This window comes from Desmodus rotundus, chromosome 2 (genome assembly GCF_022682495.2).
Source record: "Desmodus rotundus isolate HL8 chromosome 2, HLdesRot8A.1, whole genome shotgun sequence".
Classification (NCBI taxonomy): Eukaryota; Metazoa; Chordata; class Mammalia; order Chiroptera; family Phyllostomidae; genus Desmodus; species Desmodus rotundus.
This window is the reverse complement of record NC_071388.1, coordinates 143,373,499-143,445,587: the sequence shown is the minus strand read 5'-3', so window position 1 is coordinate 143,445,587 and position 72,089 is coordinate 143,373,499. Positions and strand designations below refer to the sequence as shown.

Below are 72,089 nucleotides of genomic sequence, written 5' to 3'. Positions count from 1 at the left end.
TGTGCTGGACCTCGCTACCCACTGGCCTTTCTGAGTGGGAGCTGGGCCCACACCATGCAGACGGTCTCCTATAGGAAGGCATTCAACCTTTCACAATACGGTGGCGTAAGAAGGACCGGGCTGCAGGGAAGTCTTGAGCGTTTCTGTACAGCGAGCACTTGGGCGGAGACAGAAGCAACCTGCAGTGGAGACTGAGAAAACGGTGGACATGCTCTGGGGCAGTGCAATAATCTCTTTAAAAAGTCTTCGTACCTTCATGGAAAAGTTTATAAAATTATATTATGAAAGTGATATCATTTGCTTACAAACACACTTTACAGCATGTGAGCCATGACCATTTATGTACTGTAAGTATTCATTTTAAATTTCATATAATTTCTTGAGGTGTAAAGAATATCAAGTTTATAGTCCAATGGGGAAGCAAACACTGAAATGCTGTACAAATTTGTTTTAATTTAAACTGTATTTTACTGTCATTTTTTCCATAATTAGAACACTCTAGCCTTTGGATATAAAAGAAATTGTTGATTAGGTTATCACATGTAATTCTTCATTCCTACATGTTCTAATTTTGAAAACTGGGAGGTCATTATATAATTTCAAGCATCACCATCTATGAAAAGAGAATAAGGAATGAAAAATATTGAAAATGTGTGGAAGCACTTGACTGAAAAATATTTTCATTACAAATGCAGAAAGAGATACTAGATGACAAAGAATCATCACCCACTTGTAACCTTTAAAATTTATAGTGACTTTTGGTATATAGTGTCATTTATAGAGGCTTACACAACAAATTTATTTTCCTCAGCTTTCAGCAAAGGCATTATGTGGCATTTAAGGCACTGAATTAATAAGTATTTGAGTAAGTTATATACTAATACTCTCCTTACAGGCTTATGTAATAGTCATGTTTCTCCATTATTTTTAATACTGTAATCAGTTGAATTATAAATTAAAAGAAAGTTAAATCTATTTTAAGAACAATCATTCAGAAGCAGTGAAGAGCATGCCCAGCTAAAGTCCAGGCTGCTTTTGTTCAGACGCTCGACACTGCCCTTGTCAACTGTCGACTCAATATTTCACACCTTGGTTTCCCCATGTGTAAAGTGAGATAATGATCATAACCACTTTGTGGAGCTGTCATGAGAATCCAAATTCAGCAATGCAAGTAAAGTGCTTAGAATAATGCCTAGCACGTAATAAACACTTCATCAGTGTTCGTTGTTATTACCGTTTGTTATAATTGAAAATCAAAGCTTCCGTTTCCCATTTCTAAAATTATAATCAAGATAATATCAAAATATATTTCAGAGATCCTATAGATTGGATGTGTATATCCCCTCAAAATTCATCTTTTGAAAACCTAATCCTCAATGTGGTCGTGCTGTGAGGCAGGGCCTTTGGGAGGGGGTTAGGTCATGGGAGAGGAGCCCTCAGGAACTGCATCACTGCTTTCATCAAAGGGCCAGAGAGGCTCCCTCTCCCCTTCTGCCAGCTGAGGACACAGCAACAATGTACCAGAAAGCAGGACCTCACCAGACAGTGAATCTGCCTGAGCCTCCATCTTGCCCTCTCAGCCTCCAGGACTGTGGGAAATAAATTTTCTGTTGTCCGTAAGTTACCTAGTCTGTGGAATTTTGTTATAGCAGCCTCAAAATGTCAAGACAGGAGGGCAATACTATCCATGTAAGATCCATTCTACCCATAGAAGCTATAGAAATAGCCTAAAAAGTAAATTGGTTTTTTTGAAAGGCACTACAGAGTTTAATCATTTTTTTCACTTAACCAAATATTATTGAGTAGCTACTATGTGCTAGGTGATTTGTTATGCCTGGGGTTACAGATCAAACTCTACCTGTCCTAAGAGTTTATGTTCTAGTGAGGAGACAGACATTAAATAAACTCACTGTCTCTCTCTCATACACAGACTGTTTCTCACATTGACACAAAAATGATAATTTCACATTTTGAAAAAGTATCATAAGGCATCACATAAATATACTAAGAGGACTTGGTTATGAACCATAAAAGGGCAATAAATACATATCTACCAACAACTAAATCTTAAAAAACAAATTAAATGAACAAGCAGAACAGAAACAGACTCATAGATACAGAGAACATTCTGACGGTTGCCAGATGGGAGGAAGGGTGGCAGGATGGATGAAAAAGGTGAAGGGATTAAGAAGTACAAATTGGTAGTTACAGAATAGCCATGGGGATGTAAAGTACAGCCCAGGAAATATAGTCAATAATATTCTAATAACTCCATATGGTGCCAGATGGGTGTGAGATCTATCAGGATGATCACTTAGTAAGTTATGTAATGTCTAATCACCTGTCTGTACACCTGAAACTAATATAATATTGTATGTCAACTGGGATTGAAAAATTAAAAAATGATTTAAATTTAAAAATAAAGTTAGGAATTCACATAGAGTGAGGACGTTGCTCCTGTCCTCAAGGTGCACAAGAAGACAGTGTGCATGCACAGTTCGTGTGGCATGTGTGGATGCTCAAGGCCGTTTAGGCCTGATGTGGAACAACGCTGATGGGGTATATTTGTTTCAGAGAACCCCACTAAATTGGTCAAGGTTTTGTTGGGCCTGAATCACAATTTGATTTCACCAATTAAATGTCAATATTTCACCAAACAGCTCTCTCTAGACCAGGGGTGTCAAACTCATTTTCACCAGGGGCCACATCAGCCTCACAGTTGCCTTCCAAGGGCCGAACGTAATTTTAGGACTGTATAAATGTAACTACTCCTCAACTAGGGGCAAGGGGCTTGGCACTGCTGCTGGGTAGAAACAAGGGGCCGGGACAGATAAAACCAGGTGGAGGGCCGGATCCAGCCAGTGGGCCTTGTGTTTGCCATTGTGCTCTGGACCCACTCAGCTTAATTTTTCTCCATTGTATTAATCGCTACCTAGCATAACATACAATTTACAAGTTTGATTTTAGTGCCCCTACCCCACCAGAATATATTCTCCATGAGGGCAGGAACTTTTCTTTATCACTATGTACCCAACGTCTAAAAAATAGTAATACCTAGTAGTTACTCAAAAAATATTTGTTAAATGGATTAAATAATTAGATAATTTACTCATTTATATACCAATCATTATTCTATATATAAATTGTATAAAGTTGAGACCAATTACAGAAATATTTGGAGACTAGCTTGAATGTGGATAAGGTTTATTACATGTGCTCGGCATTCAATGCCTGTTTTCAGTGATGGCCATAGTGATGGGCATTGTAGCGATAACTACCAAATGTCCTGAGGACCTGTGAACACTGTTCTGCAGCCCTTAACAATTAAATCAAAAGTTGAAACTAATCAGTTACAAGACTGTTTTTATACATTATCAACATGCAAGTATGTATGGAAATACCCAGAAAATAAACTGAGAAATCGCTTTGCTGCTAGCTAGCTGGCCTCTTGACGAATTAGGCTCTTAAACTGTATTTGGGAACCAGAAAGCAGAAAAGGAATGACCTCCAGGTCTTTTAATCAAGATTCTTCTTTCAGGCACAAGACCGAGTGCCCATGTGGACCTATCCCATGAAGTCTCTTTAAGATTTCCCTGGACTCTTAGAGGTCAGATCTTTATTGATTCAGAAGGAGAATAAGATAGAAAGGTCTTGAAAAATCAAGGTTGGAGAAGGAAAAGAGGATATAAAGAAGACAGAAAGAAACTCTGCTTAGATTCTGCCAGATATTTCAGGCTTTCTTATTTTTAATGTGGTCATCATCAAAGTCCTATTAAGAAATGGTAGCTATTCCACCAAACAAGACTTTGCTCTGTAACAACCGCAGAACTTAGTACTTTAAAACAACAATCATTTGCTCAACATTCCATAGGTAGGTAATTTGGCCTGGGCTGTACAAGGGAAGTTTGTCCCTGCTAAGCCCATTCTTGTATTTGGGCCTCCTGCTGTTTCAGGAAAGCTGAGACTGTTAGTTCCTTTCTCTCGAGCTTGGTCTCATGCCTGTAGTTTTCCATGAAAGCAAGAGTTGAAGCCCAGGCTTGGAGCTCTCACATCATTTCTGCCACATTCTCTTGTGCAAAGCAAGCAAGACACCACCACAGTTAAAAGGAGAAGGAAGATAGTCTCCACCTCTTGAGTTGAAGAACCACAAAGAATTCATTCCTATTTTCAAATCTACCCCTGACTTACAAAATGAAATGGGGCCCTTTAAATCACAATGAAAAAATATGGGTAAAGTCTTCAGGTATTTAGTGTGTTAGGTCTTCAGCAGCTGAAGCATCTGACATTCGATGTACTCTTGTTTGCATTTTTATTGATACATAATTCGTATACCATAAAATTCACCATTTTAAGGTATTAAATTCAGTAATTATTAGTATATTCACAGAGGCGTGCTACCATCCCACCATCTTTTTCCAGGTTTTTATCGCCCCACAGAGAAACCCGTCACTCCACATTCTCCCCTTGCCACAGCCCTTGGCAACCACTATCCATTTTCCATCCTTATGGATTTTCTTTTTCTGAATATCTTATATAAGTTAAATCATATATGTGACCTTTTGTGTCTAACTAACCACGAATATTTTCAAAGTTAATTCACACTGTAGGATGTATCAGTATTTTATTCCCTTCTATAGCTGAATAATATTCAATTGGATGAATATACCTCATTTTGTTTTTCCATTCATCAACTAATGGACATTCGGGTTGTTCCCACTTTGGGGTGATTATTAATATGCTGTTAGGAACACTTGTGTGCAAATTTTTGTGTACACATTTTCAGTTCTCTTGGGTATACATCAGAGTGGAGTCTTGATGTACTTTATATCCAGTATTTCTCATTATAGGGATGCTTGATTGAGGCATACTGGTGTGTTCATACAGTCTTACAGATAATTAGTAGGTAGAAATAAAAGTAAACTTGATACATGTTTCTGGTAGGGCAAGCCAAATGGAAAGACTTGGGCGCCCTTATTCCAGCAAGCTGAAATTAATTACTGTGATGCAAAGGAGTTCAAACAATTCTCCAGAGTAAGAAGGCAAAGGACAGTATTCCCTGTTCCAATGACTCTGAACTCTCTGCATACCCCACCACCCACACACACATGTATATTTTATAATCAGCAAGGTAGTTCTCTTGCGGTCCTTTGATGTTGTTTCTAACATACCTGATCAACTGAGGTCACTGGCATCACCTACTGTTCGGAGGCACACCCTTTGCTTAACACTGACCTCTAGTGCCAGGTCTTTGAATTTCTCTTATCCTCATCTGATCAAGGTACTTTTTTAACATTACTACATAAGTTATGACCCACAGAGCAGCAGCCACAGCATAGGCAACATGCGTGAGCTTCTTAGAACTGCAGAACGTCAGCCCCACTGTGGATCTGATAATGAAAATGCATTTGAACAAGAGCCCCATGAATGTGCATGCACATTAAAGTGTAGGCCGCAAGGCAATATAGAAATCTTAATTCATGAGCTCCTATAGAACTTAGAGCTGAGGTTCAGTCTTCTAATATTACCAATAATAAAAAGAACAGTTACTCGGTATCAGCTGTGCTTCAGGCCCTACGCCAAGTGCTCTCCAAACATTTTCCATTCTATCCTCGTGGCAGTCAACTACTTTTGTCCTGTTTTATAGAGATCAAAGTCAGGGCTCAGAGTGCTCAAGCTTCTTGCCAGAAGTCACAGCTTTTAAGAGAAAGAGTCAGGAGTCAAACTCCAGTTCATCACAATCTAGGGACCAGTCTCCTCACTGTTGCTCTGTCTTGCCCATTGACTTCTATACATAGAATTCCCTCAATCTAATTCATTTTTGAAAAAGAAAGAAACAAAAGGAAACGAGATCTGTTCTGTACAATTTCTAGACACCCTTAACTAGTCACATTTACTCTTACCACTTCAGGAGAAGGAAAGCTCCGTGAGGGCAGGAATCGTCCGTGTCACTGCTGTGTCTCCAGTATGGACACTAGTCCCCAACATGTGCTAGGCCTTCACTAAACTTGTTGCAGACCCGACCTATGATTTATTAAAATGACCGAAATTCCGTCTCCCCTGATTTCTCTTCCCATTTCTTGGCCTTGGACTTTGCCTCCACTGTGAGTACTAATGGCCGATTTGCCGAGGCATCGGGTGTTTATCTTCCATGGAAACAGAAGTAACATGGTGTTGCGCATCAGCAGTAACTCCTCACTATGCCATCTTATCACAGAGCATTTTGACACAGTGCAGCCTTGAAGGAGCCATATTTGTGGCTAAAAATGTATCTTGTCAATTGCCATTTTATTAGGAAACATCGGTGTGGAAATGTCAGTGTGGGCCTGCCACACTGGTGCATTTTGCAAGAAATGAAAATGCGCAGTGTGACGGGGGTGCGGCACGCACAGGGAAAAGGGCCGGGCAAGGGACAAGCAGCGCAGGGGCCTATTCGAACTAAACATTCCACTTCATCCATCTTCCACATGACTTTTTTAAAACAGTAGGACCACTTGCTATTCACCTCCACTCCATTAGGCAACCAAATGATATGCCAAGCTAGCATTATAAGTAAAACCCTGAGTAGGTGGCCAAAAGAAACTGAGAGAATAAATTTATTTATACCATTTTACCTCTTAAGAGTACAAATTATCTTTTCCATTCATATGTACAGAAACTATTAGAATTAGAGAGAGGTAGGAAAGGATGTAATATCTCAAAAATACTTAGGAAAATGCAGTATTTTTTAATATCATGAAAGGATATAAATCTACATCAGACATGCTGAAAATTGCCTCGTGGTTATTGAGGCAATATACACACTGACTTATTGGCAAGGCCATTTCGCATCTAATGCTAATACCAAACTTGACCTGCACACAAGTCTGATTGGCATTAATGAGAATTTCCCATTTGGCCACGGAAGAAGAATGGCTTGGTAAGTGATGACACGAAGGGGAACGTGCGATCCTGTTTGACACCTGACAAGAAGGCCCATGTGCACAGCCAGAGCAGAGCTGTTCTGAGTAATTCTCTCATGAAAGTTTACAAACTTGCCTCCAAAACTTCAAAAGCAAGATATTCTGGTATCTCAGTAAGAAAACTCATTTTCAAGCCCAACTACAAAACTTGTGGGACCCAGTACAAAATGAAAATGTGGGATTTTCTGTTCAAAAAAGCCTGGGGGTGGGGAAGAAATGCCATTAAAAGCATTAAAATGTAAAGCTTTTTCCTTTCTTCAGAGCTGTCTCTTCTGATTTGTAATGGTGTTGTTGTATTTACTATGTAATTTCATTCTAAGTAAAGATTATTAAGATTTTAAATTATTAGCCTGTGTTTTAGCATTCATCTTTATATAATGAAATGTCAGTTTAAAAATTCAATTAACGGAGCATTTAATAAGCATTAGGAATCACCAAAATTAAGACTAATTTTGCGGCTCATCCCTTCAGAGGGACTGAAGCAGGCCAAAAGAGAAGAACTTGAGCCAGGCTCAGGAAGGAATTATCTCCCAGCGTGAACTTGTACCTTGTGTACTAGTGGAACAGGTGTGGGCTCTCACAGCTTCAAGGGGCTCAGCTCACAACCCGGGGCTATCGTGTGCTGGGTGGGACCTGACTACAGCTGGGCTCTCCTTCCTGCCAGCCGCCAAACTGACTGACATGCCTTGCCTTTGCTGTGGAGCTGAGCCAGACATATCCTCTCCCCAGGGCCTGCTGCTCCCACCCACTACAGCCACGGCCATCATAAGTTCAGTGCCAAGCCCTGAAGTCCTGGAGCAGGGTGGGTGAGAGGCTGCTGCAGTGCTGCCGGTCCAGGGGGAATGGCTGTCCCCAGATGTGAGGACATGACCCCAGCCCTTGTGGCACCCACACCCAGGCCCTCTCTGGGGCGCAGGGCAGCAGCGGTCTCAAGATGGGGATGAAGAAGGGGAGGATGGATGGGGTTCAGTGTCCCGGGAGGTGGAGAAGTGTTCAACCTAGATCCCCATCCCCGGGGCCTTAAGCACCACACTGGAACAGCTCTGCTCACTGACACATCCTTTCTGCTGAGGCAGCCTGGGCAGGGTGTCCTCCAGTATCATCCTTCACTTCTGCTGTAGTAATAGCGCCTTTACCTGTTAGCTAGGCACAGGACGCTTACTACAAAACAGGCATTTTCTAGTCAGCCTTGCAGCTAGTATACAGTGTGACCAGGGCATGGCTAATGATGTGTGGATGGACTCAACAGCTGTGTCGCTCCCGTGCCTCTGACTCCTGCTGTGTAAAACAGAGCACATGTCTGGGGCTCCCAATGTCATCTTGAACCCCGAGAACAAGGACCACACTGCAGAGATGACTGAGTGGGGAGGGCAAGGATGCCGGCTTCCTCAGGATTTCGTGGCAGAGCCACGTCACCAGCTGTGGACTGCCCACTACCGATCTTAAGGGATGGAAATATACATGTCCAACATGTTTAAGCCTTTCTTTTCTGGGTCTCTTTCTCACAGCCAGACTATAGGGTGAGGTTTGTAGGAAAATAATACAATAATTAATAAATAACAATACAAGAATAAACTTTGTTTTGTGGCCTCACAACTGTAAACCTACTTTTGCCCTAACCTGTATAATCTTAAGTATTGCCTAAAAAATAGAATCGCTTTTACGCTACTACACTCACCACTGACCCTTGTTGGGAGGAAAAATTATCCAGTCCCAGGACCTGCTTTCCTCCCCCTGGCTCACCAATGTTTGCCCTGCAGCTACTTGAGAAGGATACGCCTCATTTTGGCATTTTGGCATAGCTTGATTTTACCTTAGCTCAAAATGTTTGTATTTGGTCTCATGAACTTGAGATTCTATTCCTCCCCCAACAAAAAACGTAGCAATTGCTGACCATTTAAAAGTAACTACACCCCGGCAGAGTATTCAGTTGGTTAGAGCATCGTCCCGCTGCACCAAGGTTGCGAGTTTGATCCCCAGTCAGAGCACACACAAGAATCAACCAGTGAATGCGTGAATAAGTGGAACAGCAGGTCAGTGTTTCTCTCTCACACTCAAATCAATAAAAAGTGAAATAAAATAAATAACTACATTCTTCACGTCGGTCCCATCTCTACCACTGTAAAGGAATCAAATATTTAAATACTTCATCCTTGTTATCCTAGTAGAAATTGTTGAGGAAATTTCCCAGTCAGTTCTAAGTAAATATTGGGAAGGCTCACTTGAATTATGTGTTGCTATCTAAATCAGACAATAATTTCTGTTAATTCCCCTTATTCAGATTATTCTTAAGTGAAGCCTTGAGGAAATAAATTAGAGTGATTCTATACTTGGGATGTTAAAAGGAAACAGCACCACCAAATTGACAGCTATTCAAGTATCCAAGTGAATAAATTAACTTCTTAAGTAAAGCCACCAAAGTTTCGTGCAGTGTTTATATAATATCCAACCTGTTAAGAATGGTTGTAGATGGTGTACGTGCCCACAGACATAGGAACCTTGGCAAGGGGAAGAGATCAAAGTGAGAGAGATGCCCGCCAGCCGGGATTATTTTACCCCTGGCTCGGGATGTCGGGAAATCTTTAATGATGAACTGCAGCTTTTGCTTACTCATGCATCAACTCTATATTCAGGGTGTATTTCTTAAATCTTACTATGCCCAAACTAACTCCTTTAGATTTATGATCCAGAAATCATACCTTTATTTACTTTTTCCGTCTTTGTCTGTATTGCTTGTGACTGATCTCTAGGCATAGGAAGATAAAATTCTGAGTGTTGGAATTTTATTGGAGCACAGGCAAGGACCGTGCTGTGAGCTATTAGCCTAGTGGACAAGGTGTGCTCCCAGTTGGGAGCGGAAGGGCTGGGAAGGGAACTCTTGCAGCCCTTTAAAAAGGCTCAGAAAGGGTATCTGTTGGCCTGATTCATTCAACTTCCCCTAATGAACACCTCCAGGGAGCACAATTAGGGAACTTCTTTCCTTTCCTGCTATAAATAGAGAAAGGTATTTAAAAGTTCTCATTTAAATATGAGTGCTGTTATCTGTAACAGTTTGCAAGAGTGTAACACTCTCCAGGAATGTAAATGAGCCAGGACTTGCTTGCATTCAGGATGCCCACGGGCAGAAGGAACATGGTTCCCGGTAGCCTACTGAAAATTTTGTTGTCCTGTAGGAGCAGCCACAGACATTTTAGCTTTCTCTACCTAACTCCTGCCCAACAACTACATAAGGAAGGAAGGAAGGAAGGAAGGAAGGAAGGAAGGAAGGAAGGAAGGAAGGAAGGAAGGAAGGAAGGAAGGAAGGAAGGAAGGAAGGAAGGAAGGAAATCCTCAGGTCAACCTCCCTAACAAACATCAACTAACACACATTAACATAAACTTCATTAGGATTGCAGAATGTGTGTTGTTTATGAAAGCACTATCACCCTGTAAATCATCATTGATTTACTGTTTGCCTCTCTCAGGCAAAGGCAATTCTCATTTTACATGGACTCTCCAGCCCCCAAACTGGTCCTGCCGGGGGCCACTCACTCAGTAATGAAGTGCCGGTCAGTGGAATTGCCACATGCTCCATTGTCTTCTTTCTCGGAATGTTTTAAACCACTTTAGCCAGGTCATCTTAGCCTTTTCTCCTTCTGCTCAGTTCTTAACTATACCCTTAACCGTGGGTACTGCCACCTTCACCTCCTCTCCTTTTCTTACTCAACAGTTATTTCTATTTCTGGGTGACCTCATCTACAGACTTGTCTTAAAGCAGCAGCTTCCAAATTGCAGTTTGCAAGGCAATCAATGGAGTGTGGAAAACATATCAGAACTATCTGGATATTTTTCAATTTCGGGTTTTTAAATTCCTATTTATAATACATGTTGCACACAAAATTGTACAGGTATGTAAGTAATTATAAACAGATATAAGCTCAAAACTTTATTGGATTTATATGTACTTTTATTGATGAGGTATAAAACATGCAAAATAAAAAAAATATCTGCGTCCGTTCCTGCTTATGTATTTCCCAACTTAGTAAATGGCCCCAGCACTAACTAGCCACCCGAGACAGAAGATAAACGTCCCCACACAATCACCCACTGAACCAGGGAATCCATGCTACAAATGGATCCACACACTTCTGTCCTATAAACAGGCCCCTCCTGCCCATTTTGACAGCTACAGTCTTAGTTCAGGCTCCTACTTGGAGGTTGGACTATGTTAAACAGGTTTACCTCTGCCACAGTGCTTTTTAGAAAACCCAACTGTGAGCCATTTAAAAATCTTTCCATTATTCCCCAAAGTTCCAAGGCGAAGCTGTGTTGCCCTTACGTCCTGCCAGCCCTGCTGCCCCGTAACTCCCTCTCGGGAACCCAGAGAGAACTAGCTGTGGTCCTGGAACCCAGGGGGCAGAACACTGGGCATCCTCACTTGCTGACTTCCCTCCCTGGATCGCCTTTTCCCCTCGTTTCCCTACCAAATCCCACTCATCTTTTAAAAAGCAGCTCCATATTTACCTCCAATGTTATATGTCAATTATATATCAAGGAAGATAGGAAAAAAAAAAAAAAAAGAGAGAAGTTTGTGTAGTGATTGCCCAGACTGGTATATTTAACTTTCACCTAAATGCACATAACCCTGGATGCAAAATACTGTCAATGTCTTGATTATTGTGTTTCATACATATACATTATTTAATTACATATGTCTTTTATATTGTAAGATTTTACATGCTTTTATAAGTGTGTCTTACATAATTTTATAACTCTATATAATATCTTCAGACTAAAAACCTTTATCACACTATCTACAATGTCTGATTTACATCATCTGTGTATCTCCCCACCAAGTGTGAGTACCCTGAGACTAGAGATCATCTCTCATTTGACAATGTGAAGTTCTGTACTGCTACTCAATGTACGTTAATTGAATAAACGCATGGCAAACTAAAGTGGGTTATCACAGCCAAAAACAAAAATGAGGGACAAATACCTGTTTTGTTTAGTTTAAAAGTTGATATAATTTGTTACCTTGGAATGTATAAATGTTGGTAAAAGTCTTAAACTTTTATACTATGACTTTTCCACTCAGAAAATATAGTAGTATTTATCACCTATTTCTATACTGTTCTTGCACAAATTAATTAGACTTCATGGGAAACACTAGGCACTGCCAGGCCTGCAACATACACCAGATACAAGTGCCTTTACATGGTGGTTGTCACTGCGTTTCCTAAGCGTCGCCGTCCCCCTTTAAAAAGAAAATAAGCACATTCAAAAATATAAAATAAAATTATGTTTATCTGGTGTGCACCAAAAACAAAATTTTGAAGCTATAATGTATGTCACAAAATTCTGCTAATAAAGTGTGTGGTTTAAAAGCAATTTTTTGTTCAATTATTTATTGAGTTCATTTATCAGCAAAATAAACTGTGATTTACATAAGATCTCATTCTCTATTCTGTCTATATGCTTTTATCTATGGCCAGAGAATTATTCAAATTTCATGATTATATTCTAATAATTCCCATCAAGATAATAATGTGTCACTAAATGGGTTTTAAACTATTGTTGTAAGTTATCAAAATAGAAAAGAAAAATGTCTTTAAAAATGAGTCTTTACTAATAGAAATGCACACAGTAGGTAAGCAGTACCAGGGAAATGGGAGGCGAAGCTATGCCAACCTTTCAGCCTTCAGGTTTATTGCTGAAGCATCAAGGTGAGGTCCGCGCCTGGAACCAGAATGAGTTCTCCTCTCCCAGAAAAGAAAGAAAGGAAGAAATGAAGGATTCCTGAGGACAGAGTGAGTCCTTCAGACTGCATATCTGAATAAATCCCTAAGTTGTCAATGAAGCTAACAATTCATGAAAATTTGAGAGACAACACTAAGCTTGAAAAAAATAATCTCTGTTCTTTACTCACCAGAAAATTTTGGATAATTATAAACTTCAAATGACTCCCCTGAGGTCACTAAATCTAACTGCTAATCTTCCCAGCAAATGAGGATCTCATTCAGCCTGAATGGATTAGTGCCTGTCTTATTTCTGTGATCTCTGGAGAAAAATATGCAACAACTATCCTTTCCTTTAGGTGCCTTACTGTCTGAAATAAGTCATTATACCCATCAAGATAATTAAAATAAATAATAGCTCAAATATGTCGTTATATATTTTTAAATGAGTAAATTCTTTTTCTAGTAAGACAGATGTGTGCCTAGCTCCTGTTAACATCATCATATGTTTAATCATTTCATTTAGATCAGTTGCTTTTGGAGTCAGCCCTACAGGCAGGGAGACTAAAGATGGGCCACATCTGCAATTAGCAATAGCCAATAAAAGCAGTCGCGCTCTAAAAAGCAAAGATATTCAGGACACATTATGTGATTCGGGCCATTATTTGCGATGGATCCAGAACACTCTAGGTATTCTAGATTCATCTAGGAGATAACACTAAACTTGAAGGGTTAAAACAAACCCAGAGCAATGAAATGTAACAAATTCTCACAGTGCCTTGTCATTCCATTTTCTAACTCTCCTACGTTTAACTTCTGACAGTGGCATTCTATGTGTAATACAACATAGGAGAAAAAAGTTTCAGAATTTTTGTCACATGAAATGTTTCCCATTCAGGGCTATTGCTGTATACTTCATAGCAAGAATGAGCTGGCTATATAATGGCTTGATTTGTCAGTCAACTGAAGAAGGAATTTTGTGTGCATAAACCCTACATACATGCATGATACATGCAAAAAGCCAGAAGGCGGCAACAAACTCATGGAACAGTAACAAAATAACACTTATTACCAGCAGGTGGCGCAGCAAGCCATCATTGTCAGCCAATTGGAGATTTAAGAACTACTTGCACTGTCTTGTTTACTTAACTCTAATTTCCCTTTTGAGTTTTTCCTATCCTTTTAACTTGGTGCATTATGTCTATCTGAGCCGATTGTTCTCAGTCAGCAAAGAACAGAAAGGAAGTTGTTAAATCTACAGGACTGATTGATTAACTCTGCTAACAATATCAACAGTCAATATTTTATAATAGACATGTTATTAACCCTGTACGTTATCAAACAAAATCACTTAACCTTGGAAAATGTACATTTTAGAGTTCATAAAGAGAATCCTGTTTGAATGTGAAAACGTGTGAAGTACAAACCCTTTGGTGCAAAGTTAAGCTAAATCCGTCTCTAATGGTCATAGAAGCCTGGGACCCAGTAGGCTCACCCATTAACTCCTTAGTATATGTCCTAGGAACACCTATGGGTATAACCGACTTGACACGCATAATTAACAAAAATTTAATTTCCATTTGTAGCCCACTGGAGGCCAGGCCTCTGTGTCTGTGTGGGGGCAAGAACAAGCCCAGGCACTGCTGGCTGGCCCTGCCGCATGTACGTGCTGAGGGCTATGCCCTTGTAAGCCACTGACCTGACTCTCATGGTCGGCCTCCACTGAAGTGCACATGCCTGAGGGGAGACTGTTCAGCCCACAGAGATCACCCTGGCATCCTGGGCCCAGGCAGCCGCTTTCGGGCTCTTGTCAGTCCCTGTCTTCACACTGGCACCACCATACTCACTTGCAGCTAGTCCCTCCAGTTGTGCCCCAGCACACCTTCAGCCCAAACCCGTTCCCCAGCCTCTACTGCCACGCATCCCTGGTGACAGCCAGCGGCCACAGTAGCACATGCCAATAGCCTGGGCCCCTGCAGCTGCAAGTGAGTCCATAGTAGGCCCAGCCCTTGCTTCCAGCCTTGGCCCCCACCACATACATGTGTCTGCAACCAGCCCCTGCCACTCCATAGGCACCTGCAGCTGGCCCCTGAAGCCAACTGTATGCACACTACTGGCTCTAGGCGCCAGTCTCAGAAGGTCAAGAAAGGGAATAAAGGCTAGAAAGCTTATTTAAAGAAATCATGGTAAAGAACTTCCCAAACATAGGGAAAGACTTGGATATCCAACTATACAAAGCCAATAAGTCACACCAAAATACTAATCCAAAATGATATTCTCTAAGACAAATTAAAATAAAACTGTCTAAAATCAAAGACAAGGGAGAATTTTAAATGCAGCAAGAGCAAAATTTTGTTTCATACATGGAATTTTCATAAGGCTATAAGCAGATTTCTCAGCAGAAACATGGGTAGTATAGGAGAGAAAGGGATAATACATTCAAAACACCAAAAAAAAAAAAAAAGGAACTTCCAACCAAGGATACTTTACCTAGCAATGTTGTCCTTCAGAAATGAAGGTGAAATGAAGACTTCCCCAAACAAACAAAAGCCCGGGAGTCCATCACCACTTGACCTGCCTTACAAGAAATATTGAAAGGAGTTATTCATGCTGAAATGAAAGGATACTGATCAGTAACATGAAAACATGTGATACACATCACACTGGTAAAGGTAAGCATGTAGTCAGATGCAGAATACTCTAATAATGTAACATGGTAGTATGTTAACCATGTAAATCTACCCTAAACATTAAAGGACAGAAGTGTTAAAAATAGCATCCTGAGCACAGCACCTGCTAGGCAGCAGGACCATTACGCAGCCAATAGCATGGAGGAGGAAGCCAGGAGCACAAAGAAACAAGCATCTGAGCGTTCCTTATCCCAGCCTTTCCCCAATCTATGGACAATTGCAACAGGAGTGTGTGCCTTGGATAATAGCAAGGACTGGAGCAGAATCCCTGGGCAGTTCTCTGGGACTGAGGGACTGTGGGAGATCAGGAGGAAGAGAGAGGGCTGGTTTGAACCGCAATTCTAGCTCTACAAATGCTCATCCACAATGGATCCTCATCCCCAGCCTCCCCTCCCACAACTCTCCTGAAGGAGCAGAAGCCAGGGCTCAGGCTTTTACCCTCCCTCAGAGTGACTATTATTAGCAAGAAGTGGCTGATTGGTTGGCCAGGCACAACAAGTCAGAACTTTAACAAATTAAACAGAAGTAGCAGAACTAGGGAACAGAGAAAATATAAAATAACTGCTTTCAGAGAGATGGGGAAGCTGTGGGCAAGATAAAGAAGGAACACGAAATATGAAAACCACTAATTACTGACAGTGGACTTGAAAAAATAGTCATTGAAATAATGATCTCAATGGATGTGTTAAAATATAAAAATTTAATAGACCTAAAATTGATTTCATACGCTAAAAGATTAGAGTAAAAAAAAATCTCTTCAAAAAGAAATGAGTAAAAGATAAAGTTTGGGGAAAATGGAGATAAAATCGATGAGGGTTAAATTAAAATGTCACCACTAAGAAGTTCTGGGTGAGGAAGGGTCTAGACTTAAGAGTGATGGGGGCATGATACGATAGATATACAGATGATGTATCACAGGCTTGTACGCCTGAAACGCATGTAATTTTACTAACCAGTGCCACTCCAATAAATTCAATTAAAAAAATTCCAGAGTGAGAATAAAGAATAGGTAGGATTATTTTTAAAAAATAATAAAAATGAATTCCTCAGAATTAGACAAAAATAAAAGACCTCAGATTGCAATGTTACCAATAATCCCTAGAAAAACGGAACTTGAAGCAAAGTTTACAGGCTAAAGGTATTTTGGAAACTTCAGATTGAGGGTGGCAAGAATGGATGAAAAAGAGAAGGGAGGCAAAGAAAGAGGAAAAGCAAATACAAGGTGGTGTGTTTCCAAGTTCACCACAGCTTCACACACAAAAAATCACAGCTGGGTGCTTGATTACTTTTATTGTATTCCAGATAAACAAGCGTCTCAGAGAAAAGGATTTGTCTGCCAGTTCCTCCCATTTTCTGTCCTTCATGGGTCACAGGTGGCCTCACAGGGTGTTAACTTCCTTGAACATCTGGTTGGCGTTATGCACCCACCCCCAGCTGGGCTGACTCTAGGGCAGCTGGATGCCACACAGACACTTCTGTACTTCCCCTGGGCTTGAAAGCAGTGGGAAAACTCATAGCCTTCCTGAGTCCAGTCAGGTCAACCTGATCAATGAGGCCACAGCAGCTGGCATGGTCAAGGCTATACAGAAGCCCTGGCCTTAACCTGGGGAGGGTGAGACAGCTATATACCTAGTGTGGTCTGAGAGCTTCATTAAGCAAGACACCTAAGACAGGGGACAGGAGGGATCAAGCAAATCTGGGGATGTTCACAGATGATGAACTCTCTACCACCCCAACACCACTAAATAAAATACTATAGTCATTTTTAAAATTGCCAGAGACACACTCCTTGGGATTTACCCAAAGGAGACAGAAAGCCTATGTTCACACGTAAACCAGCCTATGGATGTATGTAGCAGCCTAATCCATGATCACTGCCAAAACGTGAGAGCAACCAAGATGCTCTTCAGCAGGCGAATGGGTAAACTGTGGTACATTTAATGGAACACTATTCAGTGCACCAAAGTACACGGAATGGAAAAGACAGGGAGGAAACTTAAATGCAGCTTACTAAGTGAAAGAAGCCAATCTAAAAAGGCTACCTACTATATGATTCCAGCTACATGATATTCTAGAAAAGGCAAAATTATGGAGAGAGTAGAAACATCAGTAACTGCCAAGGACTAGGGAGAGAAAAGGATTTTAGGACAGAGAAACTACTCTGTGTGATACTGTAATAGTGGGTACACGTTATCATACATTTGTCCAAACCCACAGAATATACACCACTACATACTGACAAATGTTAATGGGGCTGCATTAACATGTGTAAATGTGGATGATGGTGGTAGTGGGGGAGGCTAGGCATGTGTGGGGGCAGAGGATATGGGAACTTTCTGAATCTTCCACTACATTTTGCTATAAACCTAACATTGTTCTCAACTATAAAGTCTATTAACACACACATACCCAAAAACAAAGAAAAAAATCTAAAAGCTTCCAGGGATAAAGAAGATTGCTTATAAAGAAAAGTGACATCAAATTTATCAATACAACACTGAGTACATAAGGCTAATGGAACACTCTCTTCATAGCTTTGAAGGAGAACTTTAAACTTAGTAGAGTTAAAATGTCACTTAAAAGTGAAATAAAGATATTCTCTGAGGTATAAGGTCTTGGGTAATTTACAAAGGAAAGTCCTCTTAGGGGGAAAAAGATACCCAAACATTTAGAGACTGCTCTCCAGCAAAAAGAAAGGATTGTCTAGGAGGAAGAAAATAGATTTGGAAAGTAAGAAGTAACTGAATAAATAAAGTGTTTTATTGTCTAGATGAGCGATGACCAATAGAAAAATAAACACACACGAACTCAGGCACAAACTGCCAGAAGAAGAAGGTACGAAGTAACGGGGGTGAGAGAAAACACTGGAAGGTGATAGACGTGTTGATGACTTTGATGGTGGTGATGGCTTCACGGGCATATACTTATCCCCAAACTCATTGACCTGTATGCATTAAACATGCACAGCTTTTTACATGTCAGTCATATATCAATAAAGTGGTTTTTAAAAATTAGGAGTAGGCCCTGGCTGGCGTGGCTCAGTGGACTGAGTGCTGTCCTGCAAAACAAAGGGCCATCAGTTCGATTCCCAGTCAGGACACGTGCCTGGGTTGCCGGCCATGTCCCCAGTAGGGGGTATGTGAGAGGCAACCACACATTGATGTTTCTCTCCCCCATTTTCTCCCTCCCTTCTCCTCTCCCTAAAAATTAGTAAATAAAAATCAAGGGTAGGAGGAAGTAAGTGACTGAGGGAAGTGAAAATTTGCTCAGATTATTTTCTTATTCACTAAACATAGATATGGATAAGTTTTAGTGATTGATAAGAAAAAATAAGCAAATTTTTGGTCTGGATAATTTAGGGATAGATATTACATCTATAAAATATGAAAGTATAACTTCCCAAAAAGCAGAGGAATTTGATTTGCCCAAGAGTATGAGGAAGGCAAGAGAAAGAAAAAAGAATTATGGAAAATAAAATTCCCTGAATAGGATGGCAAAATTAAGTTCTAGGAAAGCAGCAATTTCAATAAATATAAATCTGTAAAAGCAACAAGATTCAGAAACTCTCAAATTAGGAGAAAAAATAATAGAAATATGTTGTCTCTGGGAAATATATTTAACTCAAAAGAATACAGAAAAACTAAAACCAAAAAAATTTTATTTATTCAATTATCTCTAGCAGTATATACTCAAGGGACATTTATTTTACCCTATGGGTTAATATTCATCAGTATGCCTGGGGTTCAGGCATCCAATGCATGGTCTTCTTATTTGGGATTTCTTTTCTAATAAGGTTTTAGAATTTTTTAATTAACAAATGACATATGTTAAGAAATACTAATTGATATTACAGAGGCCTGATGCTACAGAAGCCTAATATACATCACATGGAGACCAAACGTTCAAACGGCAGTAGAGTGAACTCAGCTGGACAGAAAGCGGCTTTACCCATTCTTCACCAGGCATCTGTCTTTGTCTCCCCAAAGGCAATTAAAAATGACTAGTAACAATGATAATAATAACAATAATAATGTTTTTTGCTCCTCAAAGGCAAATTAACAATGAGTAATCATCATCATCATCCTCGCTAACACTTACTGGCTGCATCCTCTTAATATGTGCCAGGTGTTATCATTTTACATGTATTAACTCACTTTCTCTACACAGTAATCCTGTGAGACAGACAGTGTTACTCTCCCAATTTTATAACTGAAGACATCAGAACGCCAAGGCATTAACATCACAAAGACAGTAAGTAAAGAGGCCGTGACTGGAATATCAACAAATACGCTCCAGAGCTTAGCTTAACCATCGTGATGTATCGCTGCTGTCAATGAATTTACAAATATTGCCTTTATTCTCGTCTGTGGTAAAAAGTCTGTAGCCCTCCCCCATGGTAGCTGCTGCTGCTTCCACGGTCTGTGTCCACTGTGCCTGAAAGAGGTGTAGGTGTAGGTGTTCTGTGGTGTAGGTGTTCTTCGTGCCCTTCATTGTTGCTCCTAAACCATTGACCCTCCTTCCCTAACAATCTGGTTTGTTTCCTAACAATGAAGCTCAAAACATCGCCCTCTACCATAAGCTCCACTGCTTCACTTTCATCAACTACAAACCTCAGGCCCTCCTTCCTTCCTTGAGAACTGACCACCCGAATCGGTCATTCTCTCCAATTCTCCCCCTGCACAGTGGTTTCTGTATCCTCTTAGATAGTCCTTCCGACTCCCTGTCAGCTCGGTTCAGTTAAGCCAGACTCCTCCACAACCGTGTTCCCACCAGATTTTATCCCCTCTCGGCCAGTAGGTCATAGATAAGTAGATTAGCCATAATTGAACCTCCTCCATAATTTCATATTCAAGCTGCCTCTCTGACAATGACTTCTTACCTTTCCAGCATACTAATTTGAGTACCCAGATTCCGATTACTTTCCAGCCCCATTGGGACCAGATGTATTATATACCACCTACTCCTGCACCCATCTCCTTCCTGTTTTAGCTTCACTCCTTACCAATGTGAGACTACATGGGACATAATCATAAACACTTTATTTCATTCACCCAGAAAACTCATGCCCCTGCCTTGTCCTGTTGTATGTCTTTGGCATGACCACAAACCAAGTCAAAATCAACTCTCCTGTTTATTCACTTATTTCATTTACTCTGAGCCTACACTCACAGCTGACAGTATCTAGTGAAAAATATGCAACTGTGCAAACTGGCAAAAACTTCATTTCAGGACCACTAACCTCATGTCGCCCTGGTCCATTCACTTTCCCTCCCTCCTAGAATTAAATTATGACATCCAACACACTCTCCTCCATGGCTTTCTATTTCATTAAAACAAAAGAAATAATCTGAAAAGAAATTCCCCTGTCTCCTGCAGCCCCTCGGAACCTGCACCCATATACTCTGCCTTCTCTCCTATCACCTAGGGATGACCTTCGTAGGCTCCTGTCAACAACCACTCAGTTTTGCGCCAGATGCCAGCCCCTCTCCCACAGTCAAGGACATTATTTTAGAAATTTACCTCCTCCATTTGACTTCATCAATTTCTTCCTGTCCACTGGATCATTCCCATGAGCATACAAACCTACTTTAGTAGCTCCTATCAAAAGGATAGATGAGAGAGAAAGATTTCGCCCTTACCTCTCCGAAGAGTCTGCTGCTGCCCAACGGTGCCCTTCACGTTGTCACATACCATGCAGTGGCCAATTCTCTGCGCTCGGCAGTATTTGACTGGTCACCCTCTCCTTCTTGAAACTTTTTTTTTCAGTGGAAGTCTGTTACACAGCTCCCTCGTTTGCTGCTTACCTCACTGACCACACTGCCTCTCCCTCCTTCACTGATACACTCTACTCCCTCTGGCTTCTAAACCAGTACTTCTCAATTCCTGCTGCACGTAAGAATCACCTGGTGAGCCTTTAAAGTACAGCTGACGCTGGAACAGCAGGGGTTTGAACTGCACTAATCCACTACACGGATTTTTTCCCCCAATGAAATCGGTAGGCTCTTATTGCATCCAGGGGTTTCTATTTGAGGAATACAATAAACTGAGATTGAAAACCATAGTAATTGTATTTTTGCATTCCCAATCACAGATTCCCACACATAGGAGGAAAATATTGTGTTTGATCCTGGGTTGATAGAATCCAGGGATGCAAAGGGCGTATTGTAGAGTCAAAAGTTATACTCAGACTTTCAGCTGCATGTGGTGGAGGGATTGGTGCCCCTAATCCCTAGTTGTTCAAGGTTCAACTCTACATTGATACCCAAACCTCAACTAAACCAAGTAAATCGGAGTCCCTGGGAGCGGGGTCACAGGCACAGGCCATGCTCTTAAAGAACCCAGTGTAATCTTAACGCGCGTCCAGGCTGTAAACAACGGAGTGCCCCAGTGCTCCGTGTCTGACCCGGAGGCTCACCTGCCCTTCCCCAGGTGATCTCGGCCAGTCTCTTGGTGTCGAGTAACACCAAGCCTTGGTGTCTTCTAATTTATATCTGCAGTCCTAACCTTTCCTCTGGACTCTGGAGTTTTATCTATAACTCTGTTGTCATCTACTCTTGGATATATAACATAGTTTCCCATGTTAACATGCCCTTCAGCACCCAATCCCACCTCAAACGCTAGCAATTCCATCTTTCCAGCTACATGGACCCACACAGAGAGAAGTAAATGTTGTTACCTTGGAGGCATCATTTATTCCTCTCTTACTCTTGCATCTCATCTCCTGTCAGCCAGTTGTTTCAAAATACGTCCAGAATCTGATTACTTTTCTCACCACTTTCAGTGTTACTCTCTGATACAAGCCCTCACCCTCTTTCTCTGCATTATTACCATAAGTCATAACTGGTCTTCTTGCTCCTACCCTTATACCAAAGATAGAACTGAGAGTGACGCTTTCGCAATGGTATTCACATCATGTCACACCACTGCTTTAGACCGATCTGATGGTATCAGTCGCCTAAATTTTGATATGACTCCCAGCTACTACAGGAGACCGTCCGGCATGGCGTGGGCCCAGCTCCCACTCGGAAAAGCCAGTGAAAAGTGAGGTCCGGCACACAGGACCCAGGCCCATAGATAGGTTCTTCCATGGGGAATCAGGCCTGCATTGTACCTAGGCTGCTATGAGGCTTGCTTTTTGCTAAAACTACCTCACCCTGGATTGAGGCAGCAAACCTTTACTGCATATCTTTAAAGTAACTTCCTAAAATCTATGCTAAACCGGCTGAGGACAAGTGTAACCAGTTCAACCACTTTTCCCTTTACATTTGCAAATATCCTTCCTTTTTTATGTAATTAGTAACATCCTCTCCTTTGTTTTCTGTAAAAAGTAACCACCTAAAGCAAACCTGTGCATAGTAAATGAGGACCATCCTCAATGTAATGTGCCCAGAAAAGCAATAAAAGCCCGTCAAGGCAAGGGTCGGGCGCTCTCCCCTTGAGATAGTGGCCGTGCCATCCCTTTTCCCTCCACAGGGCTTGGAAGTCTGTGAATTTGTCTCATCTCAGCCACAACGCCGCGGACACTGCAGGCTAGTGCACGCATCAAGCTACTGTTATGAACTCATCTCCTTCCACTCTCTTTTACTCTTTCCAGTCTAAACCCATCAGGTACTGAACTGTTCCTGAAACAGTCCAGGGACACACTTGCTTTTGGCGTTCCATCTGCCTACAACATTTCTTTTCTTCAATACCTCCCCTAACCACGACGACGCCATCTCATCACCAAAGTCTTTCCTGGCCACCCTACCTCCTCAACGTACCTCCATATTTGTATTTGTATACTCCCCATTATATGTGTGTTTGTTTTCAGCCTCCCCAAATAAAATAAAAAATGCTCCAGGGCAGAATCTTTATCTAAGCCTGAAATAATTCTTGGCATGTCGTAGACACTCAGTAATCACTTGCTCAATGAATGAACCCAGCTGGGAAGCTAAGAATTCCAGCCAAAGCCCATGTGGTGGCATTGTAAGTAATGGAACATCAAAGGACCAGACAACTTTCAGAAAAAAAAAAAAAAAACATACACTTCAGAAATCTTTCCCCTTCTCTCTTTTTAGGAGTATCCCTTTGATTTGGGTAGGGAAATAAAACTATGACAAGATTATAAAAAATATATTGTGATACTGTGGCTTAAAATAAATCATTATGAGATTTGCATTCTCTGAGTCACGCTTGGGCTGGAACATTTTTGCTTACATTTAAACACTCTCCATTTTCTAAATTCTTTGAGACCATAAGGGGCCCCGCTCCTGAGAGGTAAGTCCTGGTACTGGAACCAAATCATTCATCAAATAAGTAAAGTCAAAAAATACAGTGCAGGATAAAATGAAATCAAAATATATTGAATACCAAGATGAGTATCACCAAAACTCAATTTTGGGCCTGTTTCTGAACAAAAAAAATTAAATTACAAGCAGAACTCCACCCCTCTGAATTCCTTGCAATTAATGAAATGAAGCTGGGCTTGCTCCTGAAAAATTTTGTGTCGGACTATGCCAAAACAGAAAGGCCTCTGCCAGCCAGTTCTGAGAGTCTCTTCGGAGCCAAAGTTTTGCATGTTGTATAACCCTGAAAAGAGGAAGAAACTAGTTGTAGTTAGTGATTGTTAGACTTAGTTACTTCCTTGGCTAAACTAAGAACACACACACAGTTAAAGAGCTAAAGTTGAAATTTGATACCTCCTATTTACATGGTAACAAACGATTATCCACAATGCTTTTAAGGAGTTCTGTCTAGGGCACGCTGGTGTGCTGCAAGAATTTTTAAAACCTGCAATACTCGGCTATGTAGCCAGGGGCACTGACCTCTCTTCCGTTAGATTGTCGCAGAAACCATGAAACAGCCAAAATAATGATAGTTGCCAGGCTACTTTTTTTATTAGATGAGCAAAAAATATACCATATTTTGGTGTGCCCCAGAATTTTAGTAACTGGTTTATGTGTGCTGATCTTCATTTAAAAATATAATATTCCTGATTAGCAAACTTAGTTTCACCTGCAATATTCCACACTGCCAATATAAAGTAATACGTTCACAGGTGCCAGGGACCAGGACATAGACGTATTTTGGAGGGGCGTTAGTCAGCTTTCCACAATGTGATCATACAATTATTTTTTAAGTTAAATTTTTATAAGAACTGCGGTAAAAATATATATATATATACTGAGATTTTTAAAAATTTTAAGATGGTTAAATGCTGTTTATTCAGTTTCTGTTACTGTTATTATGAGAAATCCCTCTACCTTTTCATCTAGAAATTATGACATCTACATAATGGATTTTATTTTGATGTATGACATGGAACAGGAAGATAATTGAATTGAATTTACTATTAAAGATCAGAATTTTTTTTTCCAATAGCAGTTTATTTTTAACACAATTTTATAGGAAAAAATAAATATAACAGAAGCACTGAAAATTCAGTCTATTAACGGTAGAAAAACAGATCATTGTGAATGCTGCAAGAAATCTAACGTGATTCCAAACGAGGAAGGAATGTCCCAAACATTCATGTCACAAATTTTATGATATTCTGTCTAGTTACAACTACCCATCGTTTTCTTTCTGCTTGAAGAATATTCTTTCATGTGATGGTGATGATTTCCCTCAGCTATTCTTTGTCTAAAAGTGTCTTAATTTGTCTTTATTTTTAAAATATATTTTCACTAGGTATAGACTTCTGTCCTTTAGTGTTATTGCTTTGTAGGCTGCAGTTTCTCATGAGAAGTCTGTGATAATTCTTCTTATTTATTAATTTATTTTTTGATCTAAAAGCAAGTTGTCTTCCCCTCCCCTTTTCCATCCTGGCTGCTTTTTAGAATTTCATTTTTATTACTGCTCTCCAATAATTTATTTATTTATGTGTTTATTTATTTATTTATTTATACTATTTTACTGTTACTCTATTACAGTTGTCCCAATTTTTCCCATTACTCTCCACTGCCCGATCCCCTCACCAGTGAATCCCTACCCTGTCGTCCATTTCCATGGGTCATTTATACATGTTCCTTAACTAGACCCTTCCCCTTCTTTTCCCCCTTCTCCCCCTCCCCCACCCCTCTGGTCACTGTCAGTCTGTTCTTTGATTCCATGTCTCTGGTTCTATCTTGCTCCTTTGTTTTGTTCATTAGGTTGCTGTTATAGCTGGGATCATATGATATTTGTATTTCACTGCCTGGCTTATTTCACTTAGCATAATACTTTCTACTTCCATCCATGCTGTCACGAAAGGTAGGAGCTCCTTCTTTCTCTCTGCTGCATAGTATTCCATTGTGTAAATGTACCACGGCTTTTTGATCCACTCATTTACTGATGGGCACTTAGGCTGTTTCCAGCACTTGGCTATTGGAAATAATGCTTCTATGAACACTGGGCTGCATAGGTTCTTCAGAACTGGTGTTTCAAGATTCTTAGGGTATACTCCTAACAGTGGAATCACTGGATCAAAAGGCAGTTCCACTTTTAGTTTTTTGAGGAAATTCCATACTGTTTTCCACAGTGGTTGCACCAGTCTGCTTCCCCACCAACAGTGTACTAGGGTTCCCTTTTCTCCACACCCTCTCCAGCACTTCTTATTTGTTGATTTGTTTATAATGACGGCCATTCTGACTGGTATGAAGTTTTAATTTGCATCTCTCTGATGGCTAATTGATGCTGAGCATCCTTTCATATGTTTCTGTGTGTCCTCCTTGGAGAAGTATCTGTTCAGGTCCTTTTTCCATTTTTTAGTTGGATTGTTTGTCTTCCTGGTGTGGAGTCATGTGAGTTCTTTATGTATTTTTGAGATAAAACACTTATCCGAGGTATCATCAGCAAATATGTTTTCCCATACGGTTGGTTCTCTTTTCATTTTTTTTTAAATATATTTATTGATTATGCTATTGGTTCTCTTTTCATTTTGCTGATGTTTTCTTTACCCAAACAGAAGCTTTTTTAGTTTGATGTAGTCCCATTTGTTTATTCTTTCCTTTATTTCCTTTTTCCTAGAAGATATACTGGAGAAAATGTTGCTGCGTGAGATATCTGAAATTTTACTGCCTATGTATTCATCTAGGACTTTTATGGTGTCCCAGCTTACATTTAAGTCTTTTATATATCTTGAGTTTATTCTGGTGTATGGTGTAAGTTGGTGGTGTAGTTTCATTATTTTTTTCATGTACCTGTCCAGATCTCCCAACACTATTTATTGAAGGGCCTAATTTTACTCCATTTTATGGTCAAATATTTGTCAAATATTAATTGACCAAAGAGACCTTGGTTTATTTCTGGGCTCTCTAGTCTACTGATCTGTATGTCTCTTCTTATGACAGTACCAGGCAGTATTGATTATGGTGGCCTTGTAATATAGTTTAATGTCAGGTACTGTGATCCCTCCTAGTTTGTTCTTCTTTCTCAAGATTGCTGAGGCTATTTGGGGGGCATTTCTGGTTCCATACAAATTTTTGAAATATTTATCCTAAATCTGGGAAGTATTTCATTGGTATTTTAATAAGGATTGCATTGAATCTATAAATTGCCTTGGGTAGTATGGACATTTTAATGATATTAATTTTTCCAATCCACAAACATGGTATATATGCTTCTATTTATTTGTATCTTCTTTAATTTCTTTTTTCAGTGTTCTGTAGTTTCTGAATACAGATCTTTTGCCTCCTTCCTTAAGTTTATTACTAGGTACTTTATTTTTCTTGCTGCTATGTAAATGGGATTTTTTCCCTAGTTTCTGTTTCTGATATTTCATTCTTGGTGGACAAAAATGCCTTCGATTTCTGAGTATTGACTTTGTATCCTGCTGTTTTAACCAATTCACTTATTAGGTCATGTAGCTTTATGGAGTAGCCTATAGGGTTTTCTGTGTACCCTATCATGTCATCTGCAAAAAATAACAGTTTTACTTCTCCCTTCCTATTTGGATGCCTTTATTTCTTTTTCTTCTCTGATCACTGTGGCTATAACTTCCAATACTAAGTTGAATAAAAGTGATGAAAGTGGATACCCTTGTTTGTTCCTGATCTTAGGTGGAAAGCTTTTAATTTTTACCCATTGAGTATGATGAGGTTTGTTGGTTTCTCATATGTGGCCTTTATTATGCTGAGGTATGCCTCCTCTACTCCCACTTTGCTGAGTGTTTTCATCACAAATGGGTGATTTACTGTATCAAGTGCTTTTTCAGCATCTATTGATGTGACCATGAGATTTTTGTGTTTCATTTTGTTTATGTGGTGTATTACACTTATTGATTTGTGAATATTATATCATTCTTGCATCCCTGGGATGAATCCCACTTGATTATGATGTATGATCTTTTTAATGTATTACTGGATCCAGTTTGCCAATATTTTATTGAGGATTTTGGCATCTATGTTCATCACTGATATTGGCCTGTAGTTTTCTTTCTTTGTTGGGTCTTTTTCTGATTTTGGAATAGGATGATGCTGGCCTCATAAAAAGAGCTTGGGAGTCTTCACTTTTATTGGGTTTTCAGAATAGTTTCAGGAGGATAGGAGTTAGTATTTCCCTAAATATTTGGTAAAATTTGCCTGTCAAGCTGTCTGGTCCAGGGCTTTTGTGTGCTGGGAGTTTTTTGATTACTGCTTCAATTATACTAGTTGTTATCAGTCTATTCTGTCTTTCTACTTCTTTTTGAATCAGTTTTGGAAATTACATATTTCTAGAATTTGTCCATTTCACCCAGGTTGTCAAATTTCTTGGCATATAGTTGTTCCTAATAATTTCTGACAATCCTTTGTATTTCTGTGGTATCAGTTGTAATTTCTCCTCTTTTGTTTTTCATTTTATTTATTTGGGTCCTCTCCCCCCTTTTTTTTATATGATTCTGGTTAAAGGCTTCTCAATTTTGTTTATCTTTCAAAGAACCAGCTTCTGGATTTATAAATCCTTTGAATTGTTCTTTTAGTTTCTATACCATTCAATTCTTCTCTGATCTTGATTATTTCCTTCATTCTACTTGCTCTGGGCTTTGTTTTTTGTTGTTATTCTAGTTCTTATACATATAGCATTAGGTTGTTTATTTGAGATTTTTCTCTTTTAAAAGTAGGCCTGTATTGCTATGAACTTCCCTCTCAAGACTGCCTTTGCTGTGTCCCATAGGTTTTGAATTATGTGTTCATTTTCACTTGTTTCCAGAAACTTTTTGATTTCTTCCATAATTTCATTTTAACTGACTCATTAAATAATAACATGTTGTTCACTCTCCATGTTTTTGAGTGTTTTTTTTTTTCCTTGAGGTTGGCTTCTAGTTTCAAGCCACTGTGATCTGGGAAAATACTTGATATGATTTCAATTTTCTTGAATTTGTTGAGGCTTGTTTTGTGTTCTATCATGTTGTGTGGTCTGTGTTTGAAAATGTCTCATGTGCATTTGAAATGTCTCATGTACATTTTGCTCTTTGGGGTAAAAATTTCTGTACATATCAATTAAGCCCACTTGCTCTACAGTGTTGTTTAATGCCACAATATCCTTGTTGATTCTTTGCTTGGAAGATCTGTCCATTGTTGACAGTGGGGTGTTAAAAATCCCCTACGATAATGTGTTGCTGTCTATATCTTTCTTGAAGACCTCCAGGATTTTCCTTATGTATTTGGGTGCTGCTATGTCAGGTGCACATATGTTTATAAGAGTTATATCTTCTTCATGAATTTTTACTTTTAGTATTATGAAGTGTCCTTCTGTGTCTCCTCTTATGGCTTTTGTTTTGAAACCTATTGTGTCTGATATGTATATATTGCTCCCCAGTATTTTTTTCAGATGAGTTTGCTTAGAATATTTTTTTCCCATCCTTTCACTTTCAGTCTATGTAGATCATTTGTTCTGAGGTGTGTCTCTTGTAGGCAGCATATGTGCCCATATTTTCTTATCCATTCAGCTACCCTATGTCTTTTGTTTGGAACATTTAATCCACTTACATTTAGGGTTATTAGTACTAGGCACTTATTCATTCCCATTTTTCCCTTTGTACCTGTGTTCCTCTCTCTCTCATTGTCTTTTTCTTCATCTTCTTAAAGCAGTCCCTTTAGCATCTCTTGCAATGCTTGTTTGGTGGAGATGTACTCTTTTAAACATTTTTTTTGGTCTGGAAATCTCCTTATTTTGCCTTCCATTTTAAATGAAGCCTTGCCGGGTAGAGTAGTCTTGGTTGCAGGCCTTTGCTTTTCATTACTTGGAATATTTCTTGCCATTTCCTTCTAGCTTGTAGTGTTTCTGTTGAGAAATCAGCTGATGTCCTTATTGGAGCTCCCTTGTATGTTACTAGCTGTTTCCCCCTGATGATTTTAAGATTCTCTCTTTGTCTTCAAATTTTGCCATTTTAATTATGATATGTCTTGGAGTGGGCCTCTTTGAGTTCATCTTCTTTGGGACCCTCTGTACTTCCTGGACTTGTGTGACTTTTTCACTAATCAAGTTAGGGATGGTTTTGTTATTACTTTTTCAAGCAGGTTTTTTATCCCTTGCTTCTTTTCTTCTCCTTCTAGTGTCCCTATTATATGGATATTACTATGTTTCATGTTGTCCTGCAGTTCCCTGACCACATCTTCATTCTTTTTGAGTCTCTCATTTTGTTGCTGTTTCTGGGTGTTTTTTTTCTACCTGGTCCTCCAGCTCACTGATTTGATCCTCTGCTTCATCTAACCTGCTTGTAATTTCTTGTACTGTGTTCTTCATTTTAGATATTATGTTCTTCATTTTCTCCTGACTCTTATTGATAGTTTCTATTTCATTTTTCATACTGGTATACTTCACTGTAAGTTCCTTGTTGCTTCCCTGTAGTTCTTTGTAATTCTCACTAAGCTCATTGAGCTTCCTTATAACCATTATTTTGAACTCAGTGTCTGATAGTTTGCTTGCCTCAATTTCACTTAACATTATTTCTGGGGATTCCTCCTTTTCTTTTGATTTGGTGTTGTTTCTTTGTCTCCCCATTTTAGGTTACTTTTCTTATTTGTTTCTGTGTATTAGATTTATCTGCTTTGACTCTCTGTCTTTGTGGTGTGACTTTCTGTGGTAGGAAAACTGTGGGGCTCAGTGGTACAGTCTCCTTAATTTCCTGAGCTGGATGTTCTTGGGATGTCCTTTATGCCAATTATTTAGACTTTCTGGTTGTAACTGGTGTTTGGTTGCTATTGGGTTGTTCTTCAGTGGGTCCTTCACTTCAGCTGGCTGACTGAGAGTCACACTGCCCACCACATCTTGTATGCTATTGTACAAGTGCTGTCAGAACAAAACCAAATAGCCCAAGAAACAAACCAACTTCCACAAAAATAACCCTGACCCATAACCACACTATCAACAGCAATTGAAACAATATTAATAAAGGTGTAAAGAGAGTGGAACAACAAGAAGAAAATATAAAATGGCAATAGTATAAACAGCCTCTGGAACAACTTCAACATTCAAGAGATCCATCATTCACATCAAAGGGGTGCCAGAAGCAGAAGAGAAAGAACAATAAATTGAAAATCTATTTGAAAAAAATAATGAAAGAAAACTTCCCCAATTTGGTGAAAGAAATAGACACGCAAGTCCAGGAAGCACTGAGAGTCCCAAACAAATGGATGCAAAGAGGCCCACTCCAAGACATGTCATAATTAAAATGCCAAAGGTTAAAGATAAAGAGAGAATCTTAAAAGCAGCAAGAGAAAAGAAATTAGTTACAGGGGAGTCCCCATAAGACTGTCAGCTGACTTCTCAAATGAAACTTTGCAGGTTAGAAGGGATTGACAAGAAATATTCAAAGTCATGAAAAGCAGGGACCTACAGCCAACATTGCTCTACCCAGCAAAGATGTCATTAAGAATCAAAGGGCCAATAGAGAGCTTCCAGACAAGAAAAAAAACTAAAGTAGTTCATCATCATGAAGCCATTATTATATGAAATGTTAAAGGGACTTATTTAAGAAAATTAAGATCAAAACTATAAACAATAAAATGGCAATAAATACATATCTTTCAACAATTGACTGTAAAAAAACAAACTCAGTGAACAAGAAGAACAAAGACAGAATCATGGATATGGGGAGCATTTTGATGTTTCCCAGATGAGATGGTGGTGTGTGGGGGAGTGGGTGAAGAAGTGAAGGGATTAACAAGTACAAATAGGTAGTTACAGAATAGCCATGGAGATGTGAAGTACAGTATAGGATATGGAGTAGCCGAAGAACTTATATGCATGACCCATAGACATGAACAATGGTGGGGGGATTGCCTGTGGAGTGGGGGTTGCTGGGTGGAGGCGAAGCAAAGGGGGAAAATTTAGGACAACCATAATAGCATAATCAATAAAATATAATTTTTTAAAAAGAGGATATAAGGTTTCAGAAAGGATATAGTAGGATATTTCAGATAAGGGGAAGAGTGAAACAAAGATTATTTACTAGTGAGAATGATATATTCAAAGAATTGTGAAGGGCTTGTTGCTGTTAAATGATAATAAAACTTGGCCCAAAATGGTAACAATGAGAATAAAGAAGAAACATAAGAGAGACTTACAGTGAAAAAAAGGATAATAATGAGGTATTAAACATTTGAAATTTACTCTCCAAAACAGTAATTAGGTGAGGTGATGGATATGTTAATCAACTTGATTGTGGTATTCACTGCACAATGTATACATGTATTCAAACATCACATTGCATGCCTTAAATATATACCATTTTTGTTTGCCAATCATACCTCAATAAAACTGGAAAAAATGAGCTTGGAGGTTAGTAATTCCACTTGTATGTAGTAATTACTAATGACAGTCTACCATGCAACAAAGAAATACAAGCTTGCACTGAGGGAAAGTAAGCAAGCCCCGACAACTCTTCTTCAAATGTGTAAGTGCTATCAAAACAATCCTTGGATAATAGGGAACAGGGAGGGTTCTTTAACATTTAGGAATTAATAATTTTAAAAGTGGGATGGGGCTTCATTATTTTTTCCTGGCGTTCTTAATTGTCTAAGTCCTCTAATATTGGAAATAGCTTTGGATGTATCACAGATGCATCATCCAGACTTTGTTGATTTTCAACAATGACACTACATCAGTTTCATAGTAATTAAATACAAGCAGGTGCTCCGGTGATGGTTTTTCAGATTGCAGTCAGACCACGAGATGGATTCATGAACCACCAAAAACATCATTAGCTGAGTAGGATAAAGAGCTGGTTGGTGACTATCAAAATGAAAGTAGGTCATCCAGTAGCCTGAAAAAAATTATTTGCAAAGCATCACAAAAGCTCAGGGTTGCAGAAAGACTAGTAGTGCCTAAAAGAACACTCTAGAAAGAAGGACTCAGAGTCACTGCTCACCAGGAGTGAAAGCAACATGCTGACTGCCGAGACACACTACAAGAAGAAAAGCCGTCATCACAGAGAAAAAACTGAAATTCACTGGGTGGAAATACCTTCCTGGTCATTTCAATCATGTTCCCCTTGGGGACTATGTTCTCTTTCACAAAGGTGCCCAGCACAACTGAAGTAACTGAAGCTAAATACTGGACATTTATGTTCTGAATACTGTCATTAGTGAATTATAAGATGAAGTTCTGGCAGTGAGGAGCCACTTCTTCCACTGGGCTACCAGGCATGTGTTGTGATTTATTGAATATCTAAGATATGGGACTTTATACTTTTTGTGGAGGTTTCATTTACTTTCATAGTTCTTAGCACTGCCTGTGGAGATTCTTTCTAAAATGCAAATTTGACTTTTTCATTCTGTTGCTTAAAACCCTTCAATGTCTCCCCATGGCTTTCAAGTGGAAATACAAATTCCATAAGATAACCTAAAAAGCCCTTTATGGCCTGGTCTCTCCAAAGCTTTTAATCCTGCCCGTCTTGTAGTAGTCAATACTCCAAAATTACACAAGCACTCGCAGATGCTCCTTGGTGACTTCAGCATGCTTCACCTGGCTAACTCATCTTCTAAGACATCCTTCAGTACTCAGCTCACTATCACCACTTTCCCAAAGTCCCAGTCTGCGTTAGGTGACTTCATATATCTCCCAAAGAAGTTATCACAGTCTACAATATTCACCTCTCTGTCGGTCTACCTTTCTGGTCACTGGAGGGCAGTGATTGCTGCTCTTAGTTCTTGTCCCAGTCCTTTCAGGCTGCTATAACAAAAATACCATAGACTGTGTAGCTTAAACAACATTTATTTCTCACATTTCTGGAGTCTGGGAAGTCCAAGAACAAGTAGCTGACAGATTAAGTGTCGGGTGAACGCATTCTCTCTGGTTCGTAAATGGTCATACCCTTGACATAATTTCACACGGCAGAAGAGGCAAGAGATCTCTGGGGTCTCTCTTCATGTGGACACTAATCCCCTTCATGCAAGTGAACCCCTCATAACTTAGTCACCTACCAAAAGCCTTACGTTTATCACATTGGGGAATTGGATTAAACATTTGAATTTTCGGGGACACAAACATTCAGTCTATAGAAGCTCCATACCTCTGGTGTTATACACATAAAGTGGTCCAAAAAAATGTTTCCTGAATAAATGCACCAATTACTTGTCATAAAATTCTTGGAGGGAAAGGAGAAGTGGTTGACCTATGTTCGTAGATGATTTTCCCAAGGACACCTTTCATACTGACTTTTACAAGTCTTTAAAGATAGATTTTTCAACTGCAAAATCACAGGTGTGCATACAGTAAATGTTGGACTATTGTTGTCATTATTATCAGTGTATAATTAGAAAATGCTGCCACTCCTGCTTGTTATCTGAAAATGGGTAACCTTTATTGTTTCCATTTATTGTGTCTACACATTTACAGAAGACGTAAATCTTTGCAAGTTTAAATATACAAGTCTAACTTTAACATGCTCTGAAAAAGACTTTGTTTTCCTCCTTTGCTCCTAGGATAATTTCTCCCTTGTAGTTTCATACATGTATTCAAGTGAAACAAGATACACTTGCCCTATAGAAATAGAAGGTATAATCCTGCCTTAGATTAAATAAGATAAAGCCAAGAAATTGAAGAAATTGCACCTTTCATGCCTCTTTGCAGCTGCCTACTTCTGCTCATTTTGAAGCTGGTGCAAGTCTTGTTTCTTTAATGTGGGAAGGGATGCACCAGTAGCACTAAAGGCTTTAAGCTGCTTGGTGAATTTTCACTTTAATGTATAAATCATGCAGACTTTAAAGAGTGGGCAGAAAACCAGAATGAAATAGTAATTCCATGGAAGCAAAAACTGTCTATGTTACACATCAAAAAAAAAAGAATGTCACAGGTGTACCATGTGCCATTCTGAAAACTTCTCAGTAAGTGTAGTCATCAGGATATGTAATCAAACTTGGAGGTTAGATGTTACATGCTTTTCTTGGCCCTTTGTTTCAACAACAGTATAAAGATATTAACAGATGAGAACACTGTGGCTGCTACTCACCATGTTATTCCACGTGCTTTGAAAGATAGCTCTGACTCAGAGAGGTCACCTGTGTAACACAAGGACAGTCTTCACTCTCCCCCCGCAGAATGAAGGGCACTGTCACCAGATGGCATTAGGTCAGAGATCCATGAAGTGTATTTAATAGAAGAGGAAGAGGCAGGCACTTGGTTTAACCTTCATTGTTTCAGCCATTTGCTGGCTGTTTTTCTCTGATCTACCTTTAACAAAGTAGATGCAAAGACCAGAAGCTAAATTAGGCTGATACAGTTTCTACAATTTAGAAGCTTAAAGCTTAATTTCATTTAAAAGTTTACGTATTTTCTATTGTAAAAAATGGCACCAGAAATTCCTTAAGTACTAAACTTTAAAATTGTGTGACTATTTTTATTTATCTGTTAATCAATTATTTAGAGGGGCAAACTTGTGAGGTCTGCCTGGAAAAAGTCCAGCCATTGTTAATGTAACAAGAACAATTTGCATACCATCGATGTAACCTGGCAGCCAAGGAGAGTGGGTGATGGGTATGTGCTTGCATGAACAATGGCAACTTCACTGTACTAGTCAGTGGGGGTGGTAGATGCCACTGTGTGTGCATGTGTACTGTGTGGCCATCACATTCAAAATGACTGAGCAAGTAGGGCAATGAATCTGCATCAAATTGATGAGATTCAGGAAAATACAATGGGACAGCTGATTGCAACTTGGAGAACTATGTGATGTCCCAAGGTACCTTCTTTGAAGGGGACTGAGGCATCATCATCCTATGTACAATGTTTCTTGTATCTACTTCAATAAATGCATCTATTTTTCATGTTACATGGCTGAAAAATATCTTCTAGATAGACTGTTATGTTAAATGTAAAGCAATACAAATACAAAAATGATTTTAAAAATAAAAGAATAATATAAAAATAAATTCTGAATCAGGGTAAACTTTCTAAGTTTAGAAGCAATGAAAAAATTCCTCCTCAGTCCATATTTTCCCAAATGCATAGCACACACTGGCTTTGCTGACGTTAGCATTGGCCCAGTGTCAGGAGCCAATCTCTGCAAAACACTTCCATCTACTTTTTCTTCTGCAATAAATCCTGGGACATGTTGTTCTTCATGTCTCTTAGACAACTAATGCACTCTATTTAAAAAAAGGTTTATTGAGTTATAATTGGTATACAAAGAATAGCATTTTTGATGTGTACAAATAAATGAGTTTGGGCATATGCAAATACCCATGATATCCTCACCACAATCAAGGTAATAGACATATCCAACAACTCCCAAAGTTTTCTAGTGTTCCATTGAGTTTTTAAATTTATTTATTTATTTTTGTTTTTGGTTTGTGGTAAGAACCCTTAACATAAGATCTATTCTCTTAACAAATTTTGAAGTGCACATTACCATATTGTTAACTATAGGTACTATGTTTTACAGCAAATTGCTGGAACTTATTCATCTAATATAAGTGAAACCTTATACCCATTAAACATTAGCTTTTCATTTGCCCCACCTCCCAGCCTCTGGCAATCCCTATTGCATTCTGTGCTTCCATGAGTTTGACAATCGTCAATACCTCATATAAAGGAAATCCTACAGTACTTGTCCTTCTGTGACTAGCTAATTTCACTTAGTCAAGGTGAGTTTTATGTATTAATAGTGTTGGCTTAACTTTGTATTTCATAGGAATTCATTTTATTTCCTTCTCTTTGATAAAGTTGTGTGACTGACCAAGAGAATGAGAGCACAGATATGTTTGCCAGTGTGAATGGACTATCAGCCTTCTCCACCCACTGCTCACTATTCTTTCCCAAGATCATCCAAGCAATTTACAAGATGGATGGGAAAAGTCTCCGGGGGGGGGGGGGGGATTATTTCTAAATTTCTCCTGGTGGATGGCTGCATAATCTATATAATCTGAAACTCTGAATAGCTTTCCCGTACCTGGTACCTACTAAGGAGCAGAAGGTAAACTCAAAATGCCTGCTCTGCTGGGGCTAATGTTGAATATAAAATGTAGATTTTATATTTTATTGAGGAAGCTCTTAATTTTATGGCAGCTTTTGACTCTATAAAATGAAAAAGTCATACAAGAGTTAGTAACAATTTCACACCCCAGTTTGATGCCTGGGCAGATGTCATGGGAGCTTTCTGCGAGATCACGAAAGCAGCACCAGGTCTCAGTGTGCATCATTACTGAGTCACCTGTCAAAAGCATTTGTAATGTGGCTCACCTCCTTGTACAACCACAGCAAAAAACACAACTAAACTGCAAAACAAATATCACCCAGAACCATCAGAAAATTGAGCTTTATGGAAGTCTGAAAACCAAGGAAATAAAGGAGCAATTCATTCAGATTGGTAGGAGAGGTGGAGATGCAGAGACATGCAGAAAGGCACTGAGATGCATGGAGAAGCACAGTCGCCAAATGCGAAGTCCCACATCCACATGTGATGGACAAAAATTGAGACGGATTCCTCGGGAGCAAGGATCCCAGATCACACCAGAACACCCAGCCCAGCCTTCCAGCACCAGGAAAATAAGTCCCCACCCCGTAACTTCTGGCTGTAAAAACCAGTGGGGGTTCGGCTGGCAGAAGAAACTGTGGGATTCTCAGGAGTCTCCTCTTAAAGGGCTTGCAACGGACTTAGGATTTACGCAGATTCAGCATGAGGGCAAAAGCTGGAAGGGCAACAGTGGCATATGAGAAAGTGAAGTGTCTGGCATCAAGGTGAGTGCCAGGAGAGAGCTACCTCCTGGACAAAACTCCAGGCAGCAGCACTGTCTACTCTCTGAGCTGCTCCCCCACACCCTGCACAGAGCCACAGAACAGCAACATGGGTTGCCTGCCCTGGCGATTACCTAAGGCTCCACCCTATCCAATTTACTAGTGTGCTTGTCTACAGTCAGCCACACTACTAAGACAAGAAGTCAAAGCAGCTCTACCAAATTAACAGAAACAAAAACAGGGAGGCTGACAAAATGAGGAGGCAAAGAAATATGGCCCAAATAAAAGAACAGAACTCCAGAAAAAGAACTAAGCAAAATGAAGATACATATTCTACCAGATGAAGAGTTCAAACCACTGGCTATTAGGATGCTCAAGAAACTCACTGGATACTTTAACAGCATATAAAAGACCCTGGCAGAAATGAAGGTTACACTAAGTGAATAAGTAAAAATTTACAGGGAACTAAGAGTGGAGTGGATGAAACTGAGAATTAGAGCAATGATTTGGAATGTAAGGAAGCAAAAAACATTCAATTAGAACAGCAAGAAGAAAAAAGAATCCAAAAAAGTGAGGATAGATAAAGGAGCCTCTGGGACATCTTCAAACATACCAATATTCAAATCATAGGTGTGCCAGAAGGAGAAGAGAAAGAGTAATAAATTGAAAACTTATTTGAAAAAATAATGAAAGAAAACTTCCCTAATTTGGTGAAGGAAACAGACATACATTCCAGGAGCACAGAGTGTCCCAAACAAGATGGACCCAAAAAGCGCCACTCCAAGAAACATCGTAATTAAAATGCCAAGGGTTAAAGACAAAGAGAGAATCTTAAAAGCAGCAAGAGAGAAGCAGATAGTTACCTACAGAGGAGTTCCCATAAGACTTCCAGCTGATTTCTCTAAAGAAACTTTACAGGCAAGAAGGGACTGGCAAGAGGTATTCAAAGTGATGAAAGGCAAAGACCTACAACCTGGATTACAACCTGGATTACTTTTGCTGGATTATATCCAGCAAAGTTATCATTTAGAATGGAAGGGCAGATAAAGTGCTTCCCAGACAAGGTAAAGCTAAAGGAGTTCATCATCATCAAGCCATTATTATATAAAATGTTAAAGGGACTTATTTAGAAAAAGAAGAAAATCAAAACTATGAACATTAAAATGGCAATAAATTCACAACTATCAACAACTGAATCTAAAAAAACAAACTAAGCAAACAAGCAGAGCAGAAACAGAATCATAGACATGGAGATCACTTGGAGGGTTATCAGTTGGGAGGGGGAAGGGGGAGAATGGGGAAAAAGGTACAGGGATTAAGAAGTACAAATTAGTAAGTACAAAATGCACAGGGGGATATTACGAACAGTATAGGAAATGAAGTAGCCAAAGAACTTATATGCATGACCCATGGACATGAACTAAGGAGGAAGGGATCGTTGGAGGGAATGGTGCATACCAGGTGGAGGGGGGCAAAGAGGGAAAAATTGGGACAGCTGTAATAGCGTAACCAATAAAATATGTGTTTTTAAAAAAGCACTTGTGTTAGAGACTTGTCTGAATCTGTGTCCCCAAGATGGTTCTTATGTTAAAAAACTTTCTCTGATGTAATAAATATGCGCTTTCCCCTTAAAAGTACAAAGCAATTAAAGAAATCACTGATGATATTGTTGACTCATGTACATATGTAATCATATTCTATATATCCAAAAAGAATACAGCTCAACTTAAAAGGCAAATGAACTAAAAAAATATTTATAAATATATCATACATAGGGTTAATATATTTGATTAAGAAGACTTATTATAAATCAATAAAATGATAAAATGTCAAAGGACAAATAGACAAAGGACCTGAACTTGAACACAAAGATTACAAAGTAAGATATACAGTTTTACAATACATATGTGGAAACATTTTTGGCACAATGATAATATGCAACTTCAAACAAGATACCATTTTCTCTCCATCAAACTTATTATGAAAGAAATTTTAATCATAATACTTGGTGCTCAACAACAGCATTACTGGAGGACTTGCTAAAAATGCAAATTTATAGGACCCATCCCAGACCCACCAAAGTAGAATCCCAGTGAATGAACCCAGGAAGCAACTTAGGGAAATTCTGATTCAATTGGCTTGCAGTTGAACCTGGGAATCATTTCCCATCCCCATCTGAGGTGATATTAGTGCAAGCTTGAAAAGATTGCTCTCTGCAGTAGTTTTCAACCACGGCTGGTCTATTGAATTACCTGGGAAGTTTTTAAAAGTACAGACACTTGGGTCCTACCCTCAGAAATTCTTATTTAGTCCTTATGGGTTAAAAATTTTGATAATTTTAACCTTAAGGGTTAAAATTTCTGATAATCAAATTTTGATTTGATTATAAAAATTTTTAATAGCTTATTACATGATTCGAAAATGTAGCCAAAGTTGAAAGCACCTACCCCAGAGAGTGTGATAAAATGGGTATTTGTATGCTTTTCAATGGGAGTGAAAGTTGTTGCAACACTTTTTAGAAACAATTTGGCTATGTTGCTTTTAAAAAAAATAATAATAACGTTTTCCTAAAATTGCACAATTTTATAAATTTATCCCATCTGTATAATCTAAATATAGAAAACTTTTATGAGCAAAAATGTTCTTTGTGTGTAATTGATTCAATAGCAACATTAGAGAGCAACATGACTGGCCGGTTATAGGTAAATTGTTTAATAAACAAAGGTATGTTCACATAAGTGCTATACACTCATGAAAAGTGTGCACGTAATACATGTTTGATGGCATGAGAAAATACAGGGCTAAGGGGTGAAAATAAGGTACCAGTTGTATTTACTGCATGGCCAAGCTTAGGTTAAAATAAGCACAGCAAAAGAAGGGAAGAAAATAGTCTAAACTACTAAGGGTGAACTCTGGGGTGGTAAATGACTTTTAGGGGTTGTTTTCTAACTTTTCTGAATTTTAGAAATTTACATATAACATTTCTGTTAGGTCAGATTTAAATATTTAAGATTTTTAACATAAAATTCACCATTTTAACAATTTTGAAGTATGCAATTCAGTGGCAATAAGTACATTCACACTGTTATGCAGCCACCACCATCCTTCTGTAGCACTTTTTCATCTTTCCCATTATCTCCTCTTCCCAGTTTCTGGAAACAACTATTCTACTTTTGTCTCTGAGTTTGACTATTTCAGGTATCTAATATAAATAGAACCATACACTATTTGTCTTTTTGTATCTGGCTTATTGCACTTAGCATAATGCCTTCAAGGTTCACTCATGTTGAGTATATGTCAGAATTTCATTGCTTTTTAAGGCCGCATAATAGTCCATTGTATGCTGCATATTCCAGTTTGTTTATCCCTTCATCCGTTGACGGACGTTTGGGGTGCTTCCACCTTTCTCTAACGCTGCATAAACTTTGGTGTACGAATCCCTGTTCAAGTGCCTGCTTTCAATTTTTGAGGGCATATACCTAGAAATAGAATTGTTGGATCATGTGGCAATTCTGCATTAAACTTTTTGAGGAACAGTCATACTGTTTTCCACAAAGGGTACACCATTCTGCAGCAATTCACAAGGGTCTAATTTGTCCACACAGTTAGAATTTTTTACCTATCATGGTCAACCACTTCATATGGAAATCTTTCTAAAATGTATCACTCACTTTCCAGCCTTCTTCAAAGGAAATATAAACAAAATGTAACCTTCACTTCCTTTAATAATTTATAAAAATTGATGTCCCCTCAGGAGCTACTGAAAGATGTTTTTACTTGAGATCTTGCTATGTGCTAGATACTATTCTAAGTTGTTTTCAGAGAGCAAATCAATCCCTTCAAAATCCTGAGAAACATCATTCCCATTTCACAGATGAGTAAATGAGATACACAGAAGTAAAGGAAATTTTCTGAGATCACGCAGCTAGTGAGTGGAGGCGGGAGGATTCGAAGTCCACGCCTTTACACGTTTTGTTAGACTCCTAACCATCGAAGAAAGTTCATCTCAGTATTAAGTATCTCCAAACTAATGCTGTATGTTTTTAGAAAATTTGTATGCTGTTCGATGTTTTATTTTGTTTTCCTTCTGGTATGACTCCTTGTAGTGGTAAAAGCATCTACCTTTGCCACCTTCTTGTTTCTAACTCACATGTTGATACTGATATCCTGTCACCAAGAAAAACAGATACAGAAGAGTTAAAACTATGTGAAAAATAAAAGTACATAGGCTTGAGAGAGAATTTGAGGGGTCTATGCAAGGGTAAAAATATATGAATTTATATGTTTGAAGTTCATGTGTCTATTTGGGTAGTTCAATAACCTATTTTGCTTTTTTCTGGCTTTGTATGTGTGTGTGCGCATGTGCGCCCCAGCTGCTTAGTCTGCTTTTGTGAGTGAATATGAGTGTTTACTCTTACTCCTACTTATATTGTTAATATAATATAATTTTGCTTTTTAAAAAGCTCGCCTCCAAATAATAAATATCCTTTCTATGTCTGATACTCTCTTTTTAAAAAATTATCTATTTAATATTTTTGTAATACATGCAAAGGAAGAACCAAGAAAAAAGGCTTTGATACTGAAAATCTCTGGTCCTACATTAAGATTAGTTAAACTATAAACCCAATGACTACTGATTACAGATGCCCATCAATACCAGCCTGGAATGTCCTTGCAGAATTTATTGTATGTCAGAGATATATTTCCAGGAAAGAACACACAAGTGTTTCTTTCCCTGTGTAACATATATTGTGAAGTGCTGAGCATTTAACTTTATAAAGTCAAACCTTCTTTCCAATGAAATAGGAGAGGTCACCAGTTAAAATGATTTAACAACGAGTCCTTCTATGTGTCAAAACCTTTCATTTAAAGTGAATTATCAGTACATCACCCCATTCCACATCACCATCTATTTTCCTAGAAATTAAGTTTTTCTATATCAATATTTCTTAAAGGATTCTCTTCCACATCTCTAAGATTTTCCTAGAGACAGGTAACAGTTGTAAAGTTGAGAGAAAAATGTTCACTCAAAATACAAAATGGAAAGATAAATAAAAGTTTCCTTTAGAGAAGCTCTAGCAGTCAAGATCCCCTCAGATGTTTTGGTGCGCGAGGAGTACAAAGTGTAATTTTGTACTATTAGGTTTAATTTCCATCTAAATACTCCAAGCAATTTTATTCAGCAAAATCGGAGTGGGGAGGTGGTTAGGGAGAAGACAAAGGAAACAAAAACACATTCCCAAAGATCTGAACTAGCTGATGGAAATAGCACACTCCCAGTTTTGTGACTGGTTAGTAGTTAGAGGTGAAAGAAAATAAAGCCAGTGTTACCTTACTTCTTTTAAGAATGTGACCCCAAATCCAAACGTTTGATGATACAGTATGCCCACTGGACTCCAAGGTTTAATCATTTTAACACTGACTACTTACTAAAACAGTAATACTGTTAGTATCAACAAATACACACAAATTCTGATAATGATTAAGTTAATATTTTTAGGAATTTTTTATATCTTAAGTCTACCATGCTGCCCTTTCCAAATGTACTATAACTCTATTTGTTTTTGTCACATAAAGAAGGGGCTATTCTTTCTCTATTAATCAACACCCAACTTCTACTAAACAAAAAATCCTGTGCAAGTGAATATCCCTGGGAGTTGACCTCTATTGTCCACATTTTGCTTTTCTAAATCCCTACTACTCGCCTCTGCGTTCATAGTAATATTGCCTTAAATTGTCTTCTGTAATTTTTCATATGTGCATTTATGTTGTATTGTTAAGTATCACCCATATTAACTAAGATAGATTGATTGTATAGTGAGATTTAAATAAGTTTTTAAAATCAATTAATAATAAATTTGTCCAAAGAAGAAATTATTGAGAGTGGAGCATTCTTCAAGGCTACTATAATCAAGGCAGTGAGAGCAATAAATTAGGTGAATTGTGTACAAGGTCCAGAAGCCTGGGTCTTAAGATACTAAACACACTCCCAAATGAAAAAATTTAAAAAAACACTATTTAGAAGGATCTAAACTTATTGAAGCTGACATATAATCCACATCCAAAAATCGGAAACTCTTAACTAAAGGACAGTTCATTCTATTTTATGGTAGTAATAGTACTAAAACATATACGGAACCCTCTGAACCTAGAATAAATGATGTTTGGGGAAACAAAAATCAGAAGGTTTAACAAGCATAGAATGGAATTGAGAATAGAGTTGAAAATATAACAGTTACTATGTTATAGTAGAAATTTAGTAAGTGTATTCTATCAAAAGTTTGGACTAGGCTTCAAGGTTTCCAGCTGTCAAAGAATTGAAAGGAAAAAAAAAAGATGGGAGGGAGAGAGAGAGGAAAGAAGGGAGAGAAGGAAGAAAGAATGTAGAAAAAAGTTTTTAAAAAATTCTAAAGTTCAAAAAACAATCTGACAGGTTTATAACATTTCACTGAAACTGTTGGCAAAACTAAAATGGGCTAAAGCTTCAGTCAGGCCCCTATCACATCTGGAGTTTTGTTTTAAATGACTAAGGTGAAAAACATCAGATTATAGAAAACGGGGAGGGCTTCCAGCAGTTGGCTAGTGTTCTAGGTGATGAATGTGATGGGCAATTCCCTTAAACAACTGATTTACTGCCAACAGAGAAAAACCTTAGAAGAACAACAAAAAAGTCGTCTGCAGTTAGGATCACAAGAGTGGCTGGCCACTCCGCGTCCACCTTCTCCTCCCCTGCCAGGTTGCTCCTGGCAAACACTTCCACACAAAGGCCACCGAAGAACACCTTCCCCTAAACTCCTTTCCTTTGGCTTAAAAATCACTATAAAACCTGCTTTACTGTTTTCCAATAGCTTCCTTTCTCCCTCCTTTCTTTCTTTTTCCCCACCCTTTGTTCCTTCTTTTCCTCCTTCCCTCCCTCCCTACTTTTCTTTCTTCTTAAAATCATTGCTTTTTAAAAATACGCCCAGATCAACCCTACTCCACTAGAAATCCCTCCGGCCAGACTGAGTCCGGCGCAGGCGGCCAGCCCGTGCGTTCGCAAGCACCATCTGGCACCCGCGATTCACGGATTCGTCGCCACTGGTCGTACTCGCAGAGGTGAGAGGGGCGGGAGACAAAGAGCGCGCAGAGCTGGTGTGACCCAGTTCCTGCGGCAACTTCCAGCTGGTCGTAACCTCCCCCAACCCTAAACTCTTTAATGATCCTTCAAGCCAGAAAAGTACAGTGACCTCTGCCTAGCCTTTGGGATTGGAAAAGAGGCCAAGCGAGAATAGCAGGACCGCGCGGTTCGCTCGTTTGCCTCCCCACCGCCCAGCCGCAGCGGGCGCAGAGCCGCAGCGCCGCCGGCAGGGGCCGCTGTTCGCCCAGACCAGCAGCCGCGCCGCCGCCCGCACCTCCCACGTCCCTGCTGGCCCCGCGCCGTCAAGTTCCAACAGCCCCCAGTCGAGTGAGCGCCGGGAGCGAGCACCGCCCGGGTAGCAGCAGACGGCGCAGACGAGCCAGGCTGCGGCGCGAATCTGAAAAGCTCCTGGGAAACTCCCACAGTCCCGAGACTTCGGAAAGGCGAGGGCTAGCAGCCCCCGCGCGCGCGCTAGTCGGCAAGTGAGCGCCCGTCTCCGCACCTGTTCCTCTCGGCCGCCGCCTTCCCGTCCCCGGACCCGCGCCTCCCAGGTGCCCGCCCGCTCCGGCGATGAATCCCGCGCTGGGCAACCACACGGATGTGGCCGGCCTGTTCTTGGCCAACAGCAGCGAGGCGCTGGAGCGCGCGGTGCGCTGCTGCACCCAGGCGTCCGTGGTGACCGACGACGGCTTCGCCGAGGGGGGCCCGGACGAGCGCAGCCTGTACATCATGCGCGTGGTGCAGATCGCCGTCATGTGCGTGCTCTCGCTCACCGTGGTCTTCGGCATCTTCTTCCTCGGCTGCAACCTCCTCATTAAGTCCGAGGGAATGATCAACTTCCTGGTGAAAGACCGCAGACCGTCTAAGGAGGTGGAGGCGGTGGTCGTGGGGCCCTACTGACCGGCCCTGCGGCCCCCGCGGCGGCCGCCCCACACCTCCCCACTTCGCCAGCCCGGCCGCGCCCGCTCACCATCGAGACTGGGCGAAGCAAACCTGTCGGAGTCAATTATTTCTCTCGACTTTTGCCTTTCGGGACGAAGCGACCTGTTTCTCGCACGCTCTTTGAAAGTCCCCATGCCTGGCTACAGGAGGAGAGCGCCCTGACTCTGGACTCCGCCGCAAGTGGCAAGAAGAGGGCGATTAGGGCGCAAACTTTGGAAGCTGCCACTAGCTTGGGATGCGGGGAAACCGACGGGGCGAAGGCCCTTCTCCACCCGCAGGTGGGCCAAGCTCTCGGGGTAGGTGGAGGGGGTGGGCAGGGGAGAGACCCAGAGGCACCGAATGCCCGGGCGGCCTGGAAAATGACCCATGTATATGCCACGTAGCAAAACTCACAGGGACCCAAATCCGTGTCCGGATTCGCGCCCATTCTCTCCCTCTCCTCCCAGCCCTGGCGGGAGAGGCGATAAATACCATCGATTGATTACAACTTGCCGTTTTAAGGGATTGTTGTGTTTGCTTGAATATAAATATTTGATATGTCCTTTTCTGTCCTAGTGGCCTGTTTGCCTGCCTGGGAGTTAGAGTTGTGTCAACGTGGGGAAAGGGGTGGGGGAGGGGAAGCCTGAGAATGTGAACTGGGTGAGTTGTGTGTTTTTTTGCATTCACAGCTGGGCCTTTTGGGAGGGGCCGGGGCTGACGCCCCAGCTGGCCCGAGCAAAGACCCTCAATAGAACTCGTCTGTAGCTCGTGACTGCACGATTTATGCCACAAAAGTGCTCTTGATATTCGTGACATCGTTTTGACTTTCCCTCCTCCCCCTTGTTTAACATTTCCTTAATAAATGCAACATTTAAGTGTTTCGTTCCTGGCCTCCTGGTGGTCATTCTGCGCTCCCGGCAGAAGGGAACGGGCGTCGGCGGGCGAGGAGTCGCGTTGCCGGCCCAGGGAATTCGCTTTGGAGAGCTGTGATTCCACTGGTGGATCCTACGAAATGACGATGTGGGGACGAGACGGAGAGGCCTAGAGGCCAGTGAGACATGGCCATAGGCACAGGAGCCGCCTGGAGGCAGAATCCTTTGTTTTATCGTGCCGTTAATATTTTATATTTCATTTAGGCTCAGCTTTCCAGCCAGTCGAGAAAACCCGAGGTCCCAGTGGGAACATTACACTTCCCTCCAGGTCTCCGGTGGGAACACAGGCTTATGCCGCTAATGAAAGGAAGAGACGGCTTGGCCAGCCTTCAGGGAGGGCGTCTTTGCCCTGACCGACGTCAGCAGGACGGCGTCGGGATGCTGCTCAAAACAAAAAATAAAATAGAAATTAAAAAAATAATAAATTATTTAAATGGGAGGAAATGTAGCTGCTAAAAAGCACATAGTGATGCTAATTCTCTCTGGGGCAAGCCATTGTTACGAAAACGTGGGACGCATTATCTTTGCCATATTACTTTTTTCTAGCAAAAGGGTGAGATTTAAAAAGGGGCCTGCTTGTTCTGGAATCGTCAGACCCAGGCCCGGCAGAAAGGTTCAGAGGAGTTAAACGAAATTCTGAATCTCAGAGAGGAAGGTTCCTACCTAAAACGTGAAGATTGGGCCAGAGCAGAGCTACAGATGGTCATGGGCACAGTAAGGGTTCAGAAACTGAACAGTGTTGGAAAATAAAACTGAGGATGTGAAAGTAACCCAAAGGATACAATAACTTCGAGCTTGAACTTGACAAGAGGTTTTGAGCAGTTTGTTTTTATGCCTTGGTTAAGATCCTAAATACTTTCAAGCATATAAAGTATCCTCTGCTATGCTGTGGCAATTAAAGACTTCACAGTAGCAGATACAAGACTAAAAAAATAAACAATAAAGTGTTCCATTTACTTGGGAAGAAGCACAACTTGTGTAAACAAAGCCAGTGACTCAAAGGGTTGAGATGAAAGTGTTTGAGTACCCTTTAACATCCTACCCACTATTGTCTACTTCATTCCTGAAGAAATGAGGAGCTAGCATAATTTTTTGAATGCTAAATAGTATCATGCATGAAAAGGATTTTGATATTTTGTCTATTCCTGTCTTCAACAGGTGTTTGGTTGTTTTTTGTTTGCTTGTTTTGAATCTGGGGCAGGAAGTAGGGTCAACATGTAGTGAAGGGTGAGCCTCATGGTGGGCAGTTTACTTTTGCAGACGTTTAGGACAGGAGACATAAGACTTCCTGTGTTGCAGACAGTTTTTGTGGCTGCCTCCATGTTTCTAAGGGACAAACACAGCAAGACCAGTTGGCTCTGGGACAAACCAGACGTTTAAATTAAACTCAGGGTTTTTTTGTGTGTTGCTGCATTATCTGCTGAGGGTCCCTTTGTTCCCACAAATGTATTAGTCCACCAGTCAATTCAGTCTGTGTGGAAATCGTGGGATCAAAAACCAGTCAGCCTGAGTTTGTAGGACTCTTGCTTTGGGCTCTGCTATGTGCAACGCACATGCTTATAGCAAGTTTCAGACAGAAAGGTTGCACACCTACAGGTCAATGATTACCAGTTTGTAGAAAACAGGTTTCTGTTTAAAGTCGAAGTTCTGAAAGTGGGGAGAGGGTCTGCCCAAGCGCCCTACTCCTCTCTCATGTACCACTTACTATCGCCCTCCTTGATCTGACCTCCATCCTTGTTCCTCTAAATACTTCACATCTCTTTCCTCTTCCCTGTACCTCAAAAGCAAAATTCAGTTTCTTTTTATCTCAACACACCAGATTAACTCTCCTACCCCGAGAAATTGTGATTGTCAGTCTAACCAGAACCTGCAACATTTAATCCTTAGAAAGGGTATGTGAACAGAGCTCCTCAATCCATGATCTATGCATTATAGGAAAAGGCACACAGTCTGAAAATATCATAGCCCTAGGGACTATTTCCTGCCAACAGCTCTTCTCTACAGCCTCTAGATCCATTTGTTACTTAGAGAGATGCCAAGCGGTTCTGGTTTTTATAGATGAGGCGATGTGTACAAGAAGCTTTTTACACTCCCTGTTCCCTGTGGCCACACAGCAGCTACTTTCTTGGGCCCCACACCACTCCCTGTCTCACTCTGCCTTTGAGTCTCTTTTTCCCTGATTCTATCTAACAAATGCTTTCAATGGAATTTTAAATCCTGCTCAGAATTTATGGAGCATCAGTCTTTCCCCATACACATGTTACAAGGAAAGTTAGTTTTAAAAGTCACTCTCTGGGTTTCACATAAGAAAACAATGTCAGCTTTAAGAGACTGGGAACTGAGAAGAATAGATGCAAACAGGCAGAGTTTTATCATTCCACACATAAGTCCTCCATTTGATCTGTAATTAGTGGGAAGCCCTGATGGAGAGAGAGAGATGGCTTCCTGTAAAAGCTTGCTAGATCTGACATGGCCCAAAGGGAGGTATCTGATACTTCCTGAAACCCTTCTGGAAAAATACCAGAAGCAGGGAGAGGTTTCCATGAGACATAGTGAGTGGATTAGCAGCAAGTCACTGATGCCTCTGAGCCTAATTGGGTGGCCTCCATATAAGTAACTTAGCTAATTGCTGATAAGTGGTATTTTTCTTAAGATTGGTGCTATGAATCTTCCGACTCTAAAAATGTATCAAGAACTTGAGTGCTGGATACCTTGAAGACTGCTTGAGGGAAGTCGGAGCACAAAAGCCGAAGTGCTGTGTTAAGTCTAAGATCACACTTGTTCCTGTGGATGGTCCCTGTGCCCAATAGCTGATTCCCAAGCCTCCCACTGGATCCTGGGTCAGTCCTGTTACTGTACCTGCCTGCACTAATTCTGAGTGAGGGAGGAAAAGGCACACTGGACCATAAGGTAAGAACATTTGGTTCTGGACTCTAAGGACCTGAGTGGCCTCCGCCCTACAATGAGGAAGATGGACTATAAAGCATCCCAATTCTAAGATTCTATTGAATTACTTTGTTTAGCATTTCCTTGTCTCTTAAGATGTTTTATAGACCTCTTCAATAGGTAAGTTAAAATTATATCTTATCATTCCAATCTTGGTCCTCCGGATAAGAATTCCCACCCCTAAAAGTCAAATGCTTCTCCACTCAGGATACATTATTTACAATAATCAAAGCAAAATTTCAGACACCTAGCCAGGCCTAGGTAAACAGTAGTTTCTACGCTGACAGGTTACACATCATCTAAACAGTGCCTTAAAATATCCCAGATCTCTGTGTTCTCACCAGATGAAGTGATGAAAGCAAAGCCCAGTGAACCAGGGAGCAAGTAATCAGCAAGTGACTCCCATAGGTGTGCGCACATGCAGACTAATGTACTCGGTTGTTTATAGAAACTTCTTGTGTATTTGAAGACTAAGTAACAGCCAATTTTTTCCCCCTAAAGCATGTTCCCCTTTGAGCTTCTGCAACAGCACACAGCAGCTGTTCTGCATGCAGTTTAGAGCCTTCCTTAGTCCTGGCTTATTATACTTGTCAATTTGGGGAGAGGGGGTTGCAATGCCAGAAAAGGATTTCAGGGTTCAGTTTGTTCTCTAAGACTCAAACCTAATTTGAAAGCTTGTTGAAGCAGCAAGTCTTCAGCACTCCCCCAAACAGGAATCAATAAATCTTTTATCTACCTGCCAAATCCCATTTAGATATGTGCACAGTAGCTAAAATGGGACTTGTTAAAGTCAAATCCACCAGCAGTAATTGTTTCCTAATGTCTGAGTTTAAATGCTCAATGGTTAATTGCTTCCATGGCCAATCTCACTCTGTCCTTCTTTCCAGATATTTTTGTATTGATTTAAACACTTAACGTGTTTGAAAGTCCAGGACTAATTTTATAGCAACAACTTAGACTTTAAATTTTTTGGAAAGTGTAGTTTAGGCAAAAAATAAAGGATCTATTATCAACAAGTCATTGGTCATTCTATGGTGATAATAAAAGTCTGAGTGTATTACTTATATTTGAGAAATTCAAACTCTTTCAGAGGTACTTCTACAAGGACCATTGTAAAGATAACTAGATGCATTTAAAAACACTCCTTAGTGAGCTTGCAAACAGTGGTCTATTTCCCCCCCAAATAACAATGCATACTAAGTGACAATAAAGAAGGCATATTTTCATTTACATGAATGTTCACGTATATGTTGAAGGGGTGGTAGGTAAATAGTTTCCTTCTCTAAAAATATGTAACTGCTTGCTTGCTGAAGTTTTTTGAGTGGGTAAATGCAGGCACAGAGTGATCACTACAAAAAAGTGAAGCCATCGGTGGTAATGCGGCAACAAAACTCTGCCTGGCCCCCATTTAAAACTGGCTTCCATTAGATAATAATATTTTCTGAACTCAATTCAAACAGATCGTGTTTGCCCAGTATCCATGTGCACAAGGTACATTACAACGTATTACTGAGAAATTGAGATGATTCCTACTCATTTGCACCGTAAACACAGGCACAGATACACACACGTAATGAAGGCATATGATCTACGTACATGAGTCAAAAAAAAATTGTTCCACAATTTTCATGGCATTCATAGTGACATACATATACATACATAACTATGCTATAGCCTCCGTGTTGGCATGGTTTATTACAGGGTTAGTTTTTCTTTTGATTGTTTTCCTTACTTGCCTTCACCCTCACCATCCCTCTCCCATTAATTACTCCTACCCTCACCCACATCTACAGATACACTCCCCTGAAAGTCATTGATTTTTACCCGACTAAGACTCCAGATGTCTGATTGCTTTGGGAAATGAATTCCTCTGGGATCCAAAGTGTCTCTTTTGCCTTATTTATTTTCCTATAAATTGAGCAGGATCATGTAGTTCATATTCTAAATAGTATTGATTGAGGCAGGTGCACATGCGCATGCTTCATCCTGTTTCCCGTATTGTATATCGATTAAATGTATTCCTTCGTCTGCAGACTAAAAATAAGCATCACATATCCCCCAACTCTTTATTTTACACTATTTATATATTTACAATAAAACAATGGATAGAAAACGTTGCAAGTAAACAGTTCCAAAGTGTTCAGTAAATAAGATTTATATGGGATGCCTGGAGTCTCACATCTATATCCTGAGGTATGTATTTTCAATCTTCAGCTAGAAATTGAAAAGAAAAATAAGCTAAAATCCCAAGGAATGAAAAGTCAAAGATTATATATTGTAAAGTCTCAAAAAATCTTTAAACACTAAGTGAAGACAAATGAGGGGGGACCCTAAATATTATCAATGAAAACAAAAAGAACCTAGCAAATTAAGTCTCTAGAAATGTACAGGCAGATTTTGAATTCTCAAAAGCAGTGTCTAGGAAATTTTACATTTAGAGGACTTAGTAAAAGGATCAAAGACTACCAGGTAGAAAACCTAAGCAATGTGAGAGGATGTGGAAGACTGTTAATTCCTTCTCCATCGTTCTCTTCTCTGGAGTCTTGGCTAATCGCAGCATCCTGTTAGCTAGCTCAATTTCCTTACACTCAAAGGTCAAAAAAGCCTTGCCAGATCTTCTTATCTTTATCATCAATAAAAATTTATTATTTAGTATCCATTACAGGCATGACTCTGCACTAGGTACTAACTTAGACCTTGGGAGTTGAGTGCAAAGTATCATGGAATTAAGAAGGGTTTTCTATGATTCCATCCTTGTCTTCTGCTTATTTTATTTTCACATGTCTTGGAGATACAGCTGTATGAGACACACACTTGTGACTTTTCCCCTTACAGGTGAAATGCTCTGTATTATGATTAATGTGGGGGCCTGAATTAGTCAAACAACTTGATTTGGATTTTCAGGTGCATCCCCGGCTTGCTGTACATCGCGTATTCAAGCTCAAGATGAACGTGTTAGGGAAGGCCAGAGGAAAGTGCTCCAAGCGCATGTCTTGAAACGACCTATATTTTTCTCCAAATTCAGCTCAGGGACAGTATTTTATTTATTTTCATTATGAATTGTCAAGTACTGAATAATTAACAAAAGGATCAACTGTGAAATTCACTCCCCTACATTCTATCGATGAGCCTTGTGAGGAAATGATACACCCCTGTCTTAAGTAACATAAAATCTTCTTAATTCATGAAATTTTCAAACTGGAATGGGCTGTATTAATTAAGACCCTGTTACATCAATCAACATAAACCCAATTCAAACCAATTTTAAAAAGAAGACTGAATGAATGTACTTGTGTAACTTCAAGTCCAAGGATATAGACACTTCAGCTATAAAATGAGGGAAAAAAAAAAAAAAAAGAACTCCCGAAGCCCAAACTGATATCTTACCAGCTAAACATTCTAGCGGAAAGAACCCGACTTTTCCTGGGTGAACTCTGGCCCAGTTTGAATCATGTGTTCATCCTAAACAAATTGCTGTGACTGAGTTAGGTACAGGAAGAAGGATGTACTCGATCAACACACCTCTGTGGTGAGAAGGGCGAGAGCAAGCAGTAAAGGCAAACCACAAGGCCATGAGTCCTCACATGAGAACAGATTCTATGTATTAACAGAAGAAGCTGTAAGGCCGCTTGCTGGGTGGCCTACAACTGTCGCCGAGTTCAATGAAAACAAAGTCTAGAGAGGTCGAGTCTTTTCCTCAAGGTCCCACACAGCCAGCCAGTGATGGAGCCAGTAATGGGACCTCCATCTCCTGACTCTTAATTCAATATTCCTTTTAAAACTATATATTCTATCAACTGTCCTTCAGCAAAGGTTCATAAACCTTTTATAATTTCTTTCAAGATCCCTTGTGTCTGAGCTGATGTAGATCCAAGTGCCCTGGACTAGAGCCTGGAATTCTGGGGTGGGCACTGCCACCGCCTGTACCTGGTGGTGTGAATTTCCAGCAGTCATTGAACATTTTCATTTGTAAACTCATCTGCCCTCCCTAGACCAGGCTAGGCATAAGCACGTCTTTAAGGTGAGGTGAAGCCTTTGTTTGCTTTATAGAAAGGAAGTATAATGATACATTTTATGTTAAAAACATCTTCAATGTAATGAATTACTAGACAACATTAAGAAGAGTCACTCAGTGCAGCACCTCTCTTCTCAGCCTCATGACTCTCCCTGAGATGGAGAAAATATTCCTCATTTCCCAAGCCGATCTGGCAAACGCACTTTGGGGGAGCCTCTCTTGTGACTCCTCTGCCTTGAAAATGCTGCTGCCCTGTAAGTACATGCGATATTTTATTATGTTTCTTTGAATCCTTCCTTATTCAGTATCTAAACTGTCCCTCATCTAAACTCACTGTAACTCAGAGAGTTGACTTAGCTTCCTTTTCCACATAGAAACTAAACCATCATTGTTCATCTCTTTGAGTTTCCAGCTGCTGTGCCTACTCCACACTTCTGACTGAGGGAAATTGCCTCGCTAACCATGAATAGATGTTTGCAAGTATCTGCTCCCCCATATGAGACTTGGTACTCGTGGGCATCTTCATTCTTATTCACACGTAGGGAGAGGAGCAGATGGTGCAGTTAAGAGAGGAAATCTGGCAACCATAAAGACTGGTGTTTAGGAGCTTGTTTCTCCTGCAGCTCATCACCACAGGTAAGCCCATCTCATCTTCAGGCTCCCAGCTGCGGAAGCCTGAATGTGAAGATGGGAAGCACAGTGTTCCCAGTGAGGGCCTGTGCATTTGCGGCCCACTTGTACCAACATAAGAGCACTTCCTTTTCCTGGCACTGTGTCCTCTTTTTCTTGGCGTGTTGGCCTTCCTGTATTTTGACTATTTCTCTTTCAGGAAATGGTAACCTTAAAAATAAAAAAAAACAACAACCGTCAATAGTAACATAAATGGCTGTGCTCTAGACATATGGTTTACTTTGTGGCTAATCCTTAATTGATTGCTTTATATCCATCCAACAGCTTGATTACCCAGATTTTGCTCAGTGATAGTCTTCCAAACAATTCACTTTGATTTATAATTTCCTGAGCTGGTGTTTGGTGTCTAGTCTTTTCTGTACCTTAATATTTGACCGATGTGGCATAATTCATTACACAGTGGTTTATAAAATCTTGTTATAAAATAGTAAACCACGTACTAACCTGGATTATCTGATAAAAGAACTCTGTCCAAGCCTGTTCAGATTTTGTTTATAAAGGTTAAATATCTAAGTGTTTAATATTTCCTTGATGAATTATAAATGTTTTTCTAATGTTCTTTAACTAAAATTCCTTAATATTTAGAAGATTTATAAGTAGAAATTTTTAGGGATGCCAAAGCAATGAACTCTGGTAAATATAAAACATATAGCTATTAAATAAAAATATATAAAGAACCAAATACTTATACTGGAAAAATTTTTATTACATTTTATTGATTATACTACTATAGTTGTCCCAGTTTTTCCCCCTTTGCCCCCTACACACAGCACCCCTACTCCCTAGGGCAATCCCCCCACCATTGTTCATGTCCGTTGGTCATGTGTATAAGTTCTTTGGCTACTCCATTTCCTACACTGTACTTTATATCCCCATGGCTATTCTGTAACTACCTATTTTATTTAATGCCCTCACCTCTTCACCCATTCCCTTATACCCCTCCCGTCTGGCAACCATCAAAACACTCTCTGAATCCATGATTCTGTCTCTGTTCTTGTTTGCTTAGTTTGTTTTTTTAGATTCAATTGTTGATAGGTATGTATTGTTCATAGTTTTGATCTTCTTTTTCTCAAATAAGTCCCTTTAACATTTCATATAATAATGGTTTGATGAAGATGAACACCTTTAGTTTTTTCTTGCCTGGGCTGTTTATCTGCCCTTCTATTCTAAATGATAGCTTTGCTGTATACAGCAAACTTGGCTATAGGTCCCTGCTTTTCATGACTTTGAATATTTCTTGCCAATCCCTTCTGGCCTGCAAAGATTCTTTAGAGAAATCAGCTGACAGTCTTATGGGGACTCCCCTGTAGGCAACTAACTTCTCTTGCTGTTTTTAAGATTCTCTCTTTATCTTTAACCATTAGCATTTTAATTACGATGTGTCTTGGAGTGGACCTCTTTGCATCCATCTTGTTTGGGACTCTCTGTGCTTCCTGATTTGCATGTCTGCTTCTTTCGCCAAGTTAAGGAAGTTTTATTTCATTATTTTTTCAAATAGATTTCCAATTTCCTGTCTCTTCTCTTTTTGGCACCCCTATCATGTAAATGTTGGACCTCTTGAAGTTGTATCCAAAGGCTGCTCACTCTATCCTCATTCTTTGGATTCTTTTTAAATTTATTTTATTTTTTAAGATTTTATTTATTTACTTTTTGAGAGGGGAAGGGAAGGAGAAAGAGAATGAGAGAAACATCAGTGCATGGTTACCTCTCATGTGTCCCAACTGGGTACCTGACCTGCAACCCAGGCATGTGCCCTAGACTGGGAATCGAGCCAAAAATCCTTTGGTTCACCAGCTGGCACTCAATCCACTGAGTCACACCAGCCAGGGCTGCATTATTTTTTCTTATTGTTGTTCTGATGGTTGTTTTCTGCTTCCTAATGTTCCATATCATTTACCACCAACCTCTGCCTTCTGTGGTAGATCAGCTGTGCAGGGGCAGGGTGGTGGTGCTCCAATGTGGTCTGTAGCTGTCCACTGGGTGGGCTGGCCCTGGGATTTCCTGGGTGGTACGGGCCAAGGTCAGTCCCCATCTGTGTTTTGCCTGGGCTACCCTGCCTAAGCAATCTGAGGTGGCTGCTACTTGTGCTGGGCTTGGAGTTCCCAGGCGAAGCCAAGTACTGAATCAAGGCAGGCGGCTGCTAGTGCTGGGCCTAGAGCTCACTGAGGCCAGCTGTTGCTTGTTTGAGAGGACTTAGGAAGATGTGAAGCATGAGCCAAGACCAGCCATTCATATAGAAGAGCAGCTTGGGTGGGCCTGTAAGTTGGGTGGAGCGGAGTCCCTGGGGACCTCCAAAGCAGGTTCAACAGTGTTAGCCAGGATGATGGAGTCTCAGATATGGTACCAACTTGCCAGCCCTGTGAGGGAAGGGTTTAAAAAAGGGACAGTGTCTTCTTCTTCTCTAGATACCAGACCCTTCAGTTTCTCCCTGTGTACCACTGGTGCCTTTCAAGCTGCTACCCCAGTGCTGGAGCTCCGAGGGAGCGAGTCTGAGTGGATGAGTTCATGTCTGGGTTGTTTAAGAGGAACTGCTTGCTGCTTTAGCAGTTTCTTCCACCCACTCAATCCCTTCCGGTTTTTGCCAGAAGTCGTGGGGACTTATCTTCCTGGCACTGGTACCCTGGACTGAGGGCCTGCTGTGGGGATGGGACTCCTCGCTCCCAGGATATCCCTCCTGAATTTTTATCCACCACACATGGGTGTGGGACCAGCCCATTCCATGTCTGTGCCCCTCCTACCAGTCTGGAGGGATGTGGTTTCTTTAATTCTGTAGTTGTCAGACTTCTATTCAACTCAATTTCTGATGGTTGGGAGCAGTGGTTGCTCCACGTTTTAGCTTTATATTTGATGTGGTTATGTGAAGAGTCAAGCCGTGTCTGCCTATGCCCCTATCTCCACTGGCAGTCCTAATATTGAAAATTTGAAATTAAAAAAAATCAAAATGTATTCTTCCTTTTTAAAGAGAATTTACTGAAGGATTGCTTTAGCTTTTTGATAAGCATGTATTTCAAAATTAAAGTAGTTCCACATCTACCTTTTTAATGAGATTGCACACATGAGATTAAATTTAATGAATTTTTTGCATTTGTAAAATATATTTTAACTCCCCAACGTTATACTTTCATTCTACAAACCAAACAAAGACTTCACTGACTATTGAGATGTAGAAAAGCCATTCAGAGGATGAACCTTTGTTTTTCTGATGTTGCATTTCATTTTAGGCTTAACGTGTTGTATAGAGAAAGAAAGAAAATGTTAAAAGTGTTCCATGATTCAATGATTTTTGAGCTAAAAATATTTTCAATTTATGGTCCTCTGGACTCAAAAAGAGTGCTTAGACACTAGATGACTGCTTTGAGAAGGTTATGTGACCACCAAGGGAATTGTCGTCCTCGAGTGTGGGTTACCCGTTATGTAGCCGTCACTTAAGAAAGGCTGAGTGAACGTATGTTGTCCCCTGTTTCAATGACATTATAAATTAGAATTTTAGGTCATTCTATAAGCTGATCTGACTTTCCTTATTCAACATTTTCAATTAAAAAAATGAAAGGTTGTTATTTTAAGAGAAGTTTATTTCCACACTGATTCCAAAACACTTAATCATAATGAACTAATTATGGTCCCGTATTCTATATTCTCCTGTTACTATTGTCCTCTAGTTGGACTGTATTGTTGACATGGTTGATTTTTCAAAATATGTACATGGAATCTTGGTAGGCATCAGAGAAATTCTGTTGATTATTATCATCATTATCCATTCCTATGAGTGATTTATAATAATGTCTAGAATTAATCATACTTGGTACTTTGTACACATTAACTCAAAATCCTTACAACTCTAGAAGTTACTATTGCCCCCACTGCCATACATGAGAAAACGAAGGGACTGAGGGATCAGTAACTTTTCCAAGGTCACACAGCTAAAATGTTCTTCTGTTAAGATATGAACCCAGATCTGAGAATATCCCAACTGAGAGAGCTTCTACTATATCATCTTACTAATTCTTCCAGTGATGAATTGATAGTAAGGAAAGTTTCAACTTACCCACGCATGGTGCTTTGTCATTAACAATTTGGATCCACCCCTACAGCTTTGAGTAATGATTTCACACAGAAGAAATGCAAAGCAATTTATCATTTTGGTAGATTTAGAGTCTGCTAGTGGCAGATGGCCCTAGGAGGTGGGAATGGGAATTTTAGGAGGCAATTCAAAATGAGCTTTAACTTGTCCAAGTGTAGAGTATATATGAGTATAGCCCCCTTGCTTGGAAATATATTGAGACTCACATTTTTTTGTCTTGAGTCTATAATTGTAAATACCTCTAGTATTAACTAATATCATGTTGCTTAAACAGTTTTTTATTCAAACTCTGTACAATGTAGTTTTGACAAACATATTTTATACTAAAATGTTCAGCTTATTTGCATGATATCAACAAATGTACTTTAAAGTTAAAGGACATTTTTGTAAAGGGGACTTGCTTACAAAAATAATAATCCTTTATTTTATTGAGTACTAATTATGCACAGTCCCCATCTAACCACTTTCCATAGGTCGGATCACACGATCTTCACAACCACCTTACGAGGAATCTTCATTGTCATTTATGAGGAAACTGGGGAGTGAGGGAGAATCTGTTGATTGACTAAAGCTGTATACAAAAAGATTCAGAGAGATTTGAGTAATGGTCTGATTTTTATCAGGATAAAATTTAACCTGGAAAAATATTTAAGTCCTGCATTTGGGCCTGAAACAACTCTGCAAATATAGAACAGGGAAATGTGGTATATCAATGAATCATAAATATAAAACATGTAGAGCTTTTGTTCAAGAATCTCAAGACAAGTCAATAAACTATTCAGATTGCTCCCCCCTCCAAATAATGTGAATTTGGTCATCAGTGATGGAAGCAAAGAATTGTACTATGGAAAGACAGGAGTCCCTTCTGTTTCTTGGTTATTCCAGTCTTAGAATGGTTCTGGTTCTGAGACCATATTTTTAAAAAATTATCAACAAACTCAATGTATTCAAAAGAAAGCAACTATACTGACAAAGGTTCTAAAACAATTCTACCTGAAAAGTGGTCAAAAACACTGGCAATGCTTATTATTCAGGGGGGAAAAAGCCTCAGGTATAATAGGGTACCTGTGCTTCAATATCTGAGGAACTGCCACAACTAGGAAAAAACAGGAAGAATTACAAGTGTTTAGTATAAAACCAGTAGTAAAACTGGAAGCAGTGAGTAGAAGGGACTACACAGAGGAAGAATTCAACTCTTAACCAGAAAGATTTTTCTAATGGAGCTGCACAAATATAATGTAAACTGCCTCTGTAGAAATGAATTCCCTATTTCTGATGCCTTTCAGCATATACTGCGGAGGAGATTCAAGAATGACTATATCCTTGAGGTGCCTGCCAGTCTCGTGCTTTCATTATTCTAGATGCTTTCCTTTTGGACAGAAAAGCAGGGCACCTGGCAGGTGGCTCCGCTGTCTCCTCTGAACAAGCTGCGGCCTGCTCGGGGACTGTGGAGAAAGCCTGCTCAGTATAGGAGCTGGAGGGAAGTAGCAAGACCTGAGGTGCAAGTATGAGGGCCAAACCCTCCTTTCTCACTTGCATGCCTGCCTCTTCCCACAACTCCCCCATTGTGCTAAAATAATCTTTAATTACATCTTGGCCATAAATATCATAAGTTTCTGATCTCATGTCTAAATGGAACACTCCTAAGTGGTTTATCCAGAAGTTATACTCAAAATGACTTTGAGATTATTTTTCTGAGGCAGGTGCAGACAGCCTCTCAGCTTTCTGCAAGTTCAAAGGCTAATTCTTACATTAAGCTCCCTACCTCAAAAGGGATATTAAGCTGGCTTGGGGGGACCTATTTATCCCAAACAAAAGAATCCCTGAGGTACAGACTCTCACGGATTTAACAGGGTTTTGTTTCGTTAGTGTGTCAGTAAAAGGTGTTAATGGATAAATCGTTCTTCCTAATGCAGCGCCAGATGTGGTCTCAACCACGCTAAAGAATCATTTCACTGTTTCTAGGATAGAAAAGTTAATATTTGTATGTCTCAAGGCCTAAGAACACACACAGAATCTAAGCCTGTGATTACAGCATTGTGTCCAGAGCCTGCACAGCCCTGCAAAGAACACAGTCCCTGCTCTGAGGGACAGGAGGTTTTGCCAGTGTTCTGTCCAAATTCCAAAACATCTTTCCACAATACTATCGTTGCTTCATATGTTGGGCGTCCTAAACATTTTTAAAACTTCTTTTCCAATGAGAGGAATGTTTGGGGCTAAATTTCTTTCCACATGACAAAGGCATCCGTAGTAGACACAGACACATTAGAGACATGAAGCCCACCTTTCTGAGTGCAGACTGATGCTGTTCTTCTCACGGAAAGGAAGGAGGTAATAAGTGTCACTAACCAGAAGGCCACTCACTCATCCTAAACCAAAGTCAGTCCTATTGAAGTCGCACCACGGTGCTGCTTGTCTCTGATCCTGAGCATAAGAGCTTTAGATACGGGTTTTCCAGTATGTAAATAGCGTTGGCAAAGTTTATAATGCTCTTCACACATCACTTGCTTTTTATTATTATTTATTTCAGTAAAGAAAATGTCATACACTAAACGTTGGTTAAATTCCTTCTTAATGACACAATGTTTTGTGTCATTAACATAAAGAGACACAAAATGAGAAAAATTATAACAAAAGGAGAAAAATCATGAAACTCTAACACCTGAGTTTTCTATGTTTCCAGGAGATACCACTCTTATTATCAAAAACGTCCTGACCTGGTTTTACAGCATAATGTGGCCTCACAGTCCTGTACTCCAAAGGCACTGTAATTGACATTGTCACTTTAGGATATTGCTTTAATACTCCTTGCTATAATATAATTTCATGTTCTGTCCTCAGAGTGGCCTTTATTTTGAAATTTTGCCAAGAACACCATCACTCTGAGTGCTAAAGTTTGATTAAATATAGCCTCAAAGAATGTCTTTCAAAGGATGTTTCTCACCCAGTTTCCACTTACAAAACAAAGTAGCATATGCTTTGAATTGACAATAAACCATCTTCAAATTTACACTTAAAAATAAAAGATAATTTGCTTTTAAAGTCTTACCAGGGAGAGAAAAGCTTCCTAGAAGGAATCTTGTGGTTTATCTCCTGGGCACCTGGAGGCACCATGTTTGGGTTCTAGAGGATCCCAAACACCTTAACATGTACAGCCGGTGCCCACGGCGCTCTGCGCTGTGCCGAATCTGCAGCCCTGAAGCCCTCAACGAAAGGCTCGTTTCTGCCCAGTTTCTGAACTGATTAGGCACAACAGTAGCTTGCAGGGGCCAGTTGGTGGGACCTGACTGATCCTACAATAGTATTTGCTGTGCTCAAGGTGTTGCCTAGACAATCTTTTCTCTAGAACCCCAGTTTCTCCCCGAAACCCACTTGTTTGTCTAGTCTACATAGCTGGCTTCTGTCCAAGTACCTTGGCTTCTGCTGCAGGGTTGACCAACCCTGATATCCTGCCCAAACCTGACTGTCACTCAGAGAACTGGAACTTTGTTCAGATACACTCCCAGCTGTTGATGCAACAATCTAGAATGGTGATGCCACCACCTGTACACATAGAGCATAATGCTGCTTTGAAACTACTATGATTATGTCTCAGTAATTATAGCATGTGGTCTGGTATACTTATGATGGTCAACATCAAGCTCAAGTTAGCCATGTTCCTATGACCCAGAGATTTGGGTGGCTGCCGGCTCTCCTCATCTGGAGCCAAAATTACAGTTTAGTTTGCTTCTCAACTCTGGTTACTTGTTCTCTTCCCCTTTCCCATTCCTCTGCTCCACCATGAACACGCAGGATGCTTTCAGTATAGATTATGTGTAGATAAAATCATACTGGCTAATGTGAATCAAAAGGAAAAGGATAGATGTGAGATTGAGAGATACATCTATTTAAGTAAACTATGTATTTCTTTTGCCTCCTCTACCCACAATATATCTAGCGAGATCCTAGGCAACTAACAAAGTATTCATAGAGAGACTACATGTTCAGACAGGGAGGACAAGGTGATTTAAGATGCTATTTTGGTCTTGAATTTGAGAAGCACTGAATATGGCCACTACTTTAATACACACTTGAATTTTGAGTGGGTCAGCTAATAAAAGCTCTTAATATTACTAAGATAACATTACATTGTTCTTCACTATGTAATGCTCCCACGACACTGCAGGGCAAGGGTAAATTACTTTTTAAATTATTCATCACTTTGCACTCACTGGCTTACTCATCTTTCCCATTACCTCATTTAAGTCAAGAGTTTATTTATGTGGAATAAAATCCTAGAAGTAAATAGGGTGAGGTTATAAATTATAATTTTTGAGAAACTTCTTTCCTCAATATATGTAAGAGTAAAAAAAGGATCTTCTGTGTAAAATATTTCATTAAATCCTATGTGAGGCAGGAGACCGAATTATAAGATTGCCAAAAACTGTTCTAGGATCTTATGAAAAGATACAGCTACTGTTTTACGTGCCAGTGACTGAGAATTATGGTTTCATACAATAATATTCTGTCTTAGCCTATTTATGAGCCAGGACCATCTGGCATGTGTTATCATTTTCATATTTATAGATAAATATGCCAATCTCCATTTTTTCCTTGCATGACAAGTCTTTTGAGCAGTGACAAATTTTAAATCCCTTTGGAGCTCAGTAAAGTGAGTCTAATTTGGATTCCGTTTCTTTTGATTCTAGGGACTTGGGAAGGTGAGTGTGAAATGACTTTAGTTCCTGACACCAGTTGCACAGATTTATTTCAGCGATTGATTAAAGAATCACATGGTCTTTCTAAGCATTGCCACACCGCATCAATCTTCAAGAGAGCTCACACTGCTATTGATTCTGCCTTACTGTCTCGGGAAGAAAATTCTGAAAGGCTGTATCTAGCCATTAGCAGGCATACGCAGTTAATGGTTGCTTCAATTGCTGAGCGAAGATGGCAAATGCAAAAAAGCAGGTCCGACAACAGCACTTCACAATGTTCTTTTTTTTAAACCTTCATCCATTTTCTTTTGTCAATTAATTTAAATTTTTAAATGTAGAAAACACGAATGATTATTCCAGTCAGTAATTAAAGGGGTGCTCACCTTGGCAACATGTCAACTTCTACAGGTACTTTGAGATTTATTTTACCTCACCATTTTATCTGTATAAGGGAAATGTTAACTATATTTTCTTGGTTATTTTTAATTACAGAATAAGTGCTTGCTGCTGTAAAAAGTTCATAGCACAGATGTTGATAAGGCAAAAGTGAAAATCTCTACCTGCTCCCTAAAAACTCTTGGGTGGGGGAGGGATACAATAGTAAGAATTGAGGATTTAAATAAAGTAGAGGGAGAGCGATTCAGGCGATGGCAGATACACATTTCACTCTACAAACCCAAGTATAAAAAATGGTGTTTTTTCCTACAACAGCCTAACTTACAGCAGGAGCTCCACACTGTGGCATCCGTTCTTTCCCTCGAGCACATCCCACCTCCCTCCCTAGAGTCGAGTCCGTGGTTCTGAACGGAAGGAGTGCCAGGTCTTCAGGAAGAGCAGGGTGACATGCTATTGTCATCCTTATCTTTCCACCGTGGCATCTAAGATAAATCGGGTCTAATGTGATGCTGGGTGGTGGGTTCACACAGGTGCCTCCTTGCAGAGCTTCTGAAAGCCAGATGACTCCCGGCATTTAATTCATACTGTCCGTGGACTGGGAAGAAGAATTGTGGTCTGGCCTTGGGAGTACAGGAATCCTCCACCACTCCTGCACCATCATGGGTGTCCTGACGTTGTGAGGTTGACTCAGACCCAACTGCCCAGACACACTACACAGTTGTTTTCCCTCTGGAGAGGGTCTGGTCCTCAGTCCTTTCAGATGTTCAAGTCCATCCGCGGGCCGTCATTGCCCTCCCTGGTCTTAATCTGACTTTGTCCGAGAATGGTAGCAGATAGGTCTGAGTCTCCTTCTCTCAGACCCAATTCTATCAAATTCTTCCAAATCTTTTTCTATGTCCTGAGTTCTTTCAGTTTTTTCCTGCATGTTAAACTTGTGAAATTCAAAACTGACTACTTTTTTCTCTTTTTTCTGCAATGTCATTCGTTTGATGAGGCAAGAATAAAACCCAGCTGATTAGAGGAAAGGTTAAGGCATATAAGAAAATACAGTGATGAATTAACAATTGATAAAACAAATATTAATATGAATTAAATATTATTAAATATTCCAAGATATTTTGAAAAGTATATACACCACACCTCTGCCATATAAACAGTAGATTTTTTGTTTCTATTTTTCACAAAAATAAAATCATTTAAATGTATAGATAAAATTCCGCAGGTTACTCTATTTCCCTTAAGCAATATATTATGAACAACTTTCAAGTGTAATTCTTAGAAATCAGTCCCAAATTTAAAAGCAGCTGATGAAAAATGATGTATTTATGGCTGAAATCAAATCAGCAGTATTCTTATGCCATTTTTTATAGTCTACGTCCACTCTAATTAATCTCTTCTATGTAGTGAGCACGAGTGTTGTACTGTTGTTGATTTTTCTTAGTGTTTATTTATCCTCCTATGATCCCTGTATGTACCACATCACATTAAACACGTGTTTAATACAATATATATACACACACATATATATGTATACAGACATACACGTGCACACATACACTCAGGTTGTTTCTAATTTTTTATAAACATCACAGTGAACATCTTCGTACATATTCCTGTATGTGTCTCCAAAGTGTTAAATACTTCTGTAGCATAGATAACTAACAATTGGGCTGAAATATGTGCACATTTAAAAAATCTTCCGAAGTTTCTACCAATTACACACTTACTGAAAGTATGAATATACCCTTTTATCCACAGCCTTGCTAGCACTGAATATTGTAATTTTTTAAATGTTCACCAGTTTTTAGGTGAAGAATATTAGCTCACTATTATTTTAATTTTTATTACTCATGCTTCTATTATGACAGTGCTTGTGTTTTCTGGACACACACACTGTTTCTCAAATTCACCTCTTTATTTCACCTTTGATCTTTTGTTGTTAATTTATAGATGATTTTTGACTGTCAGAAATAGTGATTTTTAGGTATTTTATATATGTGGGGAACATTTTCTCCCAGTCTATCTCTTACTTATGTGTTTTGCCAGCTGTAAACATTTTCTATTTCTGAGAGGTCCTACCTGTTTATGTTTTTCTTTTTAATGGTTACATTTCCTGTTAGAAAGTCATAGAATGAATTTGGAGAGTATCTGTATTGTTTTCAGTGCTTGAGAGCAGCATAAATAGTATGATAATTACTTGTTCCTTGAAGACTGGGGTAAAACTTACCCACCATAAACCATTAGTGTCGAGAGTCTTTGGAGATGGAGAATATCTATGTCGTGTTTATTTTCTCCGATATCCTCTGTGGTTATTGATCTACCTGAGTCTTCTAACTCTTTTGAGTCAAATTTATCCTTTATGTTCTTGAAGAATACTGTCCATTTAGTTCATAGCCTTAAATACATTGAGAAAGCGTTGTTTACGCTTTCCTCTCATTATCTGTTAATCCCATTTCTTTGATTTTCTTATTTTTATTTCAGGTAACATTTGTATTTTCTTTCTTTATTATTTCTCAGGCATGCAAGAAGTTTGTCAGTTTTATTGGGATTTTCAAAGAAGCAGTTCTTGTCCTTATTAACAGTGTATAAGTTTTATAATTTCTGATTTATTATTCATTTCTACTTTTGTTTTTATTATTAGTCTTATAGCTTCTTTTTGGTTTAAGAAAATAGTTTCTCAAATCAGACAACTTTAGACTATTTTCAGGCTTTTTCTCTTTGTAATAAACATATTTACTAGACTAAAATAAAATATACAAGGTGAAAGAGAAACCACCAGTTAGATGAAGATCTTTTCAATCTGTACAAGAAGAAAATGAGGATCCAAGTTTTCTAAAGATTTATTAGAATAAGAAAAATAATAAGAATTAAAACACCAAAGGTACATGAAGAAGAAACAAAGAAAATAGCCACAAGAAAACTAGTTCAACATAGCATGGAAAACAGGGAAATGCAAGTGAAGACAATCATTGAATAGTTGTGTGCCCATCAAACTGGCAAAAATAATAATAACGTTATATTATTGACAACATTGACTTAAGAACTTGAGGCCAATTTATTCTTGGTAGTATAAATTGTTGCAACTATTTTAGAGAACAATATCACAGCATCTAATAAGGTTGAAGAAGGTGTAATCCATGCTCCTGTAAATCCACTTTTGAATAGAGAAATTCTTTCACAAGTAAACAAAGATATCAGTATAATGATCTTCTCAGTGTTGTCTCTAATAATAAAAAATAAACTAAAAACTACCTGTAGGACTAATAGTAGGGAAATGGATTAAATAAACCCATGGAATATTGGACAGCAGTTAAAATGAGTGACTGTGATCTCTTCATGCATTTATCAGTATGGCCTGATACTGAAGATATAATAAGTATAAAATCATTTTGAACTTTGTTATTTATATATCATATAGATAATTAAAAACAAAATTATACTATATAGTTTCTAATTGTATAAATGATTATGAAGAGTAAAAAGTAACTACTTGGAGCACATCATGTTTGTGAAAGAGGGTAGGAAATCAACTCTATCTGAAATCATTTATTTATCATAAAAAGATCTAAAGTAATACCACAAGGTATCAGCATTAGTCCAAATGTCAGTATATTTTATCTTATATATTTACTTACTTAAAGTATAGTTGACATACAAAATTATATGTTTCAAGTGTACAATGTAGTGATTTGACAGTTACATACCTTATGATGTGATTGCCAAGGTAAGTCTAACAACCATCTGCCACCATACAAAGTTCCGACATCACTGACTATATTCCCTGTGCTGTACACATCTCCGTGGCTTATTTATCTTACAACTGAAAGTTGTACCTTCTATTCCCCTTCACCTTTTCACCCATACTCCCAGACCCTCCCTTCTGGCAACCATCATTTTGTTCGCTATACCTATAAGTCTGTCTCTGTGTGGTTTTTGTGTTCTTTTATTTTATTTTAGATTCCTTATATAAGTGAAATCGGATGGTGTTTGTATTTCTCTGTCTTATTTTACTTAGCATAATACCCTTTAGGCCCATCCATGTTGTCAAAAATGGAAAGAATTCATTTTTTTATTATTGCTGAGTAATTCCATTTCTCCTTGCATTTCTGTCAATTTGTACTACATTAATGTTGATCTCATGCTACTCAGTGCATAAGAGTTTATAGCTGCAGGAAGGACTTGATGAAATGACTCAATCAGTAGGAACTATTTCTTTTTAAATCAAATATTGGGGTAACACTGTTAATAACATTATATCAACTTTAGGTGTACAACCTTATATTATAACATCTGCACACTCCATGTGTAATCACCCTCTGAACTCTAGTCTTCCTTCACCTACGTTTCAACACCTTTGCCTTCTTCTTCCTCCCTGCACCCCCTACCTCTCTGGTAACCAAAATTCTGTTATCTGTATCTATGAGTTTGTGTGTTCGTTTGTTGCTTTTTATTTTACATTTCACATGTAAGTGAAATCATATGGTTCTTGTCCTTTTCTGACTGACTTACTTCACTTAGCACACTATTCTCAGGATCCATCCGTGTTGTCAAAAATGGCAATATTTCATCTTTTTTGTGGCTGAGTAGTATTCCACTGTACATACTATATGTACCACATACATGGAACATATATATATATATACCAGGGGCGTCAAACTCATTTTCACAGGGCGCCACATTAGCTCGCGGTGGCCTTCAAAGGGCTGAATGTAATTTTAGGACTGTATAAATGTAACTACCCCTTAGCTAGGGGCAAGGAGCTCTACATTTGGCCCTTTGAAAGCAACTGCGAGGCTGATGTGGCCCCTGGTGAAAATGAGTTTGACACCCCTGATATACTATATATTGCAGTATATATTATACATAGTATATATACTATAATACCATATATGGCATTATACTATATATAGTTATATATATATAGTATACACACACACTATGTGTATATGTATAATATGTATATATAATATGTATACATGTACATACATGTGTACATATATAAATATATAACATGTATGTAACATTCTTTATTCAATCATCTATTGAAGAACACTTAGGTTGTTTCCATGTCTTAGCCACCATGACTAATACTGCAGTCATCACAAGAGTATATATATCTTTATAAATAAGTGTTTTTAAATTTGGGGGTGGATACCCAGAAGAGGGATTACTGTGTCATATGGTAGCTCCACTCGTAAATTTGGGATCTTCCTCCATATTGTTTTCCACAGTGACTACACCAATTTACACTCCCACCAGCAGTGTGCAAGGGTTCCCATTTCTCCACTTCCTTTCCTTAAAAACATATTTTTCCTTAAGTTCAATTCCATACAACTTTCACATTTCCATCCTTAATTTGATTGGTGGCATTTGTTGATTATGTTCTTTTCCATTTTTTTCTTTCCAGCACACCTTAGTGTTTTGCCATACTACTTTTCCAAACTTTTGAAATCGGTGCCATATAAAATTCCAAAAAGGGAGTGATGTTAGTCTGCCAAAGTTGCTTCTCTCACACTCTCCATCAATTTCTTAATGAAGTTCATGATACCTCACATAAATTAGTATTTACTTAATACCAAATCTAAACTAGTAGTATTTTATTTATAGCACAAGATGTGGCATAAGATGAAAGGAGGCAACAGAGCACAGAGAAGGTAAATCAACAAAAGTGTACAGTATAACCTTTGATTTTAAGGGGCATATCTTCTAGAGAAACAGGAAGAATAAGTAAATGCCAATAGTGTAAAATGTATAGTTTGTGTGATACTCATAGAAGAAGATAATGCTTACTGAAATAGTTGGAGGAAAGTTCATGGATTTTTTTAGTTAATGAGTGAAAGGAAGACCAATTTATTTCTTATGGGAAAATAGCATTAACAAAAAATTTCATTCAACCATTTATTCATTCAACAAACACTGACCAAGCAACTATGTCTTCCAAGAATATTGTATGTTGGGAATAAAGGCTCGATAAAATTAAGCTTAGAGTCTATGAGAAGATTATATAACCTGAGTAGGTCTAAAATTAAGTTTTGTACCCAAGAAGTGAAGTGCTGGATCACCTACAGGAGGAAAAGTCCAGTTATGGAAGCTGATAAAGGCTTCCCCAAAATATAAATATTTAACTCTGGGCAAAAGAAAGAGTGGCTTTTTCCTGATACCCCAGAGGCAGTTGGCTGCTTCAGGATGAAGTTGAACACCTCCCTCCCAGCCCCTGGCTGCCAGAAACTCATGGACATGGATGATGAACGAAAACTTTTAATGCACGGCACAGACACCACTGCTGATCCTCCGGGTGAAGAATGTGAGGGTTATGTGGTTTGAATCAGTGATGCAAAGGACAAACAAGGTTTCCTGTGACACGGGTTGTCTTCTTGACTCACGGCCATGTCCACCTGCTGCTGAGTAAGGGGCATTTCAGTACAGACCCAGGAGGGCTAGAGAGAGAAGGTGCAAATTTGTTTGGGGTTGTATTGTAGATACCAATCTGAGTGTTTTCAACTCAGTCACTGTAAAAAAAGCGGGGGAGGGGGAGATATTCTTGGACTCACTGATACTATTGTGCTAAGTGGTCTGTGGCTTGAAAGAGCTAGCAGAATCCACAAACTTTGCAATCACTGTAAAAAGGATGATGTCCGCCAATATGCTGTGAGAAAGCTCCTAAACAAAGAAGGTAAGAAACCGAGAACCAAAGCACCCATGGCTCAGCATTTTGTTACTTCATGCACCCTGCAATACAAATGGTGTATTGATCTGAACAAACAGCACACTAAAAAAATATAAAAAGAGGCTGGAGAATATGCTAAACTTGTGGCCCAGAGAATGAAGGAGGTCAAAGAAAAACGTGGGCTGTCCTCTCTGAGAACTTCTACCTCTAAGTCTCAGTGCAGCCAAAAATGAGATTCTCTAAGAGTAACAAATAAATAAGATCAGAAGTGAGAGAAGGAGAGAGAGAGTGAGAAGAAAGAAAGAAAGAAAGAAAAAGAAAGAAAGAAAGAAAGAAAGAAAGAAAGAAAGAAAGAAAGAAGGAAGGAAGGAAGGAAGGAAGGAAGGAAGGAAGGAAGGAAGGAAGGAAGGAAGGAAGGAAGGAAAGAAAGAAAGAAAGAAAGAAAGAAAGAAAGAAAGAAAGAAAGAAAGAAAGAAAGAAAGAAAGAAAGAAAAGCCACGCAAAAGTGTGTGAGGGAGTTTATTATGCAGAAGAAAGAGTGTGTGCAAAGGCCTGATGGCAGGGGGAACTTGGCTTGTTCCACTTCTCTTTGAAGATAAAAGAAGAAAAAAAAAGGAGTCATGCGAGAAGCCTCTGAAATGGAAAGAACTACTTTAGTTGAACAATATTTAGGAGGCAAAATCTATAGGGCACTAAGATGGATTAGATGTAGGGTACAGAAAGTTGAGGAATGACTCCAGGGTCTCCAGCCTCTTCAACAGGATGAGGAGGGTCTGAAACATGGGGAGACTGTGTGATTTGTCCTGGACATGATCACAGTCACTGAGAATGGAATGTGCATGCAGGTGATGACAATGATACTAACATGGCAGCAGCTAAAGGTGCCTAATGGAAATTGGTGCGATAAAAATAAAAATTGAATGGGTTGGGAGAAGGCAGAAAAAAGTCAATGAAATTCAGTGAGTGATATTTGGAATCATACTCAATTAGGTAGTGTATGACCACTTGGTGGTTTTTAAAAACACATAACTATCTCTAAGAGTCTTGGTTTTCTCATTTTAACAGTGTGAAATTGTATTCATTCATAGGGATCTTGTGCAGGCTAAATAAGAAAGTTGTACAAATTGTCTCTATACAAAATGCAAGTGGGTTGTCCGTTCATCTTGACAATATGCCCAAATAAATGGAGCTCAGGAAGCATAAGTTTTTAGGCTATGGCCAATTGGTTTGTGCCAAGGAAACAGCCTACCACCTGGCTATCCCTTGTGAAAATACCCAAGAAAGCAAGTACTAACCCAAAGTAGGGCCATAAGAACTGAGCATATGGACTCTTTCTGGGTTGTGGTTTCTCATAGAAAATCAGGAGCTCTGACACCAGATCTGCTCTCAGCAACCCAGTTCATATAGTCCCAACCACTTCCTGTTTCCTGCCTTACACCTGGTTCTTTGTGTTCTCTTATATTACCTATCTGGACCCTGCATCATCCCAGACACTTCTCTCACTGATGCCGGTAGTTGAGAACTTGGGCTCTGGAGTGAGATCACCTGGGTTCAAATCCTTGTTCTGATGCTTGTTTTTTGACCACAGGTAAGTTACTTAATCTCTCTAAACTTTAGTTTTTTTCTTTTGTAAAATAGGAATATTAATACTTAATTTCAACATTGTCATGCAGATTAAAAACAAAATACATTTACATAAAGCCTACAGGACTTTACATAGCAACAGATTAGTGCTTGTGGCTAGGTACTGAAGACGTGGGCAGATATTTTACTTAGGTGTGTCTCTGGAGGTTTTAGTACATACAAATGGATATCTTCAGGGGTCCAGCTATTCTCAGAAAGTGTCTCCAAGGAAATACCACTCCTTTCCTTGAGCTTCCCTTAACTAGAGTTTCTCAATACTCAAACACACATTATCAGCACCTCTAAACTTCACTTCCAACTCATGTTTTCTGTTTTTCCTCTAGAGGATGACTTAAATGTAGGCTCTGTAGAAGCCTAGACAGGGCTCACTTTGGCCTACTTTGGTGACTCTACAGAAGGGACCGCTCTTTGATGCAGTTTCAGTATTCCTGAGATGTTAGTGCCTACTCACCACCCGCCTATCTCATTTAAAGGGGTTTACTCTTATAGAAATGTTCCTTGACT

The 72,089-nt window shown here is 39.4% G+C and overlaps 1 protein-coding gene across 1 annotated transcript; it reads left to right on the top strand.

Annotated features, from left to right (window-relative positions):
* Window positions 1–44,883: 44,883 nt before the first annotated feature.
* Window positions 44,884–46,399, top strand: RPRM (reprimo, TP53 dependent G2 arrest mediator homolog). The gene has a single exon (XM_024579876.4). It carries the CDS (start codon window positions 45,167–45,169, stop codon window positions 45,494–45,496), a length of 330 nt encoding a protein of 109 aa, XP_024435644.1. The 5' UTR covers window positions 44,884–45,166; the 3' UTR covers window positions 45,497–46,399.
* The last annotated feature ends 25,690 nt before the right edge of the window (window positions 46,400–72,089 follow it).

Coding starts and splice junctions, on each gene's coding strand:
- RPRM (XM_024579876.4), top strand. CDS start 45,167: ATGAATCCCGCGCTGGGCAACCACACGGATGTGGCCGGCCTGTTCTTG.